The sequence below is a fragment of the Pleurodeles waltl genome, chromosome 6, assembly GCF_031143425.1.
Source record: "Pleurodeles waltl isolate 20211129_DDA chromosome 6, aPleWal1.hap1.20221129, whole genome shotgun sequence".
Taxonomy (NCBI): domain Eukaryota; kingdom Metazoa; phylum Chordata; class Amphibia; order Caudata; family Salamandridae; genus Pleurodeles; species Pleurodeles waltl.
The window spans coordinates 1235898267-1235970355 of NC_090445.1; the positions used below are offsets into that span (position 1 = coordinate 1235898267).

The window sequence follows — 72089 nt, forward strand, 5'->3', positions numbered from 1 at the left end:
CAAGTCTCCTGATGAAAATGGTACCTCACTTGTGTGGGTAGGCCTAGCACCCACAAAAGGAAATGGCCCAAAACACAACGTGGACACATCACATTTTTCCACAGAAAACAGAGGTGTTTTTTAAAAGTGCCTAACTGTGGATTTTGGCCTCTAGCTCAGCCTGCACCTGGGGAATCCTAGCAAACCAGTGCATTTTTGAAAGCTAGATTCCTAGAGGAATCCAAGATGGGGTGACTTTTGGGGCTCTGACCAAGTTCTGTTACCCAGAATCCTTTGCAAACCTCAAAATTTGGTGAAAAAAATACTTTTTTCTCATATTTCAGTGATAGCAAGTTCTGGAATCTGACAAGAGCCACAACTTTTCTCCCACCCAGCGTTCCCCCAAGTCTCCCGATAAAAATGGTACCTCACTTGTGTGGGTAGGCCTAGCGCCCACAAAAGGAAATGGCCCAAAACACGACATGGACACATCACATTAATCCACAGAAAATAGAGGTGTTTTTTACAAAGTGCCTACCTGTGGATTGTGTCCTCTAGCTCAACCAAGACCTGGGGAAACCTTTGCAAACCAGCGCAATTTTGAAAAGTAAACACCTAGGGGAATCTAAGATGGGGTGACTTCTGGGGCTCTGACCAGGTTCTGTCACCCAGAATCCTTTGCAGACCTCAAAATTTGGTGAAAAAAACACTTTTTTCTCACATTTCAGTGACAGCAAGGTCTGGAATCTGACAAGAGCCACAACTTTTCTCCCACCCAGCGTTCCCCCAAGTCTCCCGATAAAAATAGTACCTCACTTGTGTGGGTATTCCTAGCGCCCACAAAAGGAAATGGCCCAAAACACAACATGGACACATCACATTAATCCACAGAAAATAGAGGTGTTTTTTACAAAGTGCCTACCTGTGGATTTTGGCCTCTAGCTCAGCCAAGACCTGGGGAAACCTTTGCAAACCAGCGCAATTTTGAAAACTAAACACCTAGGGGAATCTAACATGGGGTGACTTGTGGTGCTCTGACCAGGTTCTGTCACCCAGAATCCTTTGCAAACCTCAAAATTTGGCCAAAAAAACACTTTTTGCTCACATTTCGGTGACAGAAAGTTCTGGAATCTGACAGGAGCCACAAATGTTCTTCCACCCAGCGTTCCCCCAAGTCTCCCAATAAAAATGGTACCTCACTTGTGTGGGTAGGCCTAGCACCCACGAAAGTAAATGGCCCAAAACACAACGTGGGCACATCACATTTTTCCACAGGAAACAGAGCTGTTTTTTTACAAAGTGCCTACCTGTGGATTTTGGCCTCTAGCTCAGCCGGCACCTGAGGAAACCTAGCAAACCAGCGCATTTTTTAAAACTAGACACCTAGGGGAACCCAAGATGGGGTGACTTGTGGGGCTCTGACCAGGTTCTGTTACCCAGAATTCTTTGCGAACCTCAAAATCTGGCAAAAAAACCACTTTTTCCTCACATTTCGGTGACAATAAGTTCTGGAATCTGGGAGGAGCCGAAAACGTCCTTCCACCCAGCGTTCCACCCAGTCACCCGATAAAAATGGTACCTCACTTGTGTGGGTAGGCCTAGCGCCCACAAAAGGAAATGGCCCAAAACACAACGTGGACACATCACATTTATTCACAGAAAATAGAGGTTTTTTTTACAAAGTGCCTACCTGTGGATTTTGGCCTCTAGCTCAGCCGGCACCTGGGGAAACCTAGCAAACCAGCACATTTTTGAAAACTAGACACCTAGGGGAATCTAAGATGGGGTGACTTGTGGGGCTCTGACCAGTTTCTGTTACCCAGAATCCTTTGCAAACCTCAAAATTTGGTGAAGGAAACACTTTTTCCTCACATTTCGGTGACAGAAAGTTCTGGAATCTGACAGGAGCCACAAATTTCCTTCCACCCAGCGTTCCCCCAAGTCTCCTGATAAAAATGGTACCTCTCTTGTGTGGGTAGGCCTAGCACCCACGAAAGGAAATGGCCCAAAACACAACGTGGGCACATCACATTTTTCCACAGAAAAAAGAGGTGTTTTTTACAAAGTGCCTACCTGTGGATTTTGGCCTCTAGCTCATCCGGCACCTGGGGAAACCTAGCAAACCAGCACATTTTTGAAAACTAGACACCTAGGGGAATCTAAGATGGAGTGACTTGTGGGGCTCTGACAAGGTTCTGTTACCCAGAATCCTTTGCAAAACTCAAAATTTGGTGAAGAAAACACTTTTTCCTCACATTTCGGTGACAGAAAGTTCTGGAATCTGACAGGAGCCACAAATTTCCTTCCACCCAGCGTTCCCCCAAGTCTCCTGATAAAAATGGTACCTCTCTTGTGTGGGTAGGCCTAGCACCCACGAAAGGAAATGGCCCAAAACACAACGTGGACACATCACATTTTTCCACAGAAAAAAGAGGTGTTTTTTACAAAGTGCCTACCTGTGGATTTTGGCCTCTAGCTCAGCCGGCACCTGGGGAAACCTAGCAAACCAGCATTTTTTTGAAAACTAGACACCTAGGAGAATCCAAGATGGAGTGACTTGTGGAGCTCTGACAAGGTTCTGTTACCCAGAATACTTTGCAAACATCAACATTTGGTGAAGAAAACACTTTTTCCTCATTTTTCGGTGACAGAAAGTTCTGGAATCTGACAGGAGCCACAAATTTCCTTCCACCCAGCGTTCCCCCAAGTCTCCTGATAAAAATGGTACCTCTCTTCTGTGGGTAGGCGTAGCACCCACGTAAGGAAAGGGCCCAAAACACAACATGGACACATCACATTAATCCACAGAATATAGAGGTGTTTTTTACAAAGTGCCTACCTGTGGATTTTGGCCTCTAGCTCAGCCAAGTCCTGGGGAAACCTTTGAAAACCAGCTCAATTTTGAAAACTAAACACCTAGGGGAATCTAAGATGGGGTGACTTGTGGGGCTCTGACCAGGTTCTGTCACCCAGAATCCTTTGCAAACCCCAAAATTTGGCCAAAAAAACACTTTTTCCTCATATTTCGGTGACAGAAAGTTCTGGAATCTGACAGGAGCCACAAATGTTCTTCCACCCAGCGTTCCCCCAAGTCTCCCAATAAAAATGGTACCTCACTTGTGTGGGTAGGCCTAGTGCCCACGAAAGGAAATGGACCAAAACACAACGTGGACACATCACATTTTTCCACAGAAAACAGAGTTGTTTTTTACAAAGTGCCTACCTGTGGATTTTGGCCTCTAGCTCAGCCGGTACCTGGGCAAAACTAGCAAACCAGCGTTTTTTTGAAAACTAGACACCTAGGAGAATCCAAGATGGGGTGACTTGTGGGGCTCTGACCAGGTTCTGTTACCCTGAATCCTTTGCAAAACTCAAAATTTGGTGAAGAAAACACTTTTTCCTCACATTTCGGTGACAGAAAGTTCTGGAATCTGACAAGAGCCACAAATTTCCTTCCACCCAGCGTTCCCCCAAGTCTCCTGATAAAAATGGTACCTCTCTTGTGTGGGTAGTCCTAGCACCAACGAAAGGAAATGGCCCAAAACACAACGTGGACACATCACATTTTTCCACAGAAAACAGAGGTGTTTTTTACAAAGTGCCTACCTGTGGATTTTGGCCTCTAGCTCATCCGGCACCTGGGGAAACCTAGCAAACCAGCACATTTTTGAAAACTAGACACCTGGGGGAATCTAAGATGGAGTGACTTGTGGGGCTCTGACAAGGTTCTGTTATCCAGAATCCTTTGCAAACCTCAACATTTGGTGAAGAAAACACTTTTTCCTCACATTTCGGTGACAGAAAGTTCTGGAATCTGACAGGAGCCACAAATTTCATTCCACCCAGCGTTCCCCCAAGTCTCCTGATAAAAATGGTACCTCTCTTGTGTGGGTAGGCCTAGCACCCACGAAAGGATATGGCCCAAAACACAACGTGGACACATCACATTTTTCCACAGAAAAAAGAGGTGTTTTTTACAAAGTGCCTACCTGTGGATTTTGGCCTCTAGCTCAGCCGGCACCTGGTAAAACCTAGCAAACCAGCATTTTTTTGAAAACTAGACACCTAGGAGAATCCAAGATGGAGTGACTTGTGGAGCTCTGACCAGGTTCTGTTACCCAGAATACTTTGCAAACATCAACATTTGGTGAAGAAAACACTTTTTCCTCATTTTTCGGTGACAGAAAGTTCTGGAATCTGACAGGAGCCACAAATTTCCTTCCACCCAGCGTTCCCCCAAGTCTCCTGATAAAAATGGTACCTCTCTTCTGTGGGTAGGCGTAGCACCCACGTAAGGAAAGGGCCCAAAACACAACATGGACACATCACATTAATCCACAGAATATAGAGGTGTTTTTTACAAAGTGCCTACCTGTGGATTTTGGCCTCTAGCTCAGCCAAGTCCTGGGGAAACCTTTGAAAACCAGCTCAATTTTGAAAACTAAACACCTAGGGGAATCTAAGATGGGGTGACTTGTGGGGCTCTGACCAGGTTCTGTCACCCAGAATCCTTTGCAAACCCCAAAATTTGGCCAAAAAAACACTTTTTCCTCATATTTCGGTGACAGAAAGTTCTGGAATCTGACAGGAGCCACAAATGTTCTTCCACCCAGCGTTCCCCCAAGTCTCCCAATAAAAATGGTACCTCACTTGTGTGGGTAGGCCTAGTGCCCACGAAAGGAAATGGACCAAAACACAACGTGGACACATCACATTTTTCCACAGAAAACAGAGTTGTTTTTTACAAAGTGCCTACCTGTGGATTTTGGCCTCTAGCTCAGCCGGTACCTGGGCAAAACTAGCAAACCAGCGTTTTTTTGAAAACTAGACACCTAGGAGAATCCAAGATGGGGTGACTTGTGGGGCTCTGACCAGGTTCTGTTACCCTGAATCCTTTGCAAACCTCAAAATTTGGTGAAGAAAACCCTTTTTCCTCACATTTCGGTGACAGAAAGTTCTTGAATCTGACAAGAGCCACAAATTTCCTTCCACCCAGCGTTCCCCCGAAGTCTCCTGATAAAAATGGTACCTCTCTTGTGTGGGTAGTCCTAGCACCAACGAAAGGAAATGGCCCAAAACACAACGTGGACACAGCATATTTTTCCACAGAAAACAGAGGTGTTTTTTACAAAGTGCCTACCTGTGGATTTTGGCCTCTAGCTCATCCGGCACCTGGGGAAACCTAGCAAACCAGCACATTTTTGAAAACTAGACACCTAGGGGAATCCAAGATGGAGTGACTTGTGGGGCTCTGACAAGATTCTGTTACCCAGAATCCTTTGCAAACCTCAAAATTTGGTGAAGAAAACACTTTTTCCTCACATTTCGGTGACAGAAAGTTCTGGAATCTGACAGGAGCCACAAATGTCCTTCCACCCAGCGTTCCCCCAAGTCTCCTGATAAAAATGGTACCTCTCTTGTGTGGGTAGGCCTAGCACCCACGAAAGGAAATGGCCCAAAACACAACGTGGACACATCACATTTTTCCACAGAAAAAAGAGGTGTTTTTTACAAAGTGCCTACCTGTGGATTTTGGCCTCTAGCTCAGCCGGCACCTGGTAAAACCTAGCAAACCAGCATTTTTTTGAAAACTAGACACCTAGGAGAATCCAAGATGGAGTGACTTGTGGGGCTAAGACCAGGTTCTGTTACCCAGAATCCTTTGCAAACCTCAAAATTTGGTGAAGAAAACACTTTTTCCTCACATTTCGGTGACAGAAAGTTCTGGAATCTGACAGGAGTAACAAATTTCCTTCCACCCAGCGTTCCCCCAAGTCTCCTGATAAAAATGGTCCCTCACTTGTGTGGGTAGGCCTAGCACCCACGAAAGGAAAGGGCCCAAAACACAACGTTGGCACATCACATTTCTTCACAGAAAACAGAGCTGTTTTTTTACAAAGTGCCTTCCTGTGGATTTTGGCCTCTAGCTCAGCCGGCACCTGAGGAAACCTAGCAAACCAGCGCATTTTTTAAAACTAGATACCTAGAGGAATCCAAGATGCGGTGACTTGTGGGGCTCTGACCAGGTTCTTTTACCCAGAATCCTTTGCAAACCTCAAAATTTGGTGAAGAAAACACTTTTTCCTCACATTGAAGTGACAGAAAGTTCTTGAATCTGACAGGAGCCACAAATTTCCTTCCACCCAGCGTTCCCCCAAGTCTCCTGATAAAAATGGTACCTCACTTGTGTGGGTAGGCCTTGCGCCCACAAAAGGAAATGGCCCAAAACACAACATGGACACATCACATTTTTCCACAGAAAACAGAGGTGTTTTTTACAAAGTGCCTATCTGTGGATTTTGGCCTCTAGCTCAGCCGGCACCTGGGGATACCTAGCAAACCAGCACATTTTTGAAAACTAGACACCTATGGAAATCCAAGATGAGGTGACTTGTGGGGCTCTGACCAGGTTCTGTTACCCAGAATCCTTTGCAAACCTCAACATTTGGTGAAGAAAACACTTTTTCCTCACATTTCGGTGACAGAAAGTTCTGGAATCTGACAGGAGCCACAAATGTACTTCCACCCAGCGTTCCCCCAAGTCTCCCAATAAAAATGGTACCTCACTTGTGTGGGTAGGCCTTGTGCCCACAAAAGGAAATGGCCCAAAACACAACGTGGACACATCACATTTATTCACAGAAAATAGAGGTTTTCTTTACAAAGTGCCTACCTGTGGATTTTGGCCTCTAGCTCAGCCGGCACTTGAGGGAAATCTAGCAAACCAGCAAATTTTTTGAAAACTAGACACCAGGGGGAATCTAAGATGGTGCGACTTGTGGGGCTCTGACCAGGTTCTGTTACCCAGAATCCTTTGCAAACCTCAAAATTTGGTGAAGAAAACACTTTTTCCTCACATTTCGGTGACAGAAAGTTCTGGAATCTGACAGGAGCAACAAATTTCCTTCCACCCAGCGTTCCCCCAAGTCTCCTGATAAAAATGGTACCTCACTTGTGTGGGTAGGCCTAGCGCCCACAAAAGGAAATGGCAAAAAACACAACGTGGACACATCACATTTATTCACAGAAAATAGAGTTTTTTTTTACAAAGTGCCTACCTGTGGATTTTGGCCTCTAGCTCAGCCGGCACCTGGGGAAACCTTGCAAACCAGCACATTTTTGAAAACTAGACACCTAGGGAAATCTAAGATGGGGTGACTTGTGGGGCTCTGACCAGGTTCTTTTACCCAGAATCCATTGCAAACCTCAAAATTTGGTGAATAAAACACTTTTTCCTCACATTTCGGTGACAGAAAGTTCTGGAATCTGACAGGAGCCACAAATTTCCTTCCACCCAGCGTTCCCCCAAGTCTCCTGATAAAAATGGTACCTCACTTGTGTGGGTAGGCCTAGCACCCACGAAAGGAAAGGGCCCAAAACACAACGTGGACACATCACATTTTGTTCACAGAAAACAGAGCTGTTTTTTTACAAAGTGCCTACCTGTGGATTTTAGCCTCTAGCTCAGCCGGCACCTGGGGAAACCTAGCAAACCAGCACATTTTTTAAAACTAGACACCTAGCGGAACCCAAGATGGGGTGACTTGTGGGGCTCTGACCAGGTTCTGTTACCCAGAATTCTTTGCGAACCTCAAAATCTGGCAAAAAAAACACTTTTTCCTCACATTTCGGTGACAATAAGTTCTGGAATCTGGGAGAAGCCGAAAACGTCCTTCCACCCAGCGTTCCACCCAGTCACCCGATAAAAATGGTACCTCACTTGTGTGGGTAGGCCTAGCGCCCACAAAAGGAAATGGCCCAAAACACAACGTGGACACATCACATTTATTCACAGAAAATAGAGGTTTTTTTTACAAAGTGCCTACCTGTGGATTTTGGCCTCTAGCTCAGCCAAGACCTGGGGAAACCTTTGCAAACCAGCGTAATTTTGAAAACTAAACACCTAGGGGAATCTAAGATGGGGTGACCTGTGGGGCTCTGACCAGGTTCCGTTACCCAGAATCCTTTGCAAACCTCAAAATTTGGCCAAAAAACACTTTTTCCTCACATTTCAGTGACGGGAAGTGAATCTGAGGGGAGACACAAATTTCATTCCACCTAGCATTCACCCAAGTCTCCTGATGAAAATGGTACCTCACTTGTGTGGGTAGGCCTAGCACCCACAAAAGGAAATGGCCCAAAACACAACGTGGACACATCACATTTTTTCACAGAAAACAGAACTGTTTTTTACAAAGTGCCTAACTGTGGATTTTGGCCTCTAGCGCAGCCTGCACCTGGGGAATCCTAGCAAACAAGTGCATTTTTTCAAACTAGATACCTAGAGGAATCCAAGATGGTATGACTTTTGGGGCTCTGACCAGGTTCTGTTACCCAGAATACTTTGCAAACCTCAAAATTTGGTGAAAAAAATACTTTTTTCTCACATTTCAGTTACAGCAAGTTCTGGAATCTGACAAGAGCCACAACTTTTCTCCCACCCAGCGTTCCTCCAAGTCTCCCGATAAAAATGGTACCTCACTTGTGTGGGTAGGCCTAGCGCCCACAAAAGGAAATGGCCCAAAACACAACATGGACACATCACATTAATCCATAAAAAATAGAGGTGTTTTTTACAAGGTGCCTAACTGTGGATTTTGGCCTCTAGCTCAGCCAAGACCTGGGGAAACCTTTGCAAACCAGCGCAATTTTGAAAACTAAACACCGAGGGGAATCTAAGATGGGGTGACTTGTGGGGCTCTGACCAGCTTCTGTCACCCAGAATCCTTTGCAAACCTCAAAATTTGGCCCAAAAAACACTTTTTCCTCACATTTTGGTGACGGAAAGTTCTGGAATCTGACAGCAGCCACAAATGTTCTTCCACCCAGCGTTGCCCCAAGTCTCCCAATAAAAATGGTACCTCACTTGTGTGGGTAGGCCTAGCGCCCACGAAAGGAAATGGCCCAAAACACAACGTGGACACATCACATTTTTCCACAGAAAACAGAGGTGTTTTTTACAAAGTGCCTACCTGTGGATTTTGGCCTCTAGATCAACCGGCACCTGGGCAAAACTAGCAAACCAGCGCATTTTTAAAAACTAGACACCTAGGGGAATCCAAGATGGGGTGACTCTAGGGGCTCTGACCAGGTTCTGTTACCCTGAATCCTTTGCAAACCTCAAAATTTGGTGAAGAAAACACTTTTTCCTGACATTTCAGTGACAGAAAGTTCTGGAATCTGACAGGAGCCACATATTTCTTTCCACCCAGCGTTCCCCCAAGTCTCCTGATAAAAATGGTACCTCTCTTGTGTGGGTAGGCCTAGCGCCCACAAAAGGAAATGGCCCAAAACACAACATGGACACATCACTTTAATCCACAGAAAATAGAGGTGTTTTTTACAAAAGTGCATACCTGTGGATTTTGGGCCTCTAGCTCAGCCAAGACCTGGGGAAACCTTTGCATACCAGCGCAATTTTGAAAACTAGACACCTAGGGGAATCCAAGATGGGGTGACTTGTGGGGCTCTGACCAGGTTCTGTTACCCAGAATCCTTTGCGAACCTCAAAATCTGGCAAAAAAAAACACTTTTTCCTCACATTTCGGTGACAATAAGTTCTGGAATCTGGGAGGAGCCGAAAACGTCCTTCCACCCAGCGTTCCACCCAGTCACATGATAAAAATGCAACCTCACTTGTGTGGGTAGGCCTAGCGCCCACAAAAGGATATGGCACAAAACACAATGTGGACACATCACATATATTCACAGAAAATAGAGGTGTTTTTTACAAAGTGCCTACCTGTGGATTTTGGCCTCTAGCTCAGCCGGCACCTGGGGAAACCTAGCAAACCAGCACATTTTTGAAAACTAGACACCTAGGGGAATACAAGATGGGGTGACTTGTGGGGCTCTGACCAGGTTCTGTTACCCAGAATCCTTTGCAAACCTCAAAATTTGGTGAAGAAAACACTTTTTCCTCACATTTCGGTGACAGAAAGTTCTGGAATCTGACAGGAGCCACAAATTTCGTTCCACCCAGCGTTCCCCCAAGTCTCCTGATAAAAATGCTACCTCTCTTGTATGGGTAGGCCAAGCACCCACGAAAGGAAATGGCCCAAAACACAATGTGGACACATCACATTTTTCCACAGAAAACAGAGGTGTTTTTTACAAAGTGCCTACCTGTGGATTTTGGCCTCTAGCTCAGCCGGCACCTGAGGAAACCTAGCAAACCAGCACATTTTTTAAAACTAGACACCTAGCGGAACCCAAGATGGGGTGACTTGTGGGGCTCTGACCAGGTTCTGTTACCCAGAATTCTCTGCGAACCTCAAAATCTGGCAAAAAAAAACACTTTTTCCTCACATTTCGGTGACAATAAGTTCTGGAATCTGGGAGGAGCCGAAAACGTCCTTCCACCCAGCGTTCCACCCAGTCACCCGATAAAAATGGTACCTCACTTGTGTGGGTAGGCCTAGCGCCCACAAAAGGAAAGGGCCCAAAACACAACGTGGACACATCACACTTATTCACAGAAAATAGAGGTTTTTTTAACAAAGTGCCTACCTGTGGATTTTGGCCTCTAGCTCAGCCAAGACCTGGGGAAACCTTTGCAAACCAGCGTAATTTTGAAATCTAAACACCTAGGGGAATCTAAGATGGGGTGACTTGTGGGGCTCTGACCAGGTTCTGTCACCCAGAATCCTTTGCAAACCTCAAAATTTGGCCAAAAAACACTTTTTTCTCACATTTCGGTGACAGAAAGTTCTGGAATCTGACAGGAACCACAAATGTTCTTCTACCCAGCGTTCCCCCAAGTCTCCCAATAAAAATTGTACCTCACTTGTGTAGGTAGGCCTAGCACATATGAAAGGAAATGGCCCAAAACACAACGTGGACACATCACATTTTTCCACAGAAAAAAAGGTGTTTTTTACAAAGTGCCTACCTGTGGATTTTGGCCTCTAGCTCAGCCGGCACCTTGGGAAACCTAGCAAACCAGCACATTTTTTAAAACTAGACACCTAGGGGAATCTAAGATGGAGTGACTTGTGGGGCTCTGACCAGGTTTTGTTACCCAGAATCCTTTGCAAACCACAAAATGTGGTCAAAAAGCACTTTTTCCTTACATTTCAGTGATAGAAAGTTCTGGAATCTGATTGGAGACACAAATTTCCTTCCACCCAGCGTTCCCCCAAGTCTCCTGATGAAAATGGTACCTCACTTGTGTGGTTAGGCCTAGCACCCACAAAAGGAAATGGCCCAAAACACAACGTGGACACATCACATTTTTTCACAGAAAACAGAGGTGTTTTTTACAAAGTGCCTAACTGTGGATTTTGGCCTCTAGCTCAGCCGGCACCTGGGAAATAGTAGCAAACCAGTGCATTTTTGAAACCTAGATACCTAGAGGAATACAAGATGGGGTGACTTTTGGGGCTCTGACCAGGTACTGTTACCCAGAATCCTTTGCAAACCTCAAAATTTGGTCAAAAAAATACTTTTTTCTCACATTTCAGTGACAGGAAGGTCTGGAATCAGAAAAGAGCCACAACTTTTCTCCCACCCAGCGTTCCCCCAAGTCTCCCAATAAAAATGGTACCTCACTTGTGTGGGTAGGCCTAGCGCCCACAAAAGGAAATGGCCCAAAACACAACATGGACACATCACATTAATCCACAGAAAATAGAGGCGTTTTTTACAAAGTGCCTACCTGTGTATTTTGGCCTCTAGCTCAGCCAAGACCTGGGAAAATCTTTGCAAACCAGCGCAATTTTGAAAACTAAACACCTAGGGGAATCTAAGATGGGGTGACTTGTGGGGCTCTGACCAGGTTCTGTCACCCAGAATCCTTTGCAAACCTCAAAATTTGGCCAAAAAAACACCTTTTCCTCACATTTCGGTGACAGAAAGTTCTGGAATCTGACAGGAGCCACAAATGTTCTTCTACCCAGCATTCCCCCAAGTCTCCCAATAAAAATGGTACCTCACTTGTGTGGGTAGGCCTAGCGCCCACGAAAGGAAATGGCCCAAAACACAACGTGGACACATCACATTTTTTCACAGAAAACAGAGCTGTTTTTTTACAAAGTGCCTACCTGTGGATTTTGGCCTCTAGCTCAGCTGGCACCTGAGGAAACCTAGCAAACTAGCACATTTTTTAAAACGAGTCACCTAGGGGAATCCAAGATGGGGTGACTTGTGGGGCTCTGACCAGGTTCTGTTACCCAGAATCCTTTGCGAACCTCAAAATCTGGCAAAAAAAACACTTTTTCCTCACATTTCGGTGACAATAAGTTCTGGAATCTGGGAGGAGCCGAAAACGTCCTTCCACCCAGCGTTCCACCAAGTCACCCGATAAAAATGGTACCTCACTTGTGTGTGTGGGCCTAGCGCCCACAAAAGGAAATGGCCCAAAACACAACGTGGACACATCACATTTATTCACAGAAAATAGAGGTTTTTTTTTACAAAGTGCCTACCTGTGGATTTTGGCCTCTAGCTCAGCCAGCACCTGGGGAAACCTAGCAAACCAGCACATTTTTGAAAACTAGACACCTAGGGGAATCCAAGATGGGGTGACTTGTGGGGCTCTGACCAGGTTCTGTTACCCAGAATCCTTTGCAAACCTCAACATTTGGTGAAGAAAACACTTTTTCCTCACATTTCGGTGACATAAAGTTCTGGAATCTGACAGGAGCCACAAATGTTCTTCCACCCAGCGTTCCCCCAAGTCTCCCAATAAAAATGGTACCTCACTTGTGTGGGTAGGCCTTGTACCCACAAAAGGAAATGGCCCAAAACACAACGTGGACACATCACATTTATTCACAGAAAATAGAGGTTTTCTTTACAAAGTGCCTACCTGTGGATTTTGGCCTCTAGCTCAGCCGGCACATGAGGGAAATCTAGCAAACTAGCACATTTTTCGAAAACTAGACACCTAGGGGAATCTAAGATTGTGTGACTTGTGGGGCTCTGACCAGGTTCTGTTACCCAGAATCCTTTGCAAACCTCAAAATTTGGTGAAGAAAACACTTTTTCCTCACATTTCGGTGACAGAAAGTTCTGGAATCTGACAGGAGCCACAAATTTCCTTCCACCCAGCGTTCCACCAAGTCTCCTGATAAAAATGGTACCTCACTTGTGTGGGTAGGCCTAGCGCCCACAAAAGGAAATGGCAAAAAACACAACGTGGACACATCACATTTATTCACAGAAAATAGAGGTTTTTTTTACAAAGTGCCTACCTGTGGATTTTGGCCTCTAGCTCAGCCGGCACCTGGGGAAACCTTGCAAACCAGCACATTTTTGAAAACTAGACACCTAGGGAAATCTAAGATGGGGTGACTTGTGGGGCTCGGACCAGGTTCTGTTACCCAGAATCCTTTGCAAACCTCAAAATTTGGTGAAGAAAACACTTTTTCCTCACATTTCGGTGACAGAAAGTTCTGGAATCTGACAGGAGCCACAAATTTCCTTCCACCCAGCGTTCCCCCAAGTCTCCTGATAAAAATGGTACCTCACTTGTGTGGGTAGGCCTAGCACCCACGAAAGGAAAGGGCCCAAAACACAACGTGGACACATCACATTTTGTTCACAGAAAACAGAGCTGTTTTTTTACAAAGTGCCTACCTGTGGATTTTAGCCTCTAGCTCAGCCGGCACCGGGGGAAACCTAGCAAACCAGCACATTTTTTAAAACTAGACACCTAGCAGAACCCAAGATGGGGTGACTTGTGGGGCTCTGACCAGGTTCTGTTACCCAGAATTCTTTGCGAACCTCAAAATCTGGCAAAAAAAAAACACTTTTTCCTCACATTTCGGTGACAATAAGTTCTGGAATCTGGGAGAAGCCGAAAACGTCCTTCCACCCAGCGTTCCACCCAGTCACCCGATAAAAAATGGTACCTCACTTGTGTGGGTAGGCCTAGCGCCCACAAAAGGAAATGGCCCAAAACACAACGTGGACACATCACATTTATTCACAGAAAATAGAGGTTTTTTTTACAAAGTGCCTACCTGTGGATTTTGGCCTCTAGCTCAGCCAAGACCTGGGGAAACCTTTGCAAACCAGCGTAATTTTGAAAACTAAACACCTAGGGGAATCTAAGATGGGGTGACTTGTGGGGCTCTGACCAGGTTCTGTTACCCAGAATCCTTTGCAAACCTCAAAATTTGGCCAAAAAACAGTTTTTCCTCACATTTCAGTGACAGGAAGTTCTGGAATCTGAGGGGAGACACAAATTTCATTCCACCTAGCATTCACCCAAGTCTCCTGATGAAAATGGTACCTCACTTGTGTGGGTAGGCCTAGCACCCACAAATGGAAATGGCCCAAAACACAACGTGGACACATCACATTTTTTCACAGAAAACAGAACTGTTTTTTACAAAGTGCCTAACTGTGGATTTTGGCCTCTAGCGCAGCCTGCACCTGGGGAATCCTAGCAAACAAGTGCATTTTTGCAAACTAGATACCTAGAGGAATCCAAGATGGTGTGACTTTTGGGGCTCTGACCAGGTTCTGTTACCCAGAATACTTTGCAAACCTCAAAATTTGGTGAAAAAAATACTTTTTTCTCACATTTCAGTTACAGCAAGTTCTGGAATCTGACAAGAGCCACAACTTTTCTCCCACCCAGCGTTCCTCCAAGTCTCCCGATAAAAATGGTACCTCACTTGTGTGGGTAGGCCTAGCGCCCACAAAAGGAAATGGCCCAAAACACAACATGGACACATCACATTAATCCATAAAAAATAGAGGTGTTTTTTACAAGGTGCCTAACTGTGGATTTTGGCCTCTAGCTCAGCCAAGACCTGGGGAAACCTTTGCAAACCAGCGCAATTTTGAAAACTAAACACCGAGGGGAATCTAAGATGGGGTGACTTGTGGGGCTCTGACCAGCTTCTGTCACCCAGAATCCTTTGCAAACCTCAAAATTTGGCCCAAAAAACACTTTTTCCTCACATTTTGGTGACGGAAAGTTCTGGAATCTGACAGGAGCCACAAATGTTCTTCCACCCAGCGTTGCCCCAAGTCTCCCAATAAAAATGGTACCTCACTTGTGTGGGTAGGCCTAGCGCCCACGAAAGGAAATGGCCCAAAACACAACGTGGACACATCACATTTTTCCACAGAAAACAGAGGTGTTTTTTACAAAGTGCCTACCTGTGGATTTTGGCCTCTAGATCAACCGGCACCTGGGCAAAACTAGCAAACCAGCGCATTTTTAAAAACTAGACACCTAGGGGAATCCAAGATGGGGTGACTCTAGGGGCTCTGACCAGGTTCTGTTACCCTGAATCCTTTGCAAACCTCAAAATTTGGTGAAGAAAACACTTTTTCCTGACATTTCAGTGACAGAAAGTTCTGGAATCTGACAGGAGCCACATATTTCCTTCCACCCAGCGTTCCCCCAAGTCTCCTGATAAAAATGGTACCTCTCTTGTGTGGGTAGGCCTAGCGCCCACAAAAGGAAATGGCCCAAAACACAACATGGACACATCACATTAATCCACAGAAAATAGAGGTGTTTTTTACAAAAGTGCCTACCTGTGGATTTTGGCCTCTAGCTCAGCCAAGACCTGGGGAAACCTTTGCATACCAGCGCAATTTTGAAAACTAGACACCTAGGGGAATCCAAGATGGGGTGACTTGTGGGGCTCTGACCAGGTTCTGTTACCCAGAATCCTTTGCGAACCTCAAAATCTGGCAAAAAAAACCACTTTTTCCTCACATTTCGGTGACTATAAGTTCTGGAATCTGGGAGGAGCCGAAAACGTCCTTCCACCCAGCGTTCCACCCAGTCAAACGATAAAAATGCAACCTCACTTGTGTGGGTAGGCCTAGGGCCCACAAAAGGATATGGCACAAAACACAATGTGGACACAGCACATATATTCACAGAAAATAGAGGTGTTTTTTACAAAGTGCCTACCTGTGGATTTTGGCCTCTAGCTCAGCCGGTACCTAGGGAAACCTAGCAAACCAGCACATTTTTGAAAACTAGACACCTAGGGGAATACAAGATGGGGTGACTTGTGGGGCCCTGACCAGGTTCTGTTACCCAGAATCCTTTGCAAACCTCAAAATTTGGTGAAGAAAACACTTTTTCCTCACATTTCGGTGACAGAAAGTTCTGGAATCTGACAGGAGCCACAAATTTCCTTCCACCCAGCGTTCCCCCAAGTCTCCTGATAAAAATGCTACCTCTCTTGTGTGGGTAGGCCAAGCACCCACGAAAGGAAATGGCCCAAAACACAATGTGGACACATCACATTTTTCCACAGAAAACAGAGGTGTTTTTTACAAAGTGCCTACCTGTGGATTTTGGCCTCTAGCTCAGCCGGCACCTGAGGAAACCTAGCAAACCAGCACATTTTTTAAAACTAGACACCTAGCGGAACCCAAGATGGGGTGACTTGTGGGGCTCTGACCAGGTTCTGTTACCCAGAATTCTTTGCGAACCTCAAAATCTGGCAAAAAAAAACACTTTTTCCTCACATTTCGGTGACAATAAGTTCTGGAATCTGGGAGGAGCCGAAAACGTCCTTCCACCCAGCGTTCCACCCAGTCACCCGATAAAAATGGTACCTCACTTGTGTGGGTAGGCCTAGCGCCCACAAAAGGAAAGGGCCCAAAACACAACGTGGACACATCACACTTATTCACAGAAAATAGAGGTTTTTTTTACAAAGTGCCTACCTGTGGATTTTGGCCTCTAGCTCAGCCAAGACCTGGGGAAACCTTTGCAAACCAGCGTAATTTTGAAATCTAAACACCTAGGGGAATCTAAGATGGGGTGACTTGTGGGGCTCTGACCAGGTTCTGTCACCCAGAATCCTTTGCAAACCTCAAAATTTGGCCAAAAAACACTTTTTGCTCACATTTCGGTGACAGAAAGTTCTGGAATCTGACAGGAACCACAAATGTTCTTCCACCCAGCATTCCCCCAAGTCTCCCAATAAAAATGGTACCTCACTTGTGTAGGTAGGCCTAGCACATATGAAAGGAAATGGCCCAAAACACAACGTGGACACATCACATTTTTCCACAGAAAAAAAGGTGTTTTTTACAAAGTGCCTACCTGTGGATATTGGCCTCTAGCTCAGCCGGCACCTTGGGAAACCTAGCAAACCAGCACATTTTTTAAAACTAGACACCTAGGGGAATCTAAGATGGAGTGACTTGTGGGGCTCTGACCAGGTTTTGTTACCCAGAATCCTTTGCAAACCTCAAAATGTGGTCAAAAAGCACTTTTTCCTTACATTTCAGTGATAGAAAGTTCTGGAATCTGATTGGAGACACAAATTTCCTTCCACCCAGCGTTCCCCCAAGTCTCCTGATGAAAATGGTACCTCACTTGTGTGGTTAGGCCTAGCACCCACAAAAGGAAATGGCCCAAAACACAACGTGGACACATCACATTTTTTCACAGAAAACAGAGGTGTTTTTTACAAAGTGCCTAACTGTGGATTTTGGCCTCTAGCTCAGGCGGCACCTGGGAAATCCTAGCAAACCAGTGCATTTTTGAAACCTAGATACCTAGAGGAATACAAGATGGGGTGACTTTTGGGGCTCTGACCAGGTTCTGTTACCCAGAATCCTTTGCAAACCTCAAAATTTGGTCAAAAAAATTACTTTTTTCTCACATTTCAGTGACAGGAAGGTCTGGAATCAGAAAAGAGCCACAATTTTTCTCCCACCCAGCGTTCCCCCAAGTCTCCCAATAAAAATGGTACCTCACTTGTGTGGGTAGGCCTAGCGCCCACAAAAGGAAATGGCCCAAAACACAACATGGACACATCACATTAATCCACAGAAAATAGAGGCGTTTTTTACAAAGTGCCTACCTGTGTATTTTGGCCTCTAGCTCAGCCAAGACCTGGGAAAACCTTTGCAAACCAGCACAATTTTGAAAACTAAACACCTAGGGGAATCTAAGATGGGGTGACTTGTGGGGCTCTGACCAGGTTCTGTCACTCAGAATCCTTTGCAAACCTCAAAATTTGGCCAAAAAAACACTTTTTCCTCACATTTCGGTGACAGAAAGTTCTGGAATCTGACAAGAGCCACAAATGTTCTTCTACCCAGCATTCCCCCAAGTCTCCCAATAAAAATGGTACCTCACTTGTGTGGGTAGGCCTAGCGCCCACGAAAGGAAATGGCCCAAAACACAACGTGGACACATCACATTTTTTCACAGAAAACAGAGCTGTTTTTTTACAAAGTGCCTACCTGTGGATTTTGGCCTCTAGCTCAGCCGGCACCTGAGGAAACCTAGCAAACTAGCACATTTTTTAAAACGAGTCACCTAGGGGAATCCAAGATGGGGTGACTTGTGGGGCTCTGACCAGGTTCTGTTACCCAGAATCCTTTGCGAACCTCAAAATCTGGCAAAAAAAAACACTTTTTCCTCACATTTCGGTGACAATAAGTTCTGGAATCTGGGAGGAGCCGAAAACGTCCTTCCACCCAGCGTTCCACCAAGTCACCCGATAAAAATGGACCTCACTTGTGTGGGTAGGCCTAGCGCCCACAAAAGGAAATGGCCCAAAACACAACGTGGACACATCACATTTATTCACAGAAAATAGAGGTTTTCTTTACAAAGTGCCTACCTGTGGATTTTGGCCTCTAGCTCAGCCGGCACTTGAGGGAAATCTAGCAAACCAGCACATTTTTTGAAAACTAGACACCTAGGGGAATCTAAGATGGTGTGACTTGTGGGGCTCTGACCAGGTTCTGTTACCCAGAATCCTTTGCAAACCTCAACATTTGGTGAAGAAAACACTTTTTCCTCATATTTCGGTGACAGAAAGTTCTGGAATCTGACAGGAGCCACAAATGTTCTTCCACCCAGCGTTCCCCCAAGTCTCCCAATAAAAATGGTACCTCACTTGTGTGGGTAGGCCTTGTGCCCACAAAAGGAAATGGCCCAAAACACAACGTGGACACATCACATTTATTCACAGAAAATAGAGGTTTTCTTTACAAAGTGCCTACCTGTGGATTTTGGCCTCTAGCTCAGCCGGCACTTGAGGGAAATCTAGCAAACCAGCACATTTTTTGAAAACTAGACACCTAGGGGAATCTAAGATGGTGTGACTTGTGGGGCTCTGACCAGGTTCTGTTACCCAGAATCCTTTGCAAACCTCAAAATTTGGTGAAGAAAACACTTTTTCCTCACATTTCGGTGACAGAAAGTTCTGGAATCTGACAGGAGCCACAAATTTCCTTCCACCCAGCGTTCCCCCAAGTCTCCTGATAAAAATGGTACCTCACTTGTGTGGGTAGGCCTAGCGCCCACAAAAGGAAATGGCAAAAAACACAACGTGGACACATCACATTTATTCACAGAAAATAGAGTTTTTTTTTACAAAGTGCCTACCTGTGGATTTTGGCCTCTAGCTCAGCCGGCACCTGGGGAAACCTTGCAAACCAGCACATTTTTGAAAACTAGACACCTAGGGAAATCTAAGATGGGGTGACTTGTGGGGCTCTGACAAGGTTCTGTTACCCAGAATCCTTTGCAAACCTCAAAATTTGGTGAAGAAAACACTTTTTCCTCACATTTCGGTGACAGAAAGTTCTGGAATCTGACAGGAGCCACAAATTTCCTTCCACCCAGCGTTCCCCCAAGTCTCCTGATAAAAATGGTACCTCACTTGTGTGGGTAGGCCTAGCACCCACGAAAGGAAAGGGCCCAAAACACAACGTGGACACATCACATTTTGTTCACAGAAAACAGAGCTGTTTTTTTACAAAGTGCCTACCTGTGGATTTTAGCCTCTAGCTCAGCCGGCACCTGGGGAAACCTAGCAAACTAGCACATTTTTTAAAACTAGACACCTAGCGGAACCCAAGATGGGGTGACTTGTGGGGCTCTGACCAGGTTCTGTTACCCAGAATTCTTTGCGAACCTCAAAATCTGGCAAAAAAAAACACTTTTTCCTCACATTTCGGTGACAATAAGTTCTGGAATCTGGGAGAAGCCGAAAATGTCCTTCCACCCAGCGTTCCACCCAGTCACCCGATAAAAATGGAACCTCACTTGTGTGGGTAGGCCTAGCGCCCACAAAAGGAAATGGCCCAAAACACAACGTGGACACATCACATTTATTCACAGAAAATAGAGGTTTTTTTTACAAAGTGCCTACCTGTGGATTTTGGCCTCTAGCTCAGCCAAGACCTGGGGAAACCTTTGCAAACCAGCGTAATTTTGAAAACTAAACACCTAGGGGAATCTAAGATGGGGTGACTTGTGGGGCTCTGACCAGGTTCTGTTACCCAGAATCCTTTGCAAACCTCAAAATTTGGCCAAAAAACACTTTTTCCTCACATTTCAGTGACAGGAAGTTCTGGAATTTGAGGGGAGACACAAATTTCATTCCACCTAGCATTCACCCAAGTCTCCTGATGAAAATGGTACCTCACATGTGTGGGTAGGCCTAGCACCCACAAAAGGAAATGGCCCAAAACACAACGTGGACACATCACATTTTTTCACAGAAAACAGAACTGTTTTTTACAAAGTGCCTAACTGTGGATTTTGGCCTCTAGCGCAGCCTGCACCTGGGGAATCCTAGCAAACAAGTGCATTTTTGCAAACTAGATACCTAGAGGAATCCAAGATGGTGTGACTTTTGGGGCTCTGACCAGGTTCTGTTACCCAGAATACTTTGCAAACCTCAAAATTTGGTGAAAAAAATACCTTTTTCTCACATTTCAGTTACAGCAAGTTCTGGAATCTGACAAGAGCAACAACTTTTCTCCCACCCAGCGTTCCTCCAAGTCTCCCGATAAAAATGGTACCTCACTTGTATGGGTAGGCCTAGCGCCCACAAAAGGAAATGGCCCAAAACACAACATGGACACATCACATTAATCCATAAAAAATAGAGGTGTTTTTTACAAGGTGCCTAACTGTGGATTTTGGCCTCTAGCTCAGCCAAGACCTGGGGAAACCTTTGCAAACCAGCGCAATTTTGAAAACTAAACACCGAGGGGAATCTAAGATGGGGTGACTTGTGGGGCTCTGACCAGCTTCTGTCACCCAGAATCCTTTGCAAACCTCAAAATTTGGCCCAAAAAACCCCTTTTCCTCACATTTTGGTGACGGAAAGTTCTGGAATCTGACAGGAGCCACAAATGTTCTTCCATCCAGCGTTGCCCCAAGTCTCCCAATAAAAATGGTACCTCACTTGTGTGGGTAGGCCTAGCGCCCACGAAAGGAAATGGCCCAAAACACAACGTGGACACATCACATTTTTCCACAGAAAACAGAGGTGTTTTTTACAAAGTGCCTACCTGTGGATTTTGGCCTCTAGATCAACCGGCAGCTGGGCAAAACTAGCAAACCAGCGCATTTTTAAAAACTAGACACCTAGGGGAATCCAAGATGGGGTGACTCTAGGGGCTCTGACCAGGTTCTGTTACCCTGAATCCTTTGCAAACCTCAAAATTTGGTGAAGAAAACACTTTTTTCTGACATTTCAGTGACAGAAAGTTCTGGAATCTGACAGGAGCCACATATTTCCTTCCACCCAGCGTTCCCCCAAGTCTCCTGATCAAAATGGTACCTCTCTTGTGTGGGTAGGCCTAGCGCCCACAAAAGGAAATGGCCCAAAACACAACATGGACACATCACATTAATCCACAGAAAATAGAGGTGTTTTTTACAAAAGTGCCTACCTGTGGATTTTGGCCTCTAGCTCAGCCAAGACCTGGGGAAACCTTTGCATACCAGCGCAATTTTGAAAACTAGACACCTAGGGGAATCCAAGATGGGGTGACTTGTGGGGCTCTGACCAGGTTCTGTTACCCAGAATCCTTTGCGAACCTCAAAATCTGGCAAAAAAAACACTTTTTCCTCACATTTCGGTGACAATAAGTTCTGGAATCTGGGAGGAGCCGAAAACGTCCTTCCACCCAGCGTTCCACCCAGTCACACGATAAAAATGCAACCTCACTTGTGTGGGTAGGCCTAGCGCCCACAAAAGGATATGGCACAAAACACAATGTGGACACATCACATATATTCACAGAAAATAGAGGTGTTTTTTACAAAGTGCCTACCTGTGGATTTTGGCCTCTAGCTCAGCCGGCACCTGGGGAAATCTAGCAAACCAGCACATTTTTGAAAACTAGACACGTAGGGGAATACAAGATGGGGTGACTTGTGGGGCTCTGACCAGGTTCTGTTAGCCAGAATCCTTTGCAAACCTCAAAATTTGGTGAAGAAAACACTTTTTCCTCACATTTCGGTGACAGAAAGTTCTGGAATCTGACAGGAGCCACAAATTTCCTTCCACCCAGCGTTCCCCCAAGTCTCCTGATAAAAATGCTACCTCTCTTGTGTGGGTAGGCCAAGCACCCACGAAAGGAAATGGCCCAAAACACAATGTGGACACATCACATTTTTCCACAGAAAACAGAAGTGTTTTTTACAAAGTGCCTACCTGTGGATTTTGGCCCCTAGCTCTGCCGGCACATGGGGAAACCTAGCAAACCAGCACATTTTTTAAAACTAGACACCTACGGGAATCCAAGATGGAGTGACGTGTGCGGCTCTGACTAGGTTCTGTTACCCAGAATCGTTTGCAAACCTCAAAATGTGGCCAAAAAACACTTTTTCCTCACATTTCAGTGACAGAAAGTTCTGGAATCTGAGAAGAGACACAAATTTCCTTCCACCCAGCGTTCCCCCAAGTATCCTGATGAAAATGGTACCTCACTTGTGTGGGTAGGCCTAGCACCCACAAAAGGAAATGGCCCAAAACACAACGTGCACACATCACATTTTTTCACAGAAAATAGAACTGTTTTTTACAAAGTGCCTAACTGTGGATTTTGGCCTCCAGCTCAGCCTGCACCTGGGGAAACCTAGAAAACCAGTGCATTTTTGAAAACTAGATATCTAGAGGAATCCAAGATGGGGTGACTTGTGGGGCTCTGACCAGGTTCTGTTACCCAGAATCCTTTGCAAACCTCAAAATTTGGTGAAAAAAACACTTTTTTCTCACATTTCAGTGACAGCCAGTTCTGGAATCTGACAAGAGCCACAACTTTTCTCCCACCCAGCGTTCCCCCAAGTCTCCCAATAAAAATGGTACCTCACTTGTGTGGGTAGGCCTAGCACCCACGAAAGGAAAGGGCCCAAAACACAACGTGGACATATCAATTTTTTTCACAGAAAACAGAGCTTTTTTTTACAAAGTGCCTACCTGTGGATATTGGCCTCTAGCTACGGCACCTGGGGTAACCTAGCAAACCAGCGCATTTTTTAAAACTAGACACCTAGGGGAATCCAAGATGGAGTGACATGTGGGGCTCTGACCAGGTTCTGTTACCCAGAATCCTTTGCAAACCTCAAAATTTGGTGAAGAAAACACTTTTTCCTCACATTTCGGTGACAGAAAGTTCTGGAATCTGACAGGAGCCACGAATTTCCTTCCACCCAGCGTTCCCCCAAGTCTCCTGATAAAAATGGTACCTCACTTGTGTGGGTAGGCCTAGCACCCACGAAAGGAAAGGGCCCAAAACACAACGTGGACACATCACATTTTTTCACAGAAAACAGAGCTGTTTTTTTACAAAGTGCCTACCTGTGGATTTTGGCCTCTAGCTCAGCCGGCACCTAAGGAAACCTAGCAAACCAGCGCATTTCTTAAAACTAGACACCTAGGGGAACCCAAGATGGGGTGACTTGTGGGGCTATGACCAGGTTCTGTTACCCAGAATTCTTTGCGAACCTCAAAATTTGGCAAAAAAAACACTTTTTCCTCACATTTCGGTGACAATAAGTTCTGGTATCTGGGAGGAGACGAAAACGTCCTTCCACCCAGCATTCCACCCAGTCACCCGATAAAAATGGTACCTCACTTGTGTGGGTAGGCCTAGCGCCCACAAAAGGAAATGGTCCAAAACACAACGTGGACACATCACATTTATTCACAGAAAACAGAGGTGTTTTTTACAAACTGCCTAACTGTGGATTTTGGCCTCTAGCTCAGCCGGCACCTGGGGATACCTAGCAAACCAGCACATTTTTGAAAACTAGACACCTAGGGAAATCCAAGATGAGGTGACTTGTGGGGCTCTGACCAGGTTCTGTTACCCAGAATCCTTTGCAAACCTCAACATTTGGTGAAGAAAACACTTTTTCCTCACATTTCGGTGACAGAAAGTTCTGGAATCTGACAGGAGCCACAAATGTACTTCCACCCAGCGTTCCCCCAAGTCTCCCAATAAAAATGGTACCTCACTTGTGTGGGTAGGCCTTGTGCCCACAAAAGGAAATGGCCCAAAACACAACGTGGACACATCACATTTATTCACAGAAAATAGAGGTTTTCTTTACAAAGTGCCTACCTGTGGATTTTGGCCTCTAGCTCAGCCGGCACTTGAGGGAAATCTAGCAAACCAGCACATTTTTTGAAAACTAGACACCTAGGGGAATCTAAGATGGTGTGACTTGTGGGGCTCTGACCAGGTTCTGTTACCCAGAATCCTTTGCAAACCTCAAAATTTGGTGAAGAAAACACTTTTTCCTCACATTTCGGTGACAGAAAGTTCTGGAATCTGACAGGAGCCACAAATTTCCTTCCACCCAGCGTTCCCCCAAGTCTCCTGATAAAAATGGTACCTCACTTGTGTGGGTAGGCCTAGCGCCCACAAAAGGAAATGGCAAAAAACACAACGTGGACACATCACATTTATTCACAGAAAATAGAGTTTTTTTTTACAAAGTGCCTACCTGTGGATTTTGGCCTCTAGCTCAGCCGGCACCTGGGGAAACCTTGCAAACCAGCACCTTTTTGGAAACTAGACACCTAGGGAAATCTAAGATGGGGTGACTTGTGGGGCTCTGACCAGGTTCTGTTACCCAGAATCCTTTGCAAACCTCAAAATTTGGTGAAGAAAACACTTTTTCCTCACATTTCGGTGACAGAAAGTTCTGGAATCTGACAGGAGCCACAAATTTCCTTCTACCCAGCGTTACCCCAAGTCTCCTGATAAAAATGGTACCTCACTTGTGTGGGTAGGCCTAGCACCCACGAAAGGAAAGGGCCCAAAACACAACGTGGACACATCACATTTTGTTCACAGAAAACAGAGCTGTTTTTTTACAAAGTGCCTACCTGTGGATTTTAGCCTCTAGCTCAGCCGGCACCTGGGGAAACCTAGCAAACCAGCACATTTTTTAAAACTAGACACCTATCGGAACCCAAGATGGGGTGACTTGTGGGGCTCTGACCAGGTTCTGTTACCCAGAATTCTTTGCGAACCTCAAAATCTGGCAAAAAAAAACACTTTTTCCTCACATTTCGGTGACAATAAGTTCTGGAATCTGGGAGAAGCCGAAAACGTCCTTCCACCCAGCGTTCCACCCAGTCACCCGATAAAAATGGTACCTCACTTGTGTGGGTAGGCCTAGCGCCCACAAAAGGAAATGGCCCAAAACACAACGTGGACACATCACATTTATTCACAGAAAATAGAGGGTTTTTTTACAAAGTGCCTACCTGTGGATTTTGGCCTCTAGCTCAGCCAAGACCTGGGGAAACCTTTGCAAACCAGCGTAATTTTGAAAACTAAACACCTAGGGGAATCTAAGATGGGGTGACTTGTGGGGCTCTGACCAGGTTCCGTTACCCAGAATCCTTTGCAAACCTCAAAATTTGGCCAAAAAACAATTTTTCCTCACATTTCAGTGACAGGAAGTTCTGGAATCTGAGGGGAGACACAAATTTCATTCCACCTAGCATTCACCCAAGTCTCCTGATGAAAATGGTACCTCACTTGTGTGGGTAGGCCTAGCACCCACAAAAGGAAATGGCCCAAAACACAACGTGGACACATCACATTTTTTCACAGAAAACAGAACTGTTTTTTACAAAGTGCCTAACTGTGGATTTTGGCCTCTAGCGCAGCCTGCACCTGGGGAATCCTAGCAAACAAGTGCATTTTTGCAAACTAGATACCTAGAGGAATCCAAGATGGTGTGACTTTTGGGGCTCTGACCAGGTTCTGTTACCCAGAATACTTTGCAAACCTCAAAATTTGGTGAAAAAAATACTTTTTTCTCACATTTCAGTTACAGCAAGTTCTGGAATCTGACAAGAGCCACAACTTTTCTCCCACCCAGCGTTCCTCCAAGTCTCCCGATAAAAATGGTACCTCACTTGTGTGGGTAGGCCTAGCGCCCACAAAAGGAAATGGCCCAAAACACAACATGGACACATCACATTAATCCATAAAAAATAGAGGTGTTTTTTACAAGGTGCCTAACTGTGGATTTTGGCCTCTAGCTCAGCCAAGGCCTGGGGAAACCTTTGCAAACCAGCGCAATTTTGAAAACTAAACACCTAGGGGAATCTAAGATGGGGTGACTTGTGGGGCTCTGACCAGCTTCTGTCACCCAGAATCCTTTGCAAACCTCAAAATTTGGCCCAAAAAACACTTTTTCCTCACATTTTGGTGACAGAAAGTTCTGGAATCTGACAGCAGCCACAAATGTTCTTCCACCCAGCGTTGCCCCAAGTCTCCCAATAAAAATGGTACCTCACTTGTGTGGGTAGGCCTAGCGCCCACGAAAGGAAATGGCCCAAAACACAACGTGGACACATCACATTTTTCCACAGAAAACAGAGGTGTTTTTTACAAAGTGCCTACCTGTGGATTTTGGCCTCTAGATCAACCGGCACCTGGCAAAACTAGCAAACCAGCGCATTTTTAAAAACTAGACACCTAGGGGAATCCAAGATGGGGTGACTCTAGGGGCTCTGACCAGGTTCTGTTACCCTGAATCCTTTGCAAACCTCAAAATTTGGTGAAGAAAACACTTTTTCCTGACATTTCAGTGACAGAAAGTTCTGGAATCTGACAGGAGCCACATATTTCCTTCCACCCAGCGTTCCCCCAAGTCTCCTGATAAAAATGGTACCTCTCTTGTGTGGGTAGGCCTAGCGCCCACAAAAGGAAATGGCCCAAAACACAACATGGACACATCACATTAATCCACAGAAAATAGAGGTGTTTTTTACAAAAGTGCCTACCTGTGGATTTTGGCCTCTAGCTCAGCCAAGACCTGGGGAAACCTTTGCATACCAGCGCAATTTTGAAAACTAGACACCTAGGGGAATCCAAGATGGGGTGACTTGTGAGGCTCTGACCAGGTTCTGTTACCCAGAATCCTTTGCGAACCTCAAAATCTGGCAAAAAAAAACACTTTTTCCTCACATTTCGGTGACAATAAGTTCTGGAATCTGGGAGGAGCCGAAAACGTCCTTCCACCCAGCGTTCCACCCAGTCACAAGATAAAAATGCAACCTCACTTGTGTGGGTTGGCCTAGCGCCCACAAAAGGATATGGCACAAAACACAATGTGGACACATCACATATATTCACAGAAAATAGAGGTGTTTTTTACAAAGTGCCTACCTGTGGATTTTGGCCTCTAGCTCAGCCGGCACCTGGGGAAACCTAGCAAACCAGCACATTTTTGAAAACTAGACACCTAGGGGAATACAAGATGGGGTGACTTGTGGGGCTCTGACCAGGTTCTGTTACCCAGAATCCTTTGCAAACCTCAAAATTTGGTGAAGAAAACACTTTTTCCTCACATTTCGGTGACAGAAAGTTCTGGAATCTGACAGGAGCCACACATTTGCTTCCACCCAGCGTTCCCCCAAGTCTCCTGATAAAAATGCTACCTCTCTTGTGTGGGTAGGCCAAGCACCCACGAAAGGAAATGGCCCAAAACACAATGTGGACACATCACATTTTTCCACAGAAAACAGAGGTGTTTTTTACAAAGTGCCTACCTGTGGATTTTGGCCTCTAGCTCAGCCGGCACCTGAGGAAACCTAGCAAACCAGCACATTTTTTAAAACTAGACACCTAGCGGAACCCAAGATGGGGTGACTTGTGGGGCTCTGACCAGGTTCTGTTACCCAGAATTCTTTGCGAACCTCAAAATCTGGCAAAAAAAAACACTTTTTCCTCACATTTCGGTGACAATAAGTTCTGGAATCTGGGAGGAGCCGAAAACGTCCTTCCACCCAGCGTTCCACCCAGTCACCCGATAAAAATGGTACCTCACTTGTGTGGGTAGGCCTAGCGCCCACAAAAGGAAAGGGCCCAAAACACAACGTGGACACATCACACTTATTCACAGAAAATAGAGGGTTTTTTTACAAAGTGCCTACCTGTGGATTTTGGCCTCTAGCTCAGCCAAGACCTGGGGAAACCTTTGCAAACCAGCGTAATTTTGAAATCTAAACACCTAGGGGAATCTAAGATGGGGTGACTTGTGGGGCTCTGACCAGGTTCTGTCACCCAGAATCCTTTGCAAACCTCAAAATTTGGCCAAAAAACACTTTTTGCTCACATTTCGGTGACAGAAAGTTCTGGAATCTGACAGGAACCACAAATGTTCTTCCACCCAGCATTCCCCCAAGTCTCCCAATAAAAATGGTAGCTCACTTGTGTAGGTAGGCCTAGCACATATGAAAGGAAATGGCCCAAAACACAACGTGGACACATCACATTTTTCCACAGAAAAAAAGGTGTTTTTTACAAAGTGCCTACCTGTGGATTTTGGCCTCTAGCTCAGCCGGCACCTTGGGAAACCTAGCAAACCAGCACATTTTTTAAAACTAGACACCTAGGGGAATCTAAGATGGAGTGACTTGTGGGGCTCTGACCAGGTTTTGTTACCCAGAATCCTTTGCAAACCTCAAAATGTGGTCAAAAAGCACTTTTTCCTTACATTTCAGTGATAGAAAGTTCTGGAATCTGATTGGAGACACAAATTTCCTTCCACCCAGCGTTCCCCCAAGTCTCCTGATGAAAATGGTACCTCACTTGTGTGGTTAGGCCTAGCATCCACAAAAGGAAATGGCCCAAAACACAACGTGGACACATCACATTTTTTCACAGAAAACAGAGGTGTTTTTTACAAAGTGCCTAACTGTGGATTTTGGCCTCTAGCTCAGGCGGCACCTGGGAAATCCTATCAAACCAGTGCATTTTTTAAACCTAGATACCTAGAGGAATACAAGATGGGGTGACTTTTGGGGCTCTGACCAGGTTCTGTTACCCAGAATCCTTTGCAAACCTCAAAATTTGGTCAAAAAAATTACTTTTTTCTCACATTTCAGTGACAGGAAGGTCTGGAATCAGAAAAGAGCCACAATTTTTCTCCCACCCAGCGTTCCCCCAAATCTCCCAATAAAAATGGTACCTCACTTGTGTGGGTAGGCCTAGCGCCCACAAAAGGAAATGGCCCAAAACACAACATGGACACATCACATTAATCCACAGAAAATAGAGGCGTTTTTTACAAAGTGCCTACCTGTGTATTTTGGCCTCTAGCTCAGCCAAGACCTGGGAAAACCTTTGCAAACCAGCACAATTTTGAAAACTAAACACCTAGGGGAATCTAAGATGGGGTGACTTGTGGGGCTCTGACCAGGTTCTGTCACCCAGAATCCTTTGCAAACCTCAAAATTTGGCCAAAAAAACACTTTTTCCTCACATTTCGGTGACAGAAAGTTCTGGAATCTGACAGGAGCCACAAATGTTCTTCTACCCAGCATTCCCCCAAGTCTCCCAATAAAAATGGTACCTCACTTGTGTGGGTAGGCCTAGCGCCCACGAAAGGAAATGGCCCAAAACACAACGTGGACACATCACATTTTTTCACAGAAAACAGAGCTGTTTTTTTACAAAGTGCCTACCTGTGGATTTTGGCCTCTAGCTCAGCCGGCACCTGAGGAAACCTAGCAAACTAGCACATTTTTTAAAACGAGTCACCTAGGGGAATCCAAGATGGGGTGACTTGTGGGGCTCTGACCAGGTTCTGTTACCCAGAATCCTTTGTGAACCTCAAAATCTGGCAAAAAAAACACTTTTTCCTCACATTTCGGTGACAATAAGTTCTGGAATCTGGGAGGAGCCGAAAACGTCCTTCCACCCAGCGTTCCACCAAGTCACCCGATAAAAAGGGACCTCACTTGTGTGGGTAGGCCTAGCGCCCACAAAAGGAAATGGCCCAAAACACAACGTGGACACATCACATTTATTCACAGAAAATAGAGGTTTTCTTTACAAAGTGCCTACCTATGGATTTTGGCCTCTATCTCAGCCGGCACCTGGGGAAACCTAGCAAACCAGCACATTTTTGAAAACTAGACACCTAGGGGAATCTAAGATGGGGTGACTTGTGGGGCTCTGACCAGGTTCTGCTACCCAGAATCCTTTGCAAACCTCAAAATTTGGTGAAGAAAACACATTTTCCTCACATTTCAGTGACAGAAAGTTCTGGAATCTGAGGGGAGACACAAATTTCCTTCCACCCAGCATTCCCCTAAGTCTCCTGATGAAAATGGTACCTCACTTGTGTGGGTAGGCCTAGCACCCACAAAAGGAAATGGCCCAAAACACAACGTGGACACATCACATTTTTTCACAGAAAACAGAGGTCTTTTTTTACAAAGCGCCTAACTGTGGATTTTGGCCTCTAGCTCAGCCTGCACCTGGGGAATCCTAGCAAACCAGTGCATTTTTTAAACTTAGATACCAAGAGGAATCCAAGATGGGGTGACTTTTGGGGCTCTGACCAGGTTCTGTTACACAGAACCCTTTGCAAACCTCAAAATTTGGCCAAAAAAACACTTTTTGCTATAATTTCGGTGACAGAAAGTACTGGAATCTGACAGGAGCTACAAATGTTCTTCCACCCAGCGTTCCCCCAAGTCTCCCAATAAAAATGGTACCTCACTTGTGTGGGTAGGCCTTGTGCCCACAAAAGGAAATTGCCCAAAACACAACGTGGACCCATCACATTTATTCACAGAAAATAGAGGTTTTCTTTACAAAGTGCCTACCTGTGGATTTTGGCCTCTAGCTCAGCCGGCACCTGGGGAAACCTAGCAAACCAGCACATTTTTGAAAATTAGACACCTAGGGGAATCTAAGATGGGGTGCCTTGTGGGGCTCTGACCAGGTTCTGTTACCCAGAATCCTTTGCAAACCTCAACATTTGGTGAAAAAAACACTTTTTCCTCACATTTCGGTGACAGAAAGTTCTGGAATCTGACAGGAGCCACAAATTTCCTTCCACCCAGCTTTCCCCCAAGTCTCCTGATAAAAATGGTACCTCACTTGTGTGGGTAGGCCTAGCGCCCACAAAAGGAAATGGCCGAAAACACAACATGGACACATCACATTTATTCACAGAAAATAGAGGTTTTTTTTACAAAGTGCCTACCTGTGGATTTTGGCCTCTAGCTCAGCCGGCACCTGTGGAAACCTAGCAAACCAGCACATTTTTTAAAACTAGACACCTAGGGGAATCTAAGATGTGTGACTTGTGGGGCTCTGACCAGGTTCTGTTACCAAGAATCCTTTGCAAACCTCAAAATTTGGTGAAGAAAACACTTTTTCCTCACATTTCGGTGACAGAAAGTTCTGGAATCTGACAGGAGCCACAAATTTCCTACCACCCAGCGTTCCCCCAAGTCTCCTGATAAAAATGGTACCTCTCTTGTGTGGGTAGGCCTAGCACCCACGAAAGGAAATGGCCCAAAACACAACGTGGACACATCACATTTTTCCACAGAAAACAGAGGTGTTTTTTAAAAAAGTGCCTACCTGTGGATTTTGGCCTCTAGCTCAGCCAAGACCTTGGAAAACCTTTGCAAACCAGCGCAATTTTGAAAACTAAACACCTAGGGGAATCTAAGATGGGGTGACCTGTGGGGCTCTGACCAGGTTCTGTTACCCAGAATCCTTTGCAAACCTCAAAATTTGGCCAAAAAAAACACTTTTTCCTCACATTTCGGTGACAGAAAGTTCTGGAATCTGACAGGAGCCACAAATGTTCTTCCACCCAGCGTTCCCCCAAGTCTCCCAATAAAAATGGTACCTCACTTGTGTGGGTAGGCCTAGCGCCCACAAAAGGAAATGGCCCAAAACACAACGTGGACACATCACATTTTTTCACAGAAAACAGAGCTGTTTTTTTACAAAGTGCCTACCTGTGGATTTTGGCCTCTAGCTCAGCCGGCACCTGAGGAAACCTAGCAAACCAGCGCATTTTTTTAAACTAGACACCTAGGGGAATCCAAGATGGGGTGACTTGTGGGGCTCTGACCAGGTTCTGTTACCCAGAATCCTTTGCGAACCTCAAAATCTGGCCAAAAAAACACTTTTTGCTCACATTTCGGTGACAGAAAGTTCTGGAATCTGACAGGAGCCACAAATGTTCTTCCACCCAGCGTTCCCCCAAGTCTCCCAATTAAAATGGTACCTCACTTGTGTGGGTAGGCCTAGCGCCCACAAAAGAAAATGGCCCAAAACACAACGTGGACACATCACATTTATTCACAGAAAATAGAGGGTTTTTTTACAAAGTGCCTACATGTGGATTTTGGCCTCTAGCTCAGCCGGCACCTGGGGAAACCTAGCAAACCAGCACATTTTTGAAAACTAGACACCTAGGTGTCCTGCAATTTGATAAAGTGTTGTTTTGACCAATGACTTTGTGTTTCACCACTGCGCATATTAGTCGCTCAATGTTCACCAGTAGCACATGGTATGTTTTGTTCAGTTTAGCCGCCTATGGGCTTTGACATTGCATTAGTCATTACATTCTGTATTGTGCCTATTGGCTTTGACATGGCATTAGCCATTACTTTCTGTATTCAGTTTAGCCGTCTATGGGCTTTGACATTGCATTAGCCATTACATTCTGTATTCTGCCTATTGGCTTTGACATGCTGTATCCAGTCTAGCCGCCTATTGGCTTTGACATTGCATGCCTATTGACTTTGACATGATGTATTCAATTTAGCTGCCTATTGACTTTGACATGCTATTAGATATTCTGCCTATGGGCTTTGACATGATATTATATATTGCATTTTGTATTCAGCTTAACTGCCTATTGGCTTTGACATGATATTCAGCTCCGCTGCCTATTGGCTTTGACATGATATTATACATTGCATTTTATATTCAGCTCAGCTGCCTATGGGCTTTGACATGATATAAGACATTGCATTTTGTATTCAGCTTAGATGCCTATTGGCTTTGACATGACACTAGACATTGCATTTGATATTTAGGTTAGCTGCCTATTGCCTTTAACATGACATTGCATTTGATATTTAGGTTAGCTGCCCATTGCCTTTAACGTGGAGTTCTGTATTTTTCCAAGCTGTGTTTTTGCACCAGAGAACCAAGATGTTTTGCTCTCACAGTAGACTAGACCTGATAAGAGAGAGTACATGGGCGTCGTTTCTCTTCCCTTGAGCTTGGGAACAGGAGTAGTCTTGGAGACCTGGCCAGTCTCCAAAAGGCTTGCTCAGTTTCCCAGGTCTGAGAGGAGGGGGCACACCTTTGTAACGAATGTAACAGGCTGCAGAGAGTCAGATTCGAATCTGCCGGACCTCGTGCTGGAGCTTGGCGCAGGCTGCCAGCAATCCCGTGTGGGTAGATGAATCTCTCTTTCTCGCGGTTGACAGGGGTCCTCAGCTTGCAGACCTTAGAAAGATGAAGCTGTGAATAGTTCCCACACGGTGAAGTATTTGTTTTGCTTTGCATACAATATCTTATAAATATAACCTGCTGTGTATATTGCAAACTGATATATTTTGTTTGATTAACGCGGACTTGAAAGCTACTAATTCGTCATTCATTCATAAACATTGTGGTTGGGGAAGAATAAAATAACAATAAAAGTCTTCTTTGACCTCAGAAGTGCATTTCTGTTGTGTTATGTTAGTGCTTAGAGACTAAATAAGAGGAAAGCACTACAATTGGTACCTGGAGTCGTGGGGTCGGTCATTAAGAGGTGATTAAGGGGTTTGACGAGTTAGTAGATTTCTAAGTGCACAGTTTAAAAGTGTAATTGTTTTTTGTTGTTTGGAGAATTACGGAAATTGTTTTCTGTTTGGGGAATCACAGTAGCACGGCAGACCATGTCTGAGAATACATGTGTTGATGAACTGCCTGATGGTGCTAAGAAAAACTGTGAATTGTTTTCTGTTTGGGGAATTACAGAAGAAAATGCATGTGTAGCTAAAAGGCCTGATAATGCTTTGAGAAATAATTCCCGTTGTATATATGTAGAAAAAGTGTGTTTTGGAAGTAATGATGACAGAAAGGTCTGGATACCTTTATCTGCTTACAGAGAAATGCAGGAGAAATGTAGGCAGTTGGAACATGAAAATAGGAATTTACGTGAGCAAATTAGCCAGGATACAATAATTCAAAATAAGACTGAAAGTTATAAAAGGGCTGTTTTTGAAGAATCTTTCTTGTCCCATTCCAGTAATGAGGGGGTTAAGACAGCTCCGAGCTGCACTGAGTTTCCGTGTGAGCCAGGGTTTTTGGCAGCCAAAATGCATTCCTTAACTGATAACACGGAGGAGAGAGACCAGAATGTGATTTACGAGTTACTGTTGCAAAATGCACAAGTAAAACGAAGGATTTTAGAGCAAGACACCCCGAGTTTCATTAGCTTGTTTGATTTTTGGAAAAAGAATAGCCCTCATTTGAGAGAAATCCTAACACTGTTGTATATGGTCACTGTGAAAAATAATATGCAGCTGCGCGCTTGTGATTTGGCAAATGAAATAATGCAGACTTTAGGTTTCTGCGCAGTGCAAGAAGGAAAAACTGATGTACATTTAAATCATGAACAAGGAAAGAAAATAGTGCCCCTAGCTAGAATCATACAATGGATCTGGTACTTGCAAGACAGGGCTAGAGTACCACAGATAAAAGAGTTACCAATGAAATTGTGTGCACCATTTGAATTCGTGTCTACTGAAGATAAAAAGCATGTTTGTTTTACTGATGATTCATTGACTGAAATGTTGTTTTCTGGCACCGTAGAAGGAACAGAGTTGTATAATGTGTGTCAGATTTTAAAGCAAGAGCTACGTGAGATGTGTCATTTTTACGCTGATTTTTGGTTCTTTGATAATGTTTTAGCCACATGGCTTGTACCTAACTGGTTCAATTACCTTGCAGATGTTAATCAGAAAAATTCAGAGAGAGAAGTGTACACCCAGAATTCTGCCTTAGTGGGGATGGCTATGTGGGTGCCCCAGAAATGTGAAAAGGCCACTTACAGGTGGGCAGAGATGAGAGAGATGCACATTCCCCTAGATTTGATAAAAACTGTGCAGCACGCACAAAAGCAATCTGTCATGCAAGCAGTCACAGAGCAGTTGGGGAGAGGAAAGTTACCAGAACAGAAATGGCAAATTGATCAGGTTTTAGGGAGAGTGATTGCTGCAAATTACCAAGGAAAAATCGAAATTATGCTGATACCTAGAAAAGAATCTGATTCATTCATACAAATTGGAGACAGAATGGCCCAAATTGACAAAAGTGCAGTGAATGGAGGTTTGGTAAAGAATGAGTCTGCCCCAGCCCTTCTGACAGTGCAAGAAAAAGGAAGCTGTGGCGCAGCAGATAAAAACCTCAGTACTGATGTGTGGGCTGAAGCCCCAAGTGACCCTCCAGAACCTGCAGAAAATATAACAAAGGGCCCCAAAAACGTCCTGCTGATTATAAAACAGGGAAAGAAAGAGGAAGGGTGCAGTTTAAATGAAAAATGTTATTTGCAAGAAAAGTCATACTTGTTTCTTTTGCAGATCCGACCACGTTTCGCCACTGTCCCTGAGTGTGCTGTGTGGTCCCCCTTCCGGTGTGTGCGTGTGGGGTCGGGGAAGGGACCGAATCCCCAACCTGAACCTGGCTGAGTAAAGTGCCAGCACCATGGATCCATTTTGCGCAAACTGCGCCTTCAGTTCAAGTTCAACTTGTTTGCTGTGTTTTTTTTTTTTCCCCTCTCGTATGGAACTCTGACTTTTGCTTACCTTCCAGAAAACCTTTCAGGTGGACCGTGCATCTTTACATGAGTAGAACTCATGCCACATCAAATTGCTAACACTGTTGAATTAGAGACTCATTCAGAAAAAAAAAAAAAAAAAATTGCCCAGTCTTTTCTATGTAGATGTATCTGATGTGAAAGGTTATGAGATCAATGTGTTAATTCACTTCTATTGCTTTACAGGGATTGCTTTGATCATTGAAATTTGATTTGCTGATAATGTTTTTTTTTGTGCTGATGTTTTTTGTTTTTGGTTTGACACAAGAGATATGTGAAACAAGAATTCATTGGTCAAAGGGCGGAATGTCCTGCCATTTGATAAAGTGTTGTTTTGACCAATGACTTTGTGTTTCACCACTGCGCATATTAGTCGCTCAATGTTCACCAGTAGCACATGGTATGTTTTGTTCAGTTTAGCCGCCTATGGGCTTTGACATTGCATTAGTCATTACATTCTGTATTGTGCCTATTGGCTTTGACATGGCATTAGCCATTACTTTCTGTATTCAGTTTAGCCGTCTATGGGCTTTGACATTGCATTAGCCATTACATTCTGTATTCTGCCTATTGGCTTTGACATGCTGTATCCAGTCTAGCCGCCTATTGGCTTTGACATTGCATGCCTATTGACTTTGACATGATGTATTCAATTTAGCTGCCTATTGACTTTGACATGCTATTAGATATTCTGCCTATGGGCTTTGACATGATATTATATATTGCATTTTGTATTCAGCTTAACTGCCTATTGGCTTTGACATGATATTCAGCTCCGCTGCCTATTGGCTTTGACATGATATTATACATTGCATTTTATATTCAGCTCAGCTGCCTATGGGCTTTGACATGATATAAGACATTGCATTTTGTATTCAGCTTAGATGCCTATTGGCTTTGACATGACACTAGACATTGCATTTGATATTTAGGTTAGCTGCCTATTGCCTTTAACATGACATTGCATTTGATATTTAGGTTAGCTTCCCATTGCCTTTAACGTGGAGTTCTGTATTTTTCCAAGCTGTGTTTTTGCACCAGAGAACCAAGATGTTTTGCTCTCACAGTAGACTAGACCTGATAAGAGAGAGTACATGGGCGTCGTTTCTCTTCCCTTGAGCTTGGGAACAGGAGTAGTCTTGGAGACCTGGCCAGTCTCCAAAAGGCTTGCTCAGTTTCCCAGGTCTGAGAGGAGGGGGCACACCTTTGTAACGAATGTAACAGGCTGCAGAGAGTCAGATTCGAATCTGCCGGACCTCGTGCTGGAGCTTGGCGCAGGCTGCCAGCAATCCCGTGTGGGTAGATGAATCTCTCTTTCTCGCGGTTGACAGGGGTCCTCAGCTTGCAGACCTTAGAAAGATGAAGCTGTGAATAGTTCCCACACGGTGAAGTATTTGTTTTGCTTTGCATACAATATCTTATAAATATAACCTGCTGTGTATATTGCAAACTGATATATTTTGTTTGATTAACGCGGACTTGAAAGCTACTAATTCGTCATTCATTCATAAACATTGTGGTTGGGGAAGAATAAAATAACAATAAAAGTCTTCTTTGACCTCAGAAGTGCATTTCTGTTGTGTTATGTTAGTGCTTAGAGACTAAATAAGAGGAAAGCACTACACTAGGGGAATCCAAGATGGGGTGACTTGTGGGGTTCTGACCAGGTTCTGTTACCCAGAATCATTTGCAAACCTCAAAATTTGGTGAAGAAAACTCTTTTTCCTCACATTTCGGTGACAGAAAGTTCTGGAATCTGACAGGAGCCACAAATGTACTTCCACCCAGCGTTCCCCCAAGTCTCCCAATAAAAATGGTACCTCACTTGTGTGGGTAGGCCTTGCGCCCACAAAAGGAAATGGCCCAAAACACAACATGGACACATCACATTTATTCACAGAAAATAGAGGTTTTTTTTACAAAGTGCCTACCTGTGGATTTTGGCCTCTAGCTCAGCCGGCACCTGTGGAAACCTAGCAAACCAGCACATTTTTTAAAACTAGACACCTAGGGGAATCTAAGATGTGTGACTTGTGGGGCTCTGACCAGGTTCTGTTACCAAGAATCCTTTGCAAACCTCAAAATTTGGTGAAGAAAACACTTTTTCCTCACATTTCGGTGACAGAAAGTTCTGGAATCTGACAGGAGCCACAAATTTCCTACCACCCAGCGTTCCCCCAAGTCTCCTGATAAAAATGGTACCTCTCTTGTGTGGGTAGGCCTAGCACCCACGAAAGGAAATGGCCCAAAACACAACGTGGACACATCACATTTTTCCACAGAAAACAGAGGTGTTTTTTAAAAAAGTGCCTACCTGTGGATTTTGGCCTCTAGCTCAGCCAAGACCTTGGAAAACCTTTGCAAACCAGCGCAATTTTGAAAACTAAACACCTAGGGGAATCTAAGATGGGGTGACCTGTGGGGCTCTGACCAGGTTCTGTTACCCAGAATCCTTTGCAAACCTCAAAATTTGGCCAAAAAAACACTTTTTCCTCACATTTCGGTGACAGAAAGTTCTGGAATCTGACAGGAGCCACAAATGTTCTTCCACCCAGCGTTCCCCCAAGTCTCCCAATAAAAATGGTACCTCACTTGTGTGGGTAGGCCTAGCGCCCACGAAAGGAAATGGCCCAAAACACAACGTGGACACATCACATTTTTTCACAGAAAACAGAGCTGTTTTTTTACAAAGTGCCTACCTGTGGATTTTGGCCTCTAGCTCAGCCGGCACCTGAGGAAACCTAGCAAACCAGCGCATTTTTTTAAACTAGACACCTAGGGGAATCCAAGATGGGGTGACTTGTGGGGCTCTGACCAGGTTCTGTTACCCAGAATCCTTTGCGAACCTCAAAATCTGGCCAAAAAAACACTTTTTGCTCACATTTCGGTGACAGAAAGTTCTGGAATCTGACAGGAGCCACAAATGTTCTTCCACCCAGCGTTCCCCCAAGTCTCCCAATTAAAATGGTACCTCACTTGTGTGGGTAGGCCTAGCGCCCACAAAAGGAAATGGCCCAAAACACAACGTGGACACATCACATTTATTCCCAGAAAATAGAGGGTTTTTTTACAAAGTGCCTACATGTGGATTTTGGCCTCTAGCTCAGCCGGCACCTGGGGAAACCTAGCAAACCAGCACATTTTTGAAAACTAGACACCTAGGGGAATCCAAGATGGGGTGACTTGTGGGGTTCTGACCAGGTTCTGTTACCTAGAATCATTTGCAAACCTCAAAATTTGGTGAAGAAAACTCTTTTTCCTCACATTTCGGTGACAGAAAGTTCTGGAATCTGACAGGAGCCACAAATGTACTTCCACCCAGCGTTCCCCCAAGTCTCCCAATAAAAATGGTACCTCACTTGTGTGGGTAGGCCTTGCGCCCACAAAAGGAAATGGCCCAAAACACAACGTGGACACATCACATTTATTCACAGAAAATAGAGGTTTTCTTTACAAAGTGCCTACCTGTGGATTTTGGCCTATAGCTCAGCCGGCACTTGGGGAAACCTAGCAAACCAGCACATTTTTGAAAACTAGACACCTAGGGGAATCTAAGATGGGGTGACTTGTGGGGCTCTGACCAGGTTCTGTTACCCAGAATCCTTTGCAAACCTCAAAATTTGGTGAAGAAAACACATTTTCCTCACATTTCGGTGACAGAAAGTTCTGGAATCTGACAGGAGCCACAAATTTCCTTCCACCCAACGTTCCCCCAAGTCTCCTGATAAAAATGGTACCTCACTTGTGTGGGTAGGCCTAGCGCCCACAAAAGGAAATAGCCCAAAACACAACGTGGACACATCACATTTATTCACAGAAAATAGAGGTTTTTTTTACAAAGTGCCTACCTGTGATTTTTGGCCTCTAGCTCAGCCGGCACCTGGGGAAACCTAGCAAACCAGCACATTTTTGAAAACTAGACACCTAGGGGAATCTAAGATGGGGTGACTTGTAGGGCTCTGACCAGGTTCTGTTACCCAGAATCCTTTGCAAACCTCAAAATTTGGTGAAGAAAACACTTTTTCCTCACATTTCGGTGAGAGAAAGTTCTGGAATCTGACAGGAGCCACAAATTTCCTTCCACCCAACGTTCCCCCAAGTCTCCTGATAAAAATGGTACCTCACTTGTGTGGGTAGGCCTAGCGCCCACAAAAGGAAATAGCCCAAAACACAACGTGGACACATCACATTTATTCACAGAAAATAGAGGTTTTCTTTACAAAGTGCCTACCTGTGGATTTTGGCCTATAGCTCAGCCGGCACCTGGGGAAACCGAGCAAACCAGCACATTTGTGAAAACTAGACACCTAGGGGAATCTAAGATGGGGTGACTTGTGGGGCTCTGACCAGGTTCTGTTACCCAGAATCCTTTGCAAACCTCAAAATTTGGTGAAGAAAACACATTTTCCTCACATTTCGGTGACAGAAAGTTCTGGAATCTGACAGGAGCCACAAATTTCCTTCCACCCAACGTTCCCCCAAGTCTCCTGATAAAAATGGTACCTCACTTGTGTGGGTAGGCCTAGCGCCCACAAAAGGAAATAGCCCAAAACACAACGTGGACACATCACATTTATTCACAGAAAATAGAGGTTTTTTTTACAAAGTGCCTACCTGTGATTTTTGGCCTCTAGCTCAGCCGGCACCTGGGGAAACCTAGCAAACCAGCACATTTTTGAAAACTAGACACCTAGGGGAATCTAAGATGGGGTGACTTGTGGGGCTCTGACCAGGTTCTGTTACCCAGAATCCTTTGCAAACCTCAAAATTTGGTGAAGAAAACACTTTTTCCTCACATTTCGGTGAGAGAAAGCTCTGGAATCTGACAGGAGCCACAAATTACCTACCACCCAGCGTTCCCCCAAGTCTCCTGATAAAAATGGTACCTCACTTGTGTGGGTAGGCCTAGCACCCACGAAAGGAAAGGGCCCAAAACACAACGTGGACACATCACATTTTGTTCACAGAAAACAGAGCTGTTTTTTTACAAAGTGCCTACCTGTGGATTTTGGCCTCTAGCTCAGCCGGCACCTGAGGAAACCTAGCAAACCAGCACATTTTTTAAAACTAGACACCTAGCGGAACCCAAGATGGGGTGACTTGTGGGGCTCTGACCAGGTTCTGTTACCCAGAATTCTTTGCGAACCTCAAAATCTGGCAAAAAAAAAACACTTTTTCCTCTCATTTCGGTGACAATAAGTTCTGGAATCTGGGAGGAGCCGAAAACGTCCTTCCACCCAGCGTTCCACCCAGTCACCCGATAAAAATGGTACCTCACTTGTGTGGGTAGGCCTAGCGCCCACAAAAGGAAAGGGCCCAAAACACAACGTGGACACATCACATTTTTCCACAGAAAACAGAGGTGTTTTTTACAAAGTGCCTACCTGTGAATTTTGGCCTCTAGCTCAACCAAGACCTGGGGAAACCTTTGCAAACCAGCGTAATTTTGAAATCTAAACACCTAGGGGAATCTAAGATGGGGTGACTTGTGGGGCTCTGACCAGGTTCTGTCACCCAGAATCCTTTGCAAACCTCAAAATTTGGCCAAAAAACACTTTTTGCTCACATTTCGGTGACAGAAAGTTCTGGAATATGACAGGAGCCACAAATGTTCTTCCACCCAGTGTTCCCCCAAGTCTCCCAATAAAAATGGTACCTCACTTGTGTAGGTAGGCCTAGCACATATGAAAGGAAATGGCCCAAAACACAACGTGGACACATCACATTTTTCCACAGAAAAAAAGGTGTTATTTACAAAGTGCCTACCTGTGGATTTTGGCCTCTAGCTCAGCCGGCACCTTGGGAAACCTAGCAAACCAGCACATTTTTGAAAACTAGACACCTAGGGGAATCTAAGATGGAGTGACTTGTGGGGCGCTGACCAGGTTTTGTTACCCAGAATCCTTTGCAAACCTCAAAATGTGGTCAAAAAGCACTTTTTCCTTACATTTCAGTGACAGAAAGTTCTGGAATCGGACAGGAGCCACAAATGTTCTTCCACCCAGCGTTTCCCCAAGTCTCCTGATGAAAATGGTACCTCACTTGTGTGGTTAGGCCTAGCACCCACAAAAGGAAATGGCCCAAAACACAACGTGGACACATCACATTTTTTCACAGAAAACAGAGGTGTTTTTTACAAAGTGCCTAACTGTGGATTTTGGCCTCTACCTCAGCCGGCACCTGGGAAATCCTAGCAAACCAGTGTATTTTTGAAACCTAGATACCTAGAGGAATCCAAGATGGGGTGACTTTTGGGGCTCTGACCAGTTCTGTTACCCAGAATCCTTTGCAAACCTCAAAATTTGGTTAAAAAAACACTTTTTTCTCACATTTCAGTGACAGGAAGGTCTGGAATCAGAAAAGAGCCACAACTTTTCTCCCACCCAGCGTTCCCCCAAGTCTCCCAATAAAAATGGTACCTCACTTGTGTGGGTAGGCCTAGAGCCCACAAAAGGAAATGGCCCAAAACACAACATGGACACATCACATTAATCCACAGAAAATAGAGGCGTTTTTTACAAAGTGCCTACCTGCGTATTTTGGCCTCTAGCTCAGCCAAGACCTGGGAAAACCTTTGCAAACCAGCGCAATTTTGAAAACTAAACACCTAGGGGAATCTAAGACGGGGTGACTTGTGGGGCTCTGACCAGGTTCTGTCACCCAGAATCCTTTGCAAACCTCAAAATTTGGCCAAAAAAATACTTTTTCCTCACATTTCGGTGACAGAAAGTTCTGGAATCTGACAGGAGCCACAAATGTTCTTCTACCCAGCATTCCCCCAAGTCTCCCCAAAAAAATGGTACCTCACTTGTGTGGGTAGGCCTAGCGCCCACAAAAGGAAATGGCCCAAAACACAACGTGGACACATCACATTTTTTCACAGAAAACAGAGCTGTTTTTTTTACAAAGTGCCTACCTGTGGATTTTGGCCTCTTGCTCAGCCGGCACCTGAGGAAACCTAGCAAACTAGCACAATTTTTAAAACGAGTCACCTAGGGGAATCCAAGATGGGGTGACTTGTGGGGCTCTGACCAGGTTCTGTTACCCAGAATCCTTTGCAAACCTCAAAATTTGGTGAAGAAAACACTTTTTCCTCACATTTCGGTGACAGAAAGTTCTGGAATCTGACAGGAGCCACAAATGTTCTTCTACCCAGCATTCCCCCAAGTCTCCCAATAAAAATGGTACCTCACTTGTGTGGGTAGGCCTAGCGCCCACGAAACGAAATGGCCCAAAACACAACGTGGACACATCACATTTTTTCACAGAAAACAGAGCTGTTTTTTAACAAAGTGCCTACCTGTGGATTTTGGCCTCTAGCTCAGCCGGCACCTGAGGAAACCTAGCAAACTAGCACATTTTTTAAAACGAGTCACCTAGGGGAATCCAAGATGGGGTGACTTGTGGGGCTCTGACCAGGTTCTGTTACCCAGAATCCTTTGCGAACCTCAAAATCTGGCAAAAAAAACACTTTTTCCTCACATTTCGGTGACAATAAGTTCTGGAATCTGGGAGGAGCCGAAAACATCCTTCCACCCAGCGTTCCACCAAGTCACCCGATAAAAATGGTACCTCACTTGTGTGGGTAGGCCTAGCGCCCACAATAGGAAATGGCCCAAAACACAACGTGGACACATCACATTTATTCACAGAAAATAGAGGTTTTTTTTACAAAGTGACAACCTGTGGATTTTGGCCTCTAGCTCAGCCGGCACTTGGGGAAACCTAGCGAACCACCACATTTTTTAAAACTAGACACCTAGCGGAACCCAAGATGGAGTGACTTGTGGGGCTCTGACCAGGTTCTGTTACCCAGAATTCTTTGCGAACCTCAAAATCTGGCAAAAAAAAAACACTTTTTCCTCACATTTCGGTGACAGAAAGTTCTGGAATCTGACAGGAGCCACAAATGTTCTTCTACCCAGCGTTCCCCCAAGTCTCCCAATAAAAATGGTACCTCACTTGTGTGGGTAGGCCTTGTGCCCACAAAAGGAAATGGCCCAAAACACAACGTGGACACATCACATTTATTCACAGAAAATAGAGGTTTTCTATACAAAGTGCCTACCTGTGGATTTTGGCCTCTAGCTCAGCCGGCACCTGAGGGAAATCTAGCAAACCAGCACATTTTTGAAAACTAGACACCTAGGGGAATCTAAGATGGTGTGACTTGTGGGGCTCTGACCAGGTTCTGTTACCCAGAATCCTTTGCAAACCTCAAAATTTGGTGAAGAAAACACTTTTTCCTCACATTTCGGTGACAGAAAGTTCTGGAATCCGACAGGAGCCACAAATTTCCTTCCACCCAGCGTTCCCCCAAGTCTCCTGATAAAAATGGTACCTCACTTGTGTGGGTAGGCCTAGCGCCCACAAAAGGAAATGGCAAAAAACACAACGTGGACACATCACATTTATTCACAGAAAATAGAGGTTTTTTTTACAAAGTGCCTACCTTTGGATTTTGGCCTCTAGCTCAGCCGGCACCTGGGGAAACCTAGCAATCCAGCACATTTTTTAAAACTAGACACCTAGCGGAACCCAAGATGGGGTGACTTGTGGGGCTCTGACCAGGTTCTGTTACCCAGAATTCTTTGCGAACCTCAAAATCTGGCAAAAAAAAACACATTTTCCTCACATTTCGGTGACAATAAGTTCTGGAATCTGGGAGGAGCAGAAAACGTCCTTCCACCCAGCGTTCCACCCAGTCACCCGATAAAAATGGTACCTCACTTGTGTGGGTAGGCCTAGCGCCCACAAAAGGAAATGGCCCAAAACCCAACGTGGACACATCACATTTATTCACAGAAAATAGAGGGTTTTTTTTACAAAGTGCCTACCTGTGGATTTTGGCCTCTAGCTCAGCCAAGACCTGGGGAAACCTTTGCAAACCAGCGTAATTTTGAAAACTAAACACCTAGGGGAATCTAAGATGGGGTGACTTGTGGGGCTCTGACCAGGTTCTGTTACCCAGAATCCTTTGCAAACCTCAAAATTTGGACAAAAAACACTTTTTGCTCACATTTCGGTGACAGAAAGTTCTAGAATCTGACAGGAGCCACAAATGTTCTTCCACCCAGCGTTCCACCAAGTCTCCTGATAAAAATGGTACCTCACTTGTGTGGGTAGGCATAGCACATATGAAAGGAAATGGCCCAAAATACAACGTGGACACATCACATTTTTCCACAGAAAAAAAGGTGTTTTTTACAAAGTGCCTACCTGTGGATTTTGGCCTCTAGCTCAGCCGGCACCTTGGGAAACCTAGCAAACCAGCACATTTTTTAAAACTAGACACCTAGGGGAATCTAAGATGGAGTGACTTGTGGGGCTCTGACCAGGTTTTGTTACCCAGAATCCTTTGCAAACCTCAATATGTGGTCAAAAAGCACTTTTTCCTTACATTTCAGTGATAGAAAGTTCTGGAATCTGATTGGAGACACAAATTTCCTTCCAGCCAGCGTTCCCCCAAGTCTCCTGATGAAAATGGTACCTCACTTGTGTGGTTAGGCCTAGCACCCACAAAAGGAAATGGCCCAAAACACAACGTGGACACATCACATTTTTTCACAGAAAACAGAGGTGTTTTTTACAAAGTGCCGAACTGTGGATTTTGGCCTCTAGCTCAGCCGGCACCTGGGAAATCCTAGCAAACAAGTGCATTTTTGAAACCTAGATACCTAGAGGAATCCAAGATGGGGTGACTTTTGGGGCTCTGACCAGGTTCTGTTACCCAGAATCCTTTGCAAACCTCAAAATTTGGTCAAAAAAACACTTTTTTTCTCACATTTCAGTGACAGCAAGGTCTGGAATCAGAAAAGAGCCACAACTTTTCTCCCACCCAGCGTTCCCCCAAGTCTCCCAATAAAAATGGTACCTCACTTGTGTGGGTAGGCCTAGCGCCCACAAAAGGAAATACCCCAAAACACAACATGGACACATCACATTAATCCACAGAAAATAGAGGCGTTTTTTACAAATTGCCTACCTGTGTATTTTGGCCTCTAGCTCAGCCAAGACCTTGGAAAACCTTTGCAAACTAGCGCAATTTTGAAAACTAAACACCTAGGGGAATCTAAGATGGGGTGACTTGTGGGGCTCTGACCAGGTTCTGTCACTCAGAATCCTTGGCAAACCTCAAAATTTTGCCAAAAAAACACTTTTTCCTCACATTTCGGTGACAGAAAGTTCTGGACTCTGACAGGAGCCACAAATGTTCTTCCACCCAGCATTCCCCCAAGTCTCCCAATAAAAATGGTACCTCACTTGTGTGGGTAGGCCTAGCGCCCACAAAAGGAAATGGCCCAAAACACAACGTGGACACATCACATTTTTTCACAGAAAACAGAGCTGTTTTTTTACGAAGTGCCTACCTGTGGATTTTGGCCTCTAGCTCAGCCGGCAGCTGAGGAAACCTAGCAAACCAGCGAATTTTTTAAAACGAGTCACCTAGGGGAATCCAAGATGGGGTGACTTGTGGGGCTCTGACCAGGTTCTGTTACCCAGAATCCTTTGCGAACCTCAAAATCTGGCAAAAAAAACACCTTTTCCTCACATTTCGGTGACAATAAGTTCTGGAATCTGGGAGGAGCCGAAAACGTCCTTCCAACCAGCGTTCCACCAAGTCACCCGATAAAAATGGTACCTCACTCGTGTGGGTAGGCCTAGCGCCCACAAAAGGAAATGGCCCAAAACACAACGTGGACACATCACATTTATTCACAGAAAATAGAGGGTTTTTTTACAAAGTGCCTACCTGTGGATTTTGGCCTCTAGCTCAGCTGGCACCTGGGGAAACCTAGCAAACCAGCACATTTTTGAAAACTAGACACCTAGGGGAATCTAAGATGGGGTGACTTGTGGGGCTCTGACCAGGTTCTGTTACCCAGAATCCTTTGCAAACCTCAAAATTTGGTGAAGAAAACACTTTTTCCTCACATTTCGGTGACAGAAAGTTCTGGAATCTGACAGGAGCCACAAATTTCCTTCCACCCAGCGTTCCCCCAAGTCTCCTGATAAAAATGGTACATCTCTTGTGTGGGTAGGCCTAGCACCCACGAAAGGAATTGGCCCAAAACACAACGTGGACACATCACATTTTTCCACAGAAAACAGAGGTGTTTTTTACAAAGTGCCTACCTGTGGATTTTGGCCTCCAGCTCAGCCGGCACCTGGGGAAACCAAGCAAACCAGCACATTTTTGAAAACTAGACACCGAGGGGAATCTAAGATGGAGTGGCTTGTGGGGCTCTGACAAGGTTCTGTTACCCAGAATCCTTTGCAAACCTCAAAATTTGGTGAAGAAAACACTTTTTCCTCACATTTCGGTGACAGAAAGTTCTGGAATCTGACAGGAGCCACAAATTTCCTTCCACCCAGCGTTCCCCCAAGTCTCCTGATAAAAATGGTACCTCACTTGTGTGGGTAGGCCTAGCACCCACGAAAGGAAAGGGCCCAAAACTCAACGTGGACACATCACATTTTGTTCACAGAAAACAGAGCTTTATTTTACATAGTGCCTACCTGTGGATTTTGGCCTCTAGCTCAGCCGGCACCTGAGGAAACCTAGCAAACCAGCACATTTTTTAAAACTAGACACCTAGCGGAACCCAAGATGGGGTGACTTGTGGGGCTCTGACCAGGTTCTGTTACCCAGAATTCTTTGCGAACCTCAAAATCTGGCAAAAAAAACACTTTCTCCTCACATTTCGGTGACAATAAGTTTTGGAATCTGGGAGGAGCCGAAAACGTCCTTCCACCCAGCGTTCCACCCAGTCACCCGATAAAAATGGTACCTCACTTGTGTGGGTAGGCCTAGCGCCCACAAAAGGAAATGGCCCAAAACACAACGTGGACACATCACATTTTTCCACAGAAAACAGAGGTGTTTTTTACAAAGTGCCTACCTGTGGATTTTGGCCTCTAGCTCAGCCGGCTCCTGGGGAAACCTAGCAAACCAGCACATTTTTGAAAACTAGACACCTAGGGAAATCCAAGATGGAGTGACTTGTGGGGCTCCGACAAGGTTCTGTTACCCAGAATCCTTTGCAAACCCCCAAATTTGGCCAAAAAACACTTTTTCCTCACATTTCAGTGACAGAAAGTTCTGGAATCTGAGGGGAGACACAAATTTCCTTCCACCCAGCATTCCCCCAAGTCTCCTGATGAAAATGGTACCTCACTTGTGTGGGTAGGCCTAGCGCCCACAAAAGGAAATGGCCCAAAACACAACGTGGACACATCACATTTATTCACAGATAATAGAGTTTTTTTTTACAAAGTGCCTACCTGTGGATTTTGACCTCTAGCTCAGCCGGCACCTGGGGAAACCTAGCAAACCAGCACATTTTTGAAAACTAGACACCTAGGGGAATCTAAGATGGGGTGACTTGTGGGGCTCTGACTAGGTTCTGTTACCCAGAATTCTTTGCAAACCTCAAAATTTGGTGAAGAAAACACTTTTTCCGTGCATTTCGGTGACAGAAAGTTCTGGAATCTGACAGGAGCCACAAATTTCCTTCCACCCAGCGTTCCCCCAAGTCTCCTGATAAAAATGGTACCTCACTTGTGTGGGTAGGCCTAGTGCCCACAAAAGGAAATGGCCCAAAACACAACGTGGACACATCACATTTATTCACAGAAAATAGAGGTTTTTTTTACAAAGTGCCTACCTGTGGATTTTGGCCTCTAGCTCAGCCGGCACCTGTGGAAACCCAGCAAACCAGCACATTTTTTAAAACTAGACACCTAGGGGAATCTAAGATGGAGTGACTTGTGGGGCTCTGACCAGGTTCTGTTACCAAGAATCCTTTGCAAACCTCAAAATTTGGTGAAGAAAACACTTTTTCCTCACATTTCGGTGACAGAAAGTTCTGGAATCTGACAGGAGCCACAAATTTCCTACCACCCAGCGTTCCCCCAAGTCTCCTGATAAAAATGGTACCTCTCTTGTGTGGGTAGGCCTAGCACCCACGAAAGGAAATGGCCCAAAACACAACATGGACACATCACATTTTTCCACAGAAAACAGAGGTGTTTTTTTTAAAAAGTGCCTACCTGTGGATTTTGGCCTCTAGCTCAGCCAAGACCTTGGAAAACCTTTGCAAACCAGCGCAATTTTGAAAACTAAACACCTAGGGGAATCTAAGATGGGGTGACCTGTGGGGCTCTGACCAGGTTCTGTCACCCAGAATCCTTTGCAAACCTCAAAATTTGGCCAAAAAAACACTTTTTCCTCACATTTCGGTGACAGAATGTTCTGGAATCTGACAGGAGCCACAAATGTTCTTCCACCCAGCGTTCCCCCAAGTCTCCCAATAAAAATGGTACCTCACTTGTGTGGGTAGGCCTAGCGCCCACGAAAGGAAATGGCCCAAAACACAACGTGGACACATCACATTTTTTCACAGAAAACAGAGCTGTTTTTTTACAAAGTGCCTACCTGTGGATTTTGGCCTCTAGCTCAGCCGGCACCTGAGGAAACCTAGCAAACCAGCGCATTTTTTAAAACTAGACACCTAGGGGAATCCAAGATGGGGTGACTTGTGGGGCTCTGACCAGGTTCTGTTACCCAGAATCCTTTGCGAACCTCAAAATCTGGCCAAAAAAACACTTTTTGCTCACATTTCGGTGACAGAAAGTTCTGGAATCTGACAGGAGCCACAAATGTTCTTCCACCCAGCGTTCCCCCAAGTCTCCCAATTAAAATGGTACCTCACTTGTGTGGGTAGGCCTAGCGCCCACAAAAGGAAATGGCCCAAAACACAACGTGGACACATCACATTTATTCACAGAAAATAGAGGGTTTTTTTACAAAGCGCCTACATGTGGATTTTGGCCTCTAGCTCAGCCGGCACCTGGGGAAACCTAGCAAACCAGCACATTTTTGAAAACTAGACACCCAGAGGAATCCAAGATGGGGTGACTTGTGGGGCTCTGACCAGGTTCTGTTACCCAGAATCATTTGCAAACCTCAAAATTTGGTGAAGAAAACTCTTTTTCCTCACATTTCGGTGAGAGAAAGTTCTGGAATCTGACAGGAGCCACAAATGTACTTCCACCCAGCGTTCCCCCAAGTCTCCCAATAAAAATGGTACCTCACTTGTGTGGGTAGGCCTTGCGCCCACAAAAGGAAATGGCCCAAAACACAACGTGGACACATCACATTTATTCACAGAAAATAGAGGTTTTCTTTACAAAGTGCATACCTGTGGATTTTGGCCTATAGCTCAGCCGGCACCTGGGGAAACCTAGCAAACCAGCACATTTTTGAAAACTAGACACCTAGGGGAATCTAAGATGGGGTGACTTGTGGGGCTCTGACCAGGTTCTGTTACCCAGAGTCCTTTGCAAACCTCAAAATTTGGTGAAGAAAACACATTTTCTTCACATTTCGGTGACAGAAAGTTCTGGAATCTGACAGGAGCCACAAATGTCCTTCCACCCAGCGTTCCCCCACGTCTCCTGATAAAAATGGTACCTCACTTGTGTGGGTAGGCCTAGCGCCCACAAAAGGAAATAGCCCAAAACACAATGTGGACACATCACATTTATTCACAGAAAATAGAGTTTTTTTTTACAAAGTGCCTACCTGTGATTTTTGGCCTCTAGCTCAGCCGGCACCTGGGGAAACCTAGCAAACCAGCACATTTTTGAAAACTAGACACCTAGGGGAATCTAAGATGGGGTGACTTGTGGGGCTCTGACCAGGTTCTGTTACCCAGAATCCTTTGCAAACCTCAAAATTTGGTGAAGAAAACACTTTATCCTCACATTTCGGTGACAGAAAGTTCTGGAATCTGACAGGAGCCACAAATTTCCTACCACCCAGCATTCCCCCAAGTCTCCTGATAAAAATGGTACCTCTCTTCTGTGGGTAGGCATAGCACCCACGAAAGGAAATGGCCCAAAACACAACGTGGACACATCACATTTGTCCACAGAAAACAGAGGTGTTTTTTACAAAGTGCCTACCTGTGGATTTTGGCCTCTAGCTCAGCCGGCACCTGGGGAAACCTAGCAAACCAGCACATTTTTGAAAACTAGACACCTAGGGGAATCGAAGATGGGGTGACTTGTGGGGCTCTGACCAGGTTCTGTTACCCAGAATCCTTTGCAAACCTCAAAATTTGGTGAAGAAAACACTTTTTCCTCACATTTCGGTGACAGAATGTTCTGGAATCTGACAGGAGCCACAAATTTCCTACCACCCAGCGTTCCCCCAAGTCTCCTGATAAATATGGTACCTCACTTGTGTGGGTAGGCCTAGCACCCACGAAAGGAAAGGGCCCAAAACACAACGTGGACACATCACATTTTGTTCACAGAAAACAGAGCTGTTTTTTTACAAAGTGCCTACCTGTGGATTTTGGCCTCTAGCTCAGCCGGCACCTGAGGAAACCTAGCAAACCAGCACATTTTTTAAAACTAGACACCTAGCGGAACCCAAGATGGGGTGACTTGTGGGGCTCTGACCAGGTTCTGTTACCCAGAATTCTTTGCGAACCTCAAAATCTGGCAAAAAAAAAACACTTTTTCCTCACATTTCGGTGACAATAAGTTCTGGAATCTGGGAGGAGCCGAAAACGTCCTTCCACCCAGCGTTCCACCCAGTCACCCGATAAAAATGGTACCTCACTTGTGTGGGTAGGCCTAGCGCCCACAAAAGGAAAGGGCCCAAAACACAACGTGGACACATCACATTTATTCACAGAAAATAGAGGGTTTTTTTACAAAGTGCCTACCTGTGGATTTTGGCCTCTAGCTCAGCCAAGACTTGGGGAAACCTTTGCAAACCAGGGTAATTTTGAAATCTAAACACCTAGGGGAATCTAAGATGGGGTGACTTGTGGGGCTCTGACCAGGTTCTGTCGCCCAGAATCCTTTGCAAACCTCAAAATTTGGCCAAAAAACACTTTTTGCTCACATTTCGGTGACAGAAAGTTCTGGAATCTGACAGGAGCCACAAATGTTCTTCCACCCAGTGTTCCCCCAAGTCTCCCAATAAAAATGGTACCTCACTTGTGTAGGTAGGCCTAGCACATATGAAAGGAAATGGCCCAAAACACAACGTGGACACATCACATTTTTCCACAGAAAAAAAGGTGTTTTTTACAAAGTGCCTACCTGTGGATTTTGGCCTCTAGCTCAGCCGGCACCTTGGGAAACCTAGCAAACCAGCACATTTTTGAAAACTAGACACCTAGGGGAATCTAAGATGGAGTGACTTGTGGGGCTCTGACCAGGTTTTGTTACCCAGAATCCTTTGCAAACCTCAAAATGTGGTCAAAAAGCACTTTTTCCTTACATTTCAGTGATAGAAAGTTCTGGAATCTGATTGGAGACACAAATTTCCTTCCACCCAGCGTTCCCCCAAGTCTGCTGATGAAAATGGTACCTCACTTGTGTGGTTAGGCCTAGCACCCACAAAAGGAAATGGCCCAAAACACAACGTGGACACATCACATTTTTTCACAGAAAACAGAGGTGTTTTTTACAAAGTGCCTAACTGTGGATTTTGGCCTCTACCTCAGCCGGCACCTGGGAAATCCTAGCAAACCAGTGCATTTTTGAAACCTAGATACCTAGAGGAATCCAAGATGGGGTGACTTTTGGGGCTCTGACCAGGTTCTGTTACCCAGAATCCTTTGCAAACCTCAAAATTTGGTAAAAAAAACACTTTTTTCTCACATTTCAGTGACAGGAAGGTCTGGAATCAGAAAAGAGCCACAACTTTTCTCCCACCCAGCGTTCCCCCAAGTCTCCCAATAAAAATGGTACCTCACTTGTGTGGGTAGGCCTAGCGCCCACAAAAGGAAATGGCCCAAAACACAACATGGACACATCACATTAATCCACAGAAAATAGAGGCGTTTTTCACAAAGTGCCTACCTGTGTATTTTGGCCTCTAGCTCAGCCAAGACCTGGGAAAACCTTTGCAAACCAGCGCAATTTTGAAAACTAAACACCTAGGGGAATCTAAGATGGGGTGACTTGTGGGGCTCTGACCAGGTTCTGTCACCCAGAATCCTTTGCAAACCTCAAAATTTGGCCAAAAAAACACTTTTTGCTCACATTTCGGTGACAGAAAGTTCTGGAATCTGACAGGAGCCACAAATGTTCTTCTACCCAGCATTCCCCCAAGTCTCCCAATAAAAATGGTAACTCACTTGTGTGGGTAGGCCTAGCGCCCACGAAAGGAAATGGCCCAAAACACAACGTGGACACATCACATTTTTTCACAGAAAACAGAGCTGTTTTTTTACAAAGTGCCTACCTGTGGATTTTGGCCTCTAGCTCAGCCGGCACCTGAGGAAACCTAGCAAACTAGCACATTTTTTAAAACGAGTCACCTAGGGGAATCCAAGATGGGGTGACTTGTGGGGCTCTGACCAGGTTCTGTTACCCAGAATCCTTTGCAAACCTCAAAATTTGGTGAAGAAAACACTTTTTCCTCACATTTCGGTGACAGAAAGTTCTGGAATCTGACAGGAGCCACAAATGTTCTTCCACCCAGCGTTCCCCCAAGTCTCCCAATAAAAATGGTACCTCACTTGTGTGAGTAGGCCTAGCGCCCACGAAAGGAAATGGCCCAAAACACAACGTGGACACATCACATTTTTTCACAGAAAACAGAGCTGTTTTTTTACAAAGTGCCTACCTGTGGATTTTGGCCTCTAGCTCAGCCGGCACCTGAGGAAACCTAGCAAACCAGCGCATTTTTTAAAACTAGACACCTAGGGGAATCCAAGATGGGGTGACTTGTGGGGCTCTGACCAGGTTCTGTTACCCAGAATCCTTTGCGAACCTCAAAATCTGGCCAAAAAAACACTTTTTGCTCACATTTCGGTGACAGAAAGTTCTGGAATCTGACAGGAGCCACAAATGTTCTTCCACCCAGCGTTCCCCCAAGTCTCCCAATTAAAATGGTACCTCACTTGTGTGGGTAGGCCTAGCGCCCACAAAAGGAAATGGCCCAAAACACAACGTGGACACATCACATTTATTCACAGAAAATAGAGGGTTTTTTTACAAAGTGCCTACATGTGGATTTTGGCCTCTAGCTCAGCCGGCACCTGGGGAAACCGAGCAAACCAGCACATTTTTGAAAACTAGACACCCAGAGGAATCCAAGATGGGGTGACTTGTGGGGCTCTGACCAGGTTCTGTTACCCAGAATCATTTGCAAACCTCAAAATTTGGTGAAGAAAACTCTTTTTCCTCACATTTCGGTGAGAGAAAGTTCTGGAATCTGACAGGAGCCACAAATGTACTTCCACCCAGCGTTCTCCCAAGTCTCCCAATAAAAATGGTACCTCACTTGTTTGGGTAGGCCTTGCGCCCACAAAAGGAAATGGCCCAAAACACAACGTGGACACATCACATTTATTCACAGAAAATAGAGGTTTTCTTTACAAAGTGCCTACCTGTGGATTTTGGCCTATAGCTCAGCCGGCACCTGGGGAAACCTAGCAAACCAGCACATTTTTGAAAACTAGACACCTAGGGGAATCTAAGATGGGTTGACTTGTGGGGCTCTGACCAGGTTCTGTTACCCAGAGTCCTTTGCAAACCTCAAAATTTGGTGAAGAAAACACATTTTCTTCACATTTCGGTGACAGAAAGTTCTGGAATCTGACAGGAGCCACAAATTTCCTTCCACCCAGCGTTCCCCCACGTCTCCTGATAAAAATGGTACCTCACTTGTGTGGGTAGGCCTAGCGCCCACAAAAGGAAATAGCCCAAAACACAACGTGGACACATCACATTTATTCACAGAAAATAGAGGTTTTTTTTACAAAGTGCCTACCTGTGATTTTTGGCCTCTAGCTCAGCCGGCACCTGGGGAAACCTAGCAAACCAGCACATTTTTGAAAACTAGACACCTAGGGGAATCTAAGATGGGGTGACTTGTGGGGCTCTGACCAGGTTCTGTTACCCAGAATCCTTTGCAAACCTCAAAATTTGGTGAAGAAAACACTTTATCCTCACATTTCGGTGACAGAAAGTTCTGGAATCTGACAGGAGCCACAAATTTCCTACAACCCAGCATTCCCCCAAGTCTCCTGATAAAAATGGTACCTCTCTTCTGTGGGTAGGCATAGCACCCACGAAAGGAAATGGCCCAAAACACAACGTGGACACATCACATTTGTCCACAGAAAACAGAGGTGTTTTTTACAAAGTGCCTACCTGTGGATTTTGGCCTCTAGCTCAGCCGGCACCTGGGGAAACCTAGCAAACCAGCACATTTTTGAAAACTAGACACCTAGGGGAATCTAAGATGGGGTGACTTGTGGGGCTCTGACCAGGTTCTGTTACCCAGAATCCTTTGCAAACCTCAAAATTTGGTGAAGAAAACACTTTTTCCTCACATTTCGGTGACAGAAAGTTCTGGAATCTGACAGGAGCCACAAATGTTCTTCTACCCAGCATTCCCCCAAGTCTCCCAATAAAAATGGTACCTCACTTGTGTGGGTCGGCCTAGCGCCCACGAAAGGAAATGGCCTAAAACACAACGTGGACACATCACATTTTTTCACAGAAAACAGAGCTGTTTTTTTACAAATTGCCTACCTGTGGATTTTGGCCTCTAGCTCAGCCGGCACCTGAGGAAACCTAGCAAACTAGCACATTTTTTAAAACGAGTCACCTAGGGGAATCCAAGATGGGGTGACTTGTGGGGCTCTGACCAGGTTCTGTTACCCAGAATCCTTTGCAAACCTCAAAATTTGGTGAAGAAAACACTTTTTCCTCACATTTCGGTGACAGAAAGTTCTGGAATCTGACAGGAGCCAAAAATGTTCTTCTACCCAGCATTCCCCCAAGTCTCCCAATAAAAATGGTACCTCAATTGTGTGGGTAGGCCTAGCGCCCACGAAAGGAAATGGCCCAAAACACAACGTGGACACATCACATTTTTTCACAGAAAACAGAGCTGTTTTTTTACAAAGTGCCTACCTGTGGATTTTGGCCTCTAGCTCAGCCGGCACCTGAGGAAACCTAGCAAACTAGCACATTTTTTAAAACGAGTCACCTAGGGGAATCCAAGATGGGGTGACTTGTGGGGCTCTGACCAGGTTCTGTTACCCAGAATCCTTTGCGAACCTCAAAATCTGGCAAAAAAAACACTTTTTCCTCACATTTCGGTGACAATAAGTTCTGGAATCTGGGAGGAGCCGAAAACGTCCTTCCACCCAGCGTTCCACCAAGTCACCCGATAAAAATGGTACCTCACTTGTGTGGGTAGGCCTAGCGCCCACAAAAGGAAATGGCCCAAAACACAACGTGGACACATCACATTTATTCACAGAAAATAGAGTTTTTTTTTACAAAGTGCCAACCTGTGGATTTTGGCCTCTAGCTCAGCCGGCACCTGGGGAAACCTAGCAAACCAGCACATTTTTGAAAACTAGACACCTAGGGGAATCCAAGATGGGGTGACTTGTGGGGCTCTGACCAGGTTCTGTTACCCAGAATCCTTTGCAAACCTCAAAATTTGGTGAAGAAAACACTTTTTCCTCACATTTCGGTGACAGAAAGTTCTGGAATCTGACAGGAGCCACAAATGTTCTTCCACCCAGCGTTCCCCCAAGTCTCCCAATAAAAATGGTACCTCACTTGTGTGGGTAGGCCTTGTGCCCACAAAAGGAAATGGCCCAAAACACAACGTGGACACATCACATTTATTCACAGAAAATAGAGGTTTTCTTTACAAAGTGCCTACCTGTGGATTTTGGCCTCTAGCTCAGCCGGCACCTGAGGGAAATCTAGCAAACCAGCACAATTTTGAAAACTAGACACCTAGGGGAATCTAAGATGGGGTGAGTTGTGGGGCTCTGACCAGGTTCTGTTACCCAGAATCCTTTGCAAACCTCAAAATTTGGTGAAGAAAACACTTTTTCCTCACATTTCGGTGACAGAAAGTTCTGGAATCTGACAGGAGCCACAAATTTCCTTCCACCCAGCGTTCCCCCAAGTCTCCTGATAAAAATGGTACCTCACTTGTGTGGGTAGGCCTAGCGCCCACAAAAGGAAATGGCAAAAAACACAACGTGAACACATCACATTTATTCACAGAAAATAGAGTTTTTTTTTACAAAGTGCCTACCTGTGGATTTTGGCCTCTAGCTCAGCCGGCACCTGGGGAAACCTTGCAAACCAGCACATTTTTGAAAACTAGACACCTAGGGAAATCTAAGATGGGGTCACTTGTGGGGCTCTGACCAGGTTCTGTTACCCAGAATCCTTTGCAAACCTCAAAATTTGGTGAAGAAAACACTTTTTCCTCACATTTCGGTGACAGAAAGTTCTGGAATCTGACAGGAGCCACAAATTTTCTACCACCCAGCGTTCCCCCAAGTCTCCTGATAAAAATGGTACCTCACTTGTGTGGGTAGGCCTAGCGCCCACAAAAGGAAATGGCCCAAAACACAACGTGGACATATCACATTTATTCACAGAAAATAGAGGTTTTTTTTACAAAGTGCCTACCTGTGGATTTTGGCCTCTAGCTCAGCCAAGACCTGGGGAAACCTTTGCAAACTAGCGCAATTTTGAAAACTAAACACCTAGGGGAATCTAAGATGGGGTGACTTGTGGGGCTCTGACCAGGTTCTGTCACCCAGAATCCTTGGCAAACCTCAACATTTGGCCAAAAAAACACTTTTTCCTCACATTTCAGTGACAGCAAGGTCTGGAATCAGAAAAGAGCCACAACTTTTCTCCCACCCAGCGTTCCCCCAAGTCTCCCAATAAAAATGGTACCTCACTTGTGTGGGTAGGCCTAGCGGCCACAAAAGGAAATGGCCCAAAACACAACATGGACACATCACATTAATCCACAGAAAATAGAGGCGTTTTTTACAAATTGCCTACCTGTGTATTTTGGCCTCTAGCTCAGCCAAGACCTTGGAAAACCTTTGCAAACTAGCGCAATTTTGAAAACTAAACACCTAGGGGAATCTAAGATGGGGTGACTTGTGGGGCTCTGACCAGGTTCTGTCACCCAGAATCCTTGGCAAACCTCAACATTTGGCCAAAAAAACACTTTTTCCTCACATGTCGGTGACAGAAAGTTCTGGAATCTGACAGGAGCCACAAATTTCCTTCCACCCAGCGTTCCCCCAAGTCTCCTGATAAAAATGGTACCTCACTTGTGTGGGTAGGCCTAGTGCCCACAAAAGGAAATGGCCCAAAACACAACGTGGACACATCACATTTATTCACAGAAAATAGAGGTTTTTTTTACAAAGTGCCTACCTGTGGATTTTGGCCTCTAGCTCAGCCGGCACCTGTGGAAACCCAGCAAACCAGCACATTTTTTAAAACTAGACACCTAGGGGAATCTAAGATGTGTGACTTGTGGGGCTCTGACCAGGTTCTGTTACCAAGAATCCTTTGCAAACCTCAAAATTTGGTGAAGAAAACACTTTTTCCTCACATTTCGGTGACAGAAAGTTCTGGAATCTGACAGGAGCCACAAATTTCCTACCACCCAGCGTTCCCCCAAGTCTCCTGATAAAAATGGTACCTCTCTTGTGTGGGTAGGCCTAGCACCCACGAAAGGAAATGGCCCAAAACACAACATGGACACATCACATTTTTCCACAGAAAACAGAGGTGTTTTTTTTAAAAAGTGCCTACCTGTGGATTTTGGCCTCTAGCTCAGCCAAGACCTTGGAAAACCTTTGCAAACCAGCGCAATTTTGAAAACTAAACACCTAGGGGAATCTAAGATGGGGTGACCTGTGGGGCTCTGACCAGGTTCTGTCACCCAGAATCCTTTGCAAACCTCAAAATTTGGCCAAAAAAACACTTTTTCCTCACATTTCGGTGACAGAATGTTCTGGAATCTGACAGGAGCCACAAATGTTCTTCCACCCAGCGTTCCCCCAAGTCTCCCAATAAAAATGGTACCTCACTTGTGTGGGTAGGCCTAGCGCCCACGAAAGGAAATGGCCCAAAACACAACGTGGACACATCACATTTTTTCACAGAAAACAGAGCTGTTTTTTTACAAAGTGCCTACCTGTGGATTTTGGCCTCTAGCTCAGCCGGCACCTGAGGAAACCTAGCAAACCAGCGCATTTTTTAAAACTAGACACCTAGGGGAATCCAAGATGGGGTGACTTGTGGGGCTCTGACCAGGTTCTGTTACCCAGAATCCTTTGCGAACCTCAAAATCTGGCCAAAAAAACACTTTTTGCTCACATTTCGGTGACAGAAAGTTCTGGAATCTGACAGGAGCCACAAATGTTCTTCCACCCAGCGTTCCCCCAAGTCTCCCAATTAAAATGGTACCTCACTTGTGTGGGTAGGCCTAGCGCCCACAAAAGGAAATGGCCCAAAACACAACGTGGACACATCACATTTATTCACAGAAAATAGAGGGTTTTTTTACAAAGCGCCTACATGTGGATTTTGGCCTCTAGCTCAGCCGGCACCTGGGGAAACCTAGCAAACCAGCACATTTTTGAAAACTAGACACCCAGAGGAATCCAAGATGGGGTGACTTGTGGGGCTCTGACCAGGTTCTGTTACCCAGAATCATTTGCAAACCTCAAAATTTGGTGAAGAAAACTCTTTTTCCTCACATTTCGGTGAGAGAAAGTTCTGGAATCTGACAGGAGCCACAAATGTACTTCCACCCAGCGTTCCCCCAAGTCTCCCAATAAAAATGGTACCTCACTTGTGTGGGTAGGCCTTGCGCCCACAAAAGGAAATGGCCCAAAACACAACGTGGACACATCACATTTATTCACAGAAAATAGAGGTTTTCTTTACAAAGTGCATACCTGTGGATTTTGGCCTATAGCTCAGCCGGCACCTGGGGAAACCTAGCAAACCAGCACATTTTTGAAAACTAGACACCTAGGGGAATCTAAGATGGGGTGACTTGTGGGGCTCTGACCAGGTTCTGTTACCCAGAGTCCTTTGCAAACCTCAAAATTTGGTGAAGAAAACACATTTTCTTCACATTTCGGTGACAGAAAGTTCTGGAATCTGACAGGAGCCACAAATGTCCTTCCACCCAGCGTTCCCCCACGTCTCCTGATAAAAATGGTACCTCACTTGTGTGGGTAGGCCTAGCGCCCACAAAAGGAAATAGCCCAAAACACAATGTGGACACATCACATTTATTCACAGAAAATAGAGTTTTTTTTTACAAAGTGCCTACCTGTGATTTTTGGCCTCTAGCTCAGCCGGCACCTGGGGAAACCTAGCAAACCAGCACATTTTTGAAAACTAGACACCTAGGGGAATCTAAGATGGGGTGACTTGTGGGGCTCTGACCAGGTTCTGTTACCCAGAATCCTTTGCAAACCTCAAAATTTGGTGAAGAAAACACTTTATCCTCACATTTCGGTGACAGAAAGTTCTGGAATCTGACAGGAGCCACAAATTTCCTACCACCCAGCATTCCCCCAAGTCTCCTGATAAAAATGGTACCTCTCTTCTGTGGGTAGGCATAGCACCCACGAAAGGAAATGGCCCAAAACACAACGTGGACACATCACATTTGTCCACAGAAAACAGAGGTGTTTTTTACAAAGTGCCTACCTGTGGATTTTGGCCTCTAGCTCAGCCGGCACCTGGGGAAACCTAGCAAACCAGCACATTTTTGAAAACTAGACACCTAGGGGAATCGAAGATGGGGTGACTTGTGGGGCTCTGACCAGGTTCTGTTACCCAGAATCCTTTGCAAACCTCAAAATTTGGTGAAGAAAACACTTTTTCCTCACATTTCGGTGACAGAATGTTCTGGAATCTGACAGGAGCCACAAATTTCCTACCACCCAGCGTTCCCCCAAGTCTCCTGATAAATATGGTACCTCACTTGTGTGGGTAGGCCTAGCACCCACGAAAGGAAAGGGCCCAAAACACAACGTGGACACATCACATTTTGTTCACAGAAAACAGAGCTGTTTTTTTACAAAGTGCCTACCTGTGGATTTTGGCCTCTAGCTCAGCCGGCACCTGAGGAAACCTAGCAAACCAGCACATTTTTTAAAACTAGACACCTAGCGGAACCCAAGATGGGGTGACTTGTGGGGCTCTGACCAGGTTCTGTTACCCAGAATTCTTTGCGAACCTCAAAATCTGGCAAAAAAAAAACACTTTTTCCTCACATTTCGGTGACAATAAGTTCTGGAATCTGGGAGGAGCCGAAAACGTCCTTCCACCCAGCGTTCCACCCAGTCACCCGATAAAAATGGTACCTCACTTGTGTGGGTAGGCCTAGCGCCCACAAAAGGAAAGGGCCCAAAACACAACGTGGACACATCACATTTATTCACAGAAAATAGAGGGTTTTTTTACAAAGTGCCTACCTGTGGATTTTGGCCTCTAGCTCAGCCAAGACTTGGGGAAACCTTTGCAAACCAGGGTAATTTTGAAATCTAAACACCTAGGGGAATCTAAGATGGGGTGACTTGTGGGGCTCTGACCAGGTTCTGTCGCCCAGAATCCTTTGCAAACCTCAAAATTTGGCCAAAAAACACTTTTTGCTCACATTTCGGTGACAGAAAGTTCTGGAATCTGACAGGAGCCACAAATGTTCTTCCACCCAGTGTTCCCCCAAGTCTCCCAATAAAAATGGTACCTCACTTGTGTAGGTAGGCCTAGCACATATGAAAGGAAATGGCCCAAAACACAACGTGGACACATCACATTTTTCCACAGAAAAAAAGGTGTTTTTTACAAAGTGCCTACCTGTGGATTTTGGCCTCTAGCTCAGCCGGCACCTTGGGAAACCTAGCAAACCAGCACATTTTTGAAAACTAGACACCTAGGGGAATCTAAGATGGAGTGACTTGTGGGGCTCTGACCAGGTTTTGTTACCCAGAATCCTTTGCAAACCTCAAAATGTGGTCAAAAAGCACTTTTTCCTTACATTTCAGTGATAGAAAGTTCTGGAATCTGATTGGAGACACAAATTTCCTTCCACCCAGCGTTCCCCCAAGTCTGCTGATGAAAATGGTACCTCACTTGTGTGGTTAGGCCTAGCACCCACAAAAGGAAATGGCCCAAAACACAACGTGGACACATCACATTTTTTCACAGAAAACAGAGGTGTTTTTTACAAAGTGCCTAACTGTGGATTTTGGCCTCTACCTCAGCCGGCACCTGGGAAATCCTAGCAAACCAGTGCATTTTTGAAACCTAGATACCTAGAGGAATCCAAGATGGGGTGACTTTTGGGGCTCTGACCAGGTTCTGTTACCCAGAATCCTTTGCAAACCTCAAAATTTGGTAAAAAAAACACTTTTTTCTCACATTTCAGTGACAGGAAGGTCTGGAATCAGAAAAGAGCCACAACTTTTCTCCCACCCAGCGTTCCCCCAAGTCTCCCAATAAAAATGGTACCTCACTTGTGTGGGTAGGCCTAGCGCCCACAAAAGGAAATGGCCCAAAACACAACATGGACACATCACATTAATCCACAGAAAATAGAGGCGTTTTTCACAAAGTGCCTACCTGTGTATTTTGGCCTCTAGCTCAGCCAAGACCTGGGAAAACCTTTGCAAACCAGCGCAATTTTGAAAACTAAACACCTAGGGGAATCTAAGATGGGGTGACTTGTGGGGCTCTGACCAGGTTCTGTCACCCAGAATCCTTTGCAAACCTCAAAATTTGGCCAAAAAAACACTTTTTGCTCACATTTCGGTGACAGAAAGTTCTGGAATCTGACAGGAGCCACAAATGTTCTTCTACCCAGCATTCCCCCAAGTCTCCCAATAAAAATGGTAACTCACTTGTGTGGGTAGGCCTAGCGCCCACGAAAGGAAATGGCCCAAAACACAACGTGGACACATCACATTTTTTCACAGAAAACAGAGCTGTTTTTTTACAAAGTGCCTACCTGTGGATTTTGGCCTCTAGCTCAGCCGGCACCTGAGGAAACCTAGCAAACTAGCACATTTTTTAAAACGAGTCACCTAGGGGAATCCAAGATGGGGTGACTTGTGGGGCTCTGACCAGGTTCTGTTACCCAGAATCCTTTGCAAACCTCAAAATTTGGTGAAGAAAACACTTTTTCCTCACATTTCGGTGACAGAAAGTTCTGGAATCTGACAGGAGCCACAAATGTTCTTCCACCCAGCGTTCCCCCAAGTCTCCCAATAAAAATGGTACCTCACTTGTGTGAGTAGGCCTAGCGCCCACGAAAGGAAATGGCCCAAAACACAACGTGGACACATCACATTTTTTCACAGAAAACAGAGCTGTTTTTTTACAAAGTGCCTTCCTGTGGATTTTGGCCTCTAGCTCAGCCGGCACCTGAGGAAACCTAGCAAACCAGCGCATTTTTTAAAACTAGACACCTAGGGGAATCCAAGATGGGGTGACTTGTGGGGCTCTGACCAGGTTCTGTTACCCAGAATCCTTTGCGAACCTCAAAATCTGGCCAAAAAAACACTTTTTGCTCACATTTCGGTGACAGAAAGTTCTGGAATCTGACAGGAGCCACAAATGTTCTTCCACCCAGCGTTCCCCCAAGTCTCCCAATTAAAATGGTACCTCACTTGTGTGGGTAGGCCTAGCGCCCACAAAAGGAAATGGCCCAAAACACAACGTGGACACATCACATTTATTCACAGAAAATAGAGGGTTTTTTTACAAAGTGCCTACATGTGGATTTTGGCCTCTAGCTCAGCCGGCACCTGGGGAAACCGAGCAAACCAGCACATTTTTGAAAACTAGACACCCAGAGGAATCCAAGATGGGGTGACTTGTGGGGCTCTGACCAGGTTCTGTTACCCAGAATCATTTGCAAACCTCAAAATTTGGTGAAGAAAACTCTTTTTCCTCACATTTCGGTGAGAGAAAGTTCTGGAATCTGACAGGAGCCACAAATGTACTTCCACCCAGCGTTCTCCCAAGTCTCCCAATAAAAATGGTACCTCACTTGTTTGGGTAGGCCTTGCGCCCACAAAAGGAAATGGCCCAAAACACAACGTGGACACATCACATTTATTCACAGAAAATAGAGGTTTTCTTTACAAAGTGCCTACCTGTGGATTTTGGCCTATAGCTCAGCCGGCACCTGGGGAAACCTAGCAAACCAGCACATTTTTGAAAACTAGACACCTAGGGGAATCTAAGATGGGTTGACTTGTGGGGCTCTGACCAGGTTCTGTTACCCAGAGTCCTTTGCAAACCTCAAAATTTGGTGAAGAAATCACATTTTCTTCACATTTCGGTGACAGAAAGTTCTGGAATCTGACAGGAGCCACAAATTTCCTTCCACCCAGCGTTCCCCCACGTCTCCTGATAAAAATGGTACCTCACTTGTGTGGGTAGGCCTAGCGCCCACAAAAGGAAATAGCCCAAAACACAACGTGGACACATCACATTTATTCACAGAAAATAGAGGTTTTTTTTACAAAGTGCCTACCTGTGATTTTTGGCCTCTAGCTCAGCCGGCACCTGGGGAAACCTAGCAAACCAGCACATTTTTGAAAACTAGACACCTAGGGGAATCTAAGATGGGGTGACTTGTGGGGCTCTGACCAGGTTCTGTTACCCAGAATCCTTTGCAAACCTCAAAATTTGGTGAAGAAAACACTTTATCCTCACATTTCGGTGACAGAAAGTTCTGGAATCTGACAGGAGCCACAAATTTCCTACAACCCAGCATTCCCCCAAGTCTCCTGATAAAAATGGTACCTCTCTTCTGTGGGTAGGCATAGCACCCACGAAAGGAAATGGCCCAAAACACAACGTGGACACATCACATTTGTCCACAGAAAACAGAGGTGTTTTTTACAAAGTGCCTACCTGTGGATTTTGGCCTCTAGCTCAGCCGGCACCTGGGGAAACCTAGCAAACCAGCACATTTTTGAAAACTAGACACCTAGGGGAATCTAAGATGGGGTGACTTGTGGGGCTCTGACCAGGTTCTGTTACCCAGAATCCTTTGCAAACCTCAAAATTTGGTGAAGAAAACACTTTTTCCTCACATTTCGGTGACAGAAAGTTCTGGAATCTGACAGGAGCCACAAATGTTCTTCTACCCAGCATTCCCCCAAGTCTCCCAATAAAAATGGTACCTCACTTGTGTGGGTCGGCCTAGCGCCCACGAAAGGAAATGGCCTAAAACACAACGTGGACACATCACATTTTTTCACAGAAAACAGAGCTGTTTTTTTACAAATTGCCTACCTGTGGATTTTGGCCTCTAGCTCAGCCGGCACCTGAGGAAACCTAGCAAACTAGCACATTTTTTAAAACGAGTCACCTAGGGGAATCCAAGATGGGGTGACTTGTGGGGCTCTGACCAGGTTCTGTTACCCAGAATCCTTTGCAAACCTCAAAATTTGGTGAAGAAAACACTTTTTCCTCACATTTCGGTGACAGAAAGTTCTGGAATCTGACAGGAGCCAAAAATGTTCTTCTACCCAGCATTCCCCCAAGTCTCCCAATAAAAATGGTACCTCAATTGTGTGGGTAGGCCTAGCGCCCACGAAAGGAAATGGCCCAAAACACAACGTGGACACATCACATTTTTTCACAGAAAACAGAGCTGTTTTTTTACAAAGTGCCTACCTGTGGATTTTGGCCTCTAGCTCAGCCGGCACCTGAGGAAACCTAGCAAACTAGCACATTTTTTAAAACGAGTCACCTAGGGGAATCCAAGAAGGGGTGACTTGTGGGGCTCTGACCAGGTTCTGTTACCCAGAATCCTTTGCGAACCTCAAAATCTGGCAAAAAAAACACTTTTTCCTCACATTTCGGTGACAATAAGTTCTGGAATCTGGGAGGAGCCGAAAACGTCCTTCCACCCAGCGTTCCACCAAGTCACCCGATAAAAATGGTACCTCACTTGTGTGGGTAGGCCTAGCGCCCACAAAAGGAAATGGCCCAAAACACAACGTGGACACATCACATTTATTCACAGAAAATAGAGTTTTTTTTTACAAAGTGCCAACCTGTGGATTTTGGCCTCTAGCTCAGCCGGCACCTGGGGAAACCTAGCAAACCAGCACATTTTTGAAAACTAGACACCTAGGGGAATCCAAGATGGGGTGACTTGTGGGGCTCTGACCAGGTTCTGTTACCCAGAATCCTTTGCAAACCTCAAAATTTGGTGAAGAAAACACTTTTTCCTCACATTTCGGTGACAGAAAGTTCTGGAATCTGACAGGAGCCACAAATGTTCTTCCACCCAGCGTTCCCCCAAGTCTCCCAATAAAAATGGTACCTCACTTGTGTGGGTAGGCCTTGTGCCCACAAAAGGAAATGGCCCAAAACACAACGTGGACACATCACATTTATTCACAGAAAATAGAGGTTTTCTTTACAAAGTGCCTACCTGTGGATTTTGGCCTCTAGCTCAGCCGGCACCTGAGGGAAATCTAGCAAACCAGCACAATTTTGAAAACTAGACACCTAGGGGAATCTAAGATGGGGTGAGTTGTGGGGCTCTGACCAGGTTCTGTTACCCAGAATCCTTTGCAAACCTCAAAATTTGGTGAAGAAAACACTTTTTCCTCACATTTCGGTGACAGAAAGTTCTGGAATCTGACAGGAGCCACAAATTTCCTTCCACCCAGCGTTCCCCCAAGTCTCCTGATAAAAATGGTACCTCACTTGTGTGGGTAGGCCTAGCGCCCACAAAAGGAAATGGGAAAAAACACAACGTGAACACATCACATTTATTCACAGAAAATAGAGTTTTTTTTTACAAAGTGCCTACCTGTGGATTTTGGCCTCTAGCTCAGCCGGCACCTGGGGAAACCTTGCAAACCAGCACATTTTTGAAAACTAGACACCTAGGGAAATCTAAGATGGGGTCACTTGTGGGGCTCTGACCAGGTTCTGTTACCCAGAATCCTTTGCAAACCTCAAAATTTGGTGAAGAAAACACTTTTTCCTCACATTTCGGTGACAGAAAGTTCTGGAATCTGACAGGAGCCACAAATTTTCTACCACCCAGCGTTCCCCCAAGTCTCCTGATAAAAATGGTACCTCACTTGTGTGGGTAGGCCTAGCGCCCACAAAAGGAAATGGCCCAAAACACAACGTGGACATATCACATTTATTCACAGAAAATAGAGGTTTTTTTTACAAAGTGCCTACCTGTGGATTTTGGCCTCTAGCTCAGCCAAGACCTGGGGAAACCTTTGCAAACTAGCGCAATTTTGAAAACTAAACACCTAGGGGAATCTAAGATGGGGTGACTTGTGGGGCTCTGACCAGGTTCTGTCACCCAGAATCCTTGGCAAACCTCAACATTTGGCCAAAAAAACACTTTTTCCTCACATTTCAGTGACAGCAAGGTCTGGAATCAGAAAAGAGCCACAACTTTTCTCCCACCCAGCGTTCCCCCAAGTCTCCCAATAAAAATGGTACCTCACTTGTGTGGGTAGGCCTAGCGGCCACAAAAGGAAATGGCCCAAAACACAACATGGACACATCACATTAATCCACAGAAAATAGAGGCGTTTTTTACAAATTGCCTACCTGTGTATTTTGGCCTCTAGCTCAGCCAAGACCTTGGAAAACCTTTGCAAACTAGCGCAATTTTGAAAACTAAACACCTAGTTGAATCTAAGATGGGGTGACTTGTGGGGCTCTGACCAGGTTCTGTCACCCAGAATCCTTGGCAAACCTCAACATTTGGCCAAAAAAACACTTTTTCCTCACATGTCGGTGACAGAAAGTTCTGGACTCTGACAGGAGCCACAAATGTTCTTCCACCCAGCATTCCCCCAAGTCTCCCAATAAAAATGGTACCTCACTTGTGTGGATAGGCCTAGGTCCCACGAAAGGAAATGGCCCAAAACACAACGTGGACACATCACATTTTTTCACAGAAAACAGAGCTGTTTTTTTACAAAGTGCCTACCTGTGGATTTTGGCCTCTAGCTCAGCCGGCAGCTGAGGAAACCTAGCAAACCAGCGCATTTTTTAAAACGAGTCACCTAGGGGAATCCAAGATGGGGTGACTTGTGGGGCTCTGACCAGGTTCTGTTAACCAGAATCCTTTGCGAACCTCAAAATCTGGGAAAAAAAACATCTTTTCCTTACATTTCGGTGACAATAAGTTCTGGAATCTGGGAGGAGCCGAAAACGTCCTTCCACCCAGCGTTCCACCAAGTCACCCGATAAAAATGGTACCTCACTTGTGTGGGTAGGCCTAGCGCCCACAAAAGGAAATGGCCCAAAACACAACGTGGACACATCACATTTATTCACAGAAAATAGATGGTTTTTTTACAAAGTGCCTACCTGTGGATTTTGGCCTCTAGCTCAGCCGGCACCTGGGGAAACCTAGCAAACCAGCACATTTTTTAAAACTAGACACCTAGGGGAATCCAAGATGGGGTGACTTGTTGGGCTCTGACCAGGTTCTGTTACCCAGAATCCTTTGCAAACCTCAAAATGTGGTGAAGAAAACACTTTTTCCTCACATTTCGGTGACAGAAAGTTCTGGAATCTGACAGGAGCCACAAATGTTCTTCCACCCAGCTTTCCCCCAAGTCTCCCAATAAAAATGGTACCTCACTTGTGTGGGTAGGCCTTGTGCCCACAAAAGGAAATGGCCCAAAACACAACGTGGACACATCACATTTATTCACAGAAAATAGAGGTTTTCTTTACAAAGTGCCTACCTGTGGATTTTGGCCTCTAGCTCAGCCGGCACCTGAGGGAAATCTAGTAAACCAGCACATTTTTGAAAACTAGACACCTAGGGGAATCTAAGATGGTGTGACTTGTGGGGCTCTGACCAGGTTCTGTTACCCAGAATCCTTTGCAAACCTCAAAATTTGGTGAAGAAAACACTTTTTCCACACATTTCGGTGACAGAAAGTTCTGGAATCTGACAGGAGCCACAAATTTCCTTCCACCCAGCGTTCCCCCAAGTCTCCTGATAAAAATGGTACCTCACTTGTGTGGGTAGGCCTAGCGCCCACAAAAGGAAATGGCAAAAAACACAACGTGGACACATCACATTTATTCACAGAAAATAGAGGTTTTTTTTACAAAGTGCCTACCTGTGGATTTTGGCCTCTAGCTCAGCCGGCACATGGGGAAACCTTGCAAACCAGCACATTTTTGAAAACTAGACACCTAGGGAAATCTAAGATGGGGTGACTTGTGGGGCTCTGACCAGGTTCTGTTACCCAGAATCCTTTGCAAACCTCAAAATTTGGTGAAGAAAACACTTTTTCCTCACATTTCGGTGACAGAAAGTTCTGGAATCTGACAGGAGCCACAAATGTTCTTCCACCCAGCGTTCCCCCAAGTCTCCTGATAAAAATGGTACCTCACTTGTGTGGGTAGGCCTAGCACCCACGAAAGGAAAGGGCCCAAAACACAACGTGGACACATCACATTTTGTTCACAGAAAACAGAGCTGTTTTTTTACAAAGTGCCTACCTGTGGATTTTGGCCTCTAGCTCAGCCGGCACCTGGGGAAACCTAGCAAACCAGCACATTTTTTAAAACTAGACACCTAGCGGAAACCAAGATGGGGTGACTTGTGGGGCTCTGACCAGGTTCTGTTACCCAGAATTCTTTGCGAACCTCAAAATCTGGCAAAAAAAACACTTTTTCCTCACATTTCGGTGACAATAAGTTCTGGAATCTGGGAGGAGCCGAAAACGTCCTTCCACCCAGCGTTCCACCCAGTCACCCGATAGAAATGGTACCTCACTTGTGTGGGTAGGCCTAGCGCCCACAAAAGGAAATGGCCCAAAACACAACGTGGACATATCACATTTATTCACAGAAAATAGAGGTTTTTTTTACAAAGTGCCTACCTGTGGATTTTGGCCTCTAGCTCAGCCAAGACCTGGGGAAACCTTTGCAAACCAGCGTAATTTTGAAAACTAAACACCTAGGGGAATCTAAGATGGGGTGACTTGTGGGGCTCTGACCAGTTCTGTTACCCAGAATCCTTTGCAAACCTCAAAATTTGGTGAAGAAAACACTTTTTCCTCACATTTCGGTGACAGAAAGTTCTGGAATCTGACAGGAGACACAAATTTCCTTCCACCCAGCGTTCCCCCAAGTCTCCTGATAAAAATGGTACCTCTCTTGTGTGGGTAGGCCTAGCACCCACGAAAGGAATTGGCCCAAAACACAACGTGGACACATCACATTTTTCCACAGAAAACAGAGGTGTTTTTTACAAAGTGCCTACCTGTGGATTTTGGCCTCCAGCTCAGCCGGCACCTGGGGAAACCAAGCAAACCAGCACATTTTTGAAAACTAGACACCGAGGGGAATCTAAGATGGAGTGACTTGTGGGGCTCTGACAAGGTTCTGTTACCCAGAATCCTTTGCAAACCTCAAAATTTGGTGAAGAAAACACTTTTTCCTCACATTTTGGTGACAGAAAGTTCTGGAATCTGACAGGAGACACAAATTTCCTTCCACCCAGCGTTCCCCCAAGTCTCCTGATAAAAATGGTACCTCACTTGTGTGGGTAGGCCTAGCACCCACGAAAGGAAAGGGCCCAAAACACAACGTGGACACATCACATTTTGTTCACAGAAAACAGAGCTTTATTTTACATAGTGCCTACCTGTGGATTTTGGCCTCTAGCTCAGCCGGCACCTGAGGAAACCTAGCAAACCAGCACATTTTTTAAAACTAGACACCTAGCGAAACCCAAGATGGGGTGACTTGTGGGGCTCTGACCAGGTTCTGTTACCCAGAATTCTTTGCGAACCTCAAAATCTGGCAAAAAAAAACACTTTCTCCTCACATTTCGGTGACAATAAGTTTTGGAATCTGGGAGGAGCAGAAAACGTCCTTCCACCCAGCGTTCCACCCAGTCACCCGATAAAAATTGTACCTCACTTGTGTGGGTAGGCCTAGCGCCCACAAAAGGAAATGGCCCAAAACACAACGTGGACACATCACATTTTTCCACAGAAAACAGAGGTGTTTTTTACAAAGTGCCTACCTGTGGATTTTGGCCTCTAGCTCAGCCGGCTCCTGGGGAAACCTAGCAAACCAGCACATTTTTGAAAACTAGACACCTAGGGAAATCCAAGATGGAGTGACTTGTGGGGCTCTGACAAGGTTCTGTTACCCAGAATCCTTTGCAAACCTCAAAATTTGGCCAAAAAACACTTTTTCCTCACATTTCAGTGACAGAAAGTTCTGGAATCTGACAGGAGCCACAAATTTCCTTCCACCCAGCGTTCCCCCAAGTCTCCTGATAAAAATGGTACCTCACTTGTGTGGGTAGGCCTAGCGCCCACAAAAGGAAATGGCCCAAAACACAAAGTGGACACATCACATTTATTCACAGATAATAGAGGTTTTTTTTACAAAGTGCCTACCTGTGGATTTTGACCTCTAGCTCAGCCGGCACCTGGTGAAACCTAGCAAACCAGCACATTTTTGAAAACTAGACACCTAGGGGAATCTAAGATGGGGTGACTTGTGGGGCTCTGACCAGGTTCTGTTACCCAGAATTCTTTGCAAACCTCAAAATTTGGTGAAGAAAACACTTTTTCCTCACATTTCGGTGACAGAAAGTTCTGGAATCTGACAGGAGCCACAAATTTCCTTCCACCCAGCGTTTCCCCAAGTCTCCTGATAAAAATGGTACCTCTCTTGTGTGGGTAGGCCTAGCACCCACGAAAGGAAATGGCCCAAAAAACAACGTGGACACATCACATTTTTCCACAGAAAACAGAGGTGTTTTTTACATAGTGCCTACCTGTGGATTTTGGCCCCTAGCTCAGCCGGCACCTGAGGAAACCTAGCAAACCAGCGCATTTTTTAAAACTAGACACCTAGGGGAACCCAAGATGGGGTGACTTTTGGGGCTCTGACCAGGTTCTGTTACCCAGAATTCTTTGCGAACCTCAAAATCTGGCAAAAAAAACACTTTTTCCTCACATTTCAGTGACAATAAGTTCTGGAATCTGGGAGGAGCCGAAAACGTCCTTCCACGCAGTGTTCCACCAAGTCACCCGATAAAAATGGTACCTCACTTGTGTGGGTAGGCCTAGCACCTACGAAAGGAAAGGGCCCAAAACACAACATGGACACATCACATTTTGTTCACAGAAAACAGAGCTGTTTGTTTACAAAGTGCCTACCTGTGGATTTTGGCCTCTAGCTCAGCCGGCACCTGAGGAAACCTAGCAAACCAGCATATTTTTTAAAACGAGTCACCTAGGGGAATCCAAGATGGGGTGACTTGTGGGGCTCTGACCAGGTTCTGTTACCCAGAATCCTTTGCAAACCTCAAAATTTGGTGAGAAAACACTTTTTTGCTCACATTTCA

The 72089-nt window shown here is 45.2% G+C and overlaps 1 protein-coding gene across 1 annotated transcript; it reads left to right on the top strand.

Annotated features, from left to right (window-relative positions):
- Positions 1-32444: 32444 nt before the first annotated feature.
- LOC138300780 (uncharacterized) lies at positions 32445-37418 on the top strand. The gene is made up of 2 exons (XM_069240550.1): positions 32445-35074; positions 35601-37418. Exons 1-2 carry the CDS (start codon positions 33915-33917, stop codon positions 35710-35712), a joined length of 1272 nt encoding a protein of 423 aa, XP_069096651.1. The 5' UTR covers positions 32445-33914; the 3' UTR covers positions 35713-37418.
- Positions 37419-72089: the final 34671 nt, after the last annotated feature.

What these genes read in the sequence shown, in the direction of transcription:
- LOC138300780 (XM_069240550.1), top strand. Translation starts at nt 33,915, where the DNA reads ATGTCTGAGAATACATGTGTTGATGAACTGCCTGATGGTGCTAAGAAA. An exon ending in TGTGAAAAGGCCACTTACAG is followed by an intron (nt 35,075 to 35,600) that starts GTGGGCAGAGAT and finishes TTTCTTTTGCAG; the next exon opens with ATCCGACCACGTTTCGCCAC.